Genomic DNA, 72,089 nt, shown 5'->3' on the forward strand with positions numbered 1-72,089 from the left:
GGAGGCTGAGGGGGGACATGATTGAGGTGTACAAAATTATGAGGGGCATAGATAGGATGGATAATAAGGAGCTTTTTCCCTTAGTAGAGGGGTCAATAACTAGGGGGCATAGATTCAAGGTAAAGGGCGGGAGGTTTAGAGGGGATTTGAGAAAGAACTTTTTCACCCAGAGGGTGGTTGGAATCTGGAACTCACTGCCTGAAAGGGTTGTGGAGGCTGGAACCCTCACAACATTCAAGAAGCATTTGGATGAGCACTTGAAATGCCATAGCATACAAGGCTACGGAGCAAATGCTGGAATATGGGATTAGATTAGGCAGGGCTTGATGGCCGGCGCGGACACGATGGGCCGAAGGGCCTCTATCCGTGCTGTATAACTCTATGACTCTATGACTCAAACTGAGGGAGAGAGAGAGAAACACAAACTGGGGGAGAGAGAGAGAAACACAAACTGGGGAGAGAGAGAGAGAGAAACACAAACTGGGGGAGAGAGAGAAACACAAACTGGGGAGAGAGAGAGAAACACAAACTGTAGAGAGAGAGAAACACAAACTGGGAGAGAGAGAGAGAGAGAGAATCACAAACTGGGGAGAGAGAGAGAAACACAAACTGGGTGAGAGAGAGAGAAACACAAACTGGGGAGAGAGAGAGAGAGAAACACAAACTGGGGAGAGAGAGAGAGAGAGAAACACAAACTGGGGAGAGAGAGAAACACAAACTGGGGGGAGAGGGAGAGAAACACAAAATGGGTGAAGGAGAAACACAAACTGGGGGGAGAGAGAGAGAAACACAAACTGGGGAGAGAGAAACACAAACTGGGGAGAGAGAGAGAGAAACACAAACTGGGGAGAGAGAGAGAGAAACACAAACTGGGGAGAGAGAGAGAGAAACACAAACTGGAGAGAGAGAAACACAAACTGGAGAGAGAGAGAGAAACACAAACTGAGGGAGAGAAAGCGAGAAACACAAACTGGGAGAGAGAGAGAGAGAAACACAATCTGGGAGAGAGATAGAGAGAGAAACACAAACTGGGGAGAGAGAGAGAGAAACACAAACTGGGAGGAAGAGAGAAACACAAACTGGAGAGACAGAGAGAAACACAAACTGGGGAGAGAGAGAGAGAAACACAAACTGGAGAGAGAGAGAGAAACACAAACTGTGGAGAGAGAGAGAGAAACACAAACTGGAGAGAGAGAGAAACACAAACTGGAGAGAGAGAGAAACACAAACTGGGGAGAGAGAGAGAAAAACAAACTGGGGAGAGAGAGAGAGGAACACAAACTGGAGAGAGAGAGAGAGAGAGAAACACAAACTGGGGATAGAGAGAGAAACACAAACTGGAGAGAGAGAGAAACACAAACTGGGGAGAGAGAGAGAAACACAAACTGGGAGAGAGAGAGAGAGAGAAACACAAACTGGGGGAGAGAGGGAGAGAGAAACACAAACTGGGGGAGAGAGAGAGAGAGAAACACAAACTGGGGAGAGAGAGAGAGAGAAACACAAACTGGGGAGAGAGAGAGAGAGAAACACAAACTGGGGGAGAGAGAGAGAGAAACACAAACTGGGAGAGAGAGAGAGAGAGATACACAAACTGGGGGAGAGAGAGAGAGAAACACAAACTGGGGAGAGAGAGAGAGAGAAACACAAACTGGGGAGAGAGAGAGAGAGAAACACAAACTGGGGAGAGAGAGAGAGAAACACAAACTGGGAGAGAGCGAGAAACACAAACTGGAGAGACAGAGAGAAACACAAACTGGGGAGAGAGAGAGAGAAACACAAACTGGAGAGAGAGAGAGAAACACAAACTGGGGAGAGAGAGAGAGAGAAACACAAACTTGGAGAGAGTCATCGAGTCATAGTGTTTTACAGCACAGAAAGAGGCCCTTCGGCCCATCGTGTCTGCGCCGCCCACCCATCCCTGTCCAGTCTAATCCCATTTTCCAGCATTTGGTCCATAGCCTTGTATGCAATGGCATTTCAAGTGCTCATCCAAATGCTTCTTGAATGTTGTGAGGGTTCCTGCCTCTACCACCCTTTTAGGCATTGAGTTCCACATTCCAACCACCCTCTGGGTGAAAAAGTTCCTCCTCAAATCCCCTCTAAATCTCCTGCCCCTTACCCTGAATCTATGCCCCCTTGTTATTGACCCCCCTACTAAGGGGAAAAGTTCCTCTTTGTCTACCCTAGCTATGCCCCTCATCATTTTGTACACCTCAATCAGGTCCCCCCTCAGCCTTCTTTGCTCCAAGGAAAACAACCCCAGCCTGTTTAGTCTTTCTTCATAGCTGAGGCGCTCCATCCCAGGTAACATCCTGGTGAATCTTCTCTGCACCCTCTCCAAAGCAATCACATCCTTCCTATAGTGAGGTGACCAGAACTGCACACAGTACTCCAGCTGTGGCCTCACCAGCGTTTTGTACAGCTCCATCATAACCTCCCTGCTCTTATATTCTATGCCTCGGCTAATGAAGGCAAGTATCCCATATGCCTTTTTAGCCACCTTATCGACCTGTTCCGCTGCCTTCAGGGATCTATGTACATGTACACCAAGAGAGAGAGAGAGAAACACAATCTGGGAGAGAGAGAGAGAAACACAAACTGGGGAGAGAGAGAGAGAAATACAAACGGGAGAGAGAGAGAGAAACACAAACTGGGGAGAGAGAGAGAAACACAAACTGGGGAGAGAGAGAGAAACACAAACTGGGGAGAGAGAGAGAAACACAAACTGGAGAGAGAGAGAGAGAAACACAAACTGGGGAGAGAGAGAGAAACACAAACTGGAGAGAGAGAGAGAAACACAAACTGGGGAGAGAGAGAGAAACACAAACTGGGGGAGAGAGAGAGAAACACAAACTGGGGAGAGAGAGAGAGAAACACAAACTGGGAGAGAGAGAGAGAGAGAAACACAAACTGGGGGAGAGAGAGAGAGAGAAACACAAACTGGGGCGAGAGAGAGAGAGAAACACAAACTGGGGGGAGAGAGAGAGAGAGAGAGAAACACAACTGGGGGAGAGAGAGAAACACAAACTGGGGGGAGAGAGAGAGAAACACAAAATGGGGAGAAGGAGAAACACAAACTGGGGGGAGAGAGAGAGAAACACAAAATGGGGAGAAGGAGAAACACAAACTGGGGGGAGAGAGAGAGAAACACAAACTGGAGAGAGAGAGAAACACAAACTGGGAGAGAGAGAGAGAAACACAAACTGGGGAGAGAGAGAGAGAAACACAAACTGGGGAGAGAGAGAAACACAAACTGGGGAGACAGAGAGAGAAATACAAACTGGAGAGAGAGAGAGAGAAACACAAACTGCAGAGAGAGAGAGAAACACAAACTGGAGAGAGAGAGAAACACAAACTGGGGAGAGAGAGAGAGAAACACAAACTGGGGAGAGAGAGAGAGAAACACAAACTGAGGGAGAGAAAGAGAGAAACACAAACTGGGGGAGAGAGAGAGAGAAACACAAACTGGGGAGAGAGAGAGAGAGAAACACAAACTGGGAGAGAGAGAGAGAGAGAAACACAATCTGGGAGAGAGAGAGAGAGAGAAACACAAACTGGGGAGAGAGAGAGAGAAACACAATCTGGGAGAGAGAGAGAAAAACACAAACTGGGGAGTGAGAGAGAAACACAATCTGGGAGAGAGAGAGAGAGGCACAAACTGGGGAGAGAGAGAGAAAGACAAACTGGGGAGAGAGAGGGAGAAACACAAACTGGAGAGAGAGAGAGAAACACAAACGGGAGAGAGAGAGAGAAACACAAACTGGAGAGAGAGAGAGAAACACAAACTGGAGAGAGAGAGAGAAACACAAACTGGGGAGAGAGAGAGAGAAACACAAATTGGGGAGAGAGAGAGAGAAACACAAACTGGGAGAGAGAAAGAGAAACACAAACTGGGGAGAGAGAGAGAAACACAAACTGGGGAGAGAGAGAGAGAAATACAAACTGGGGAGAGAGAGAGAAACACAAACTGGGGAGAGAGAGAGAAACACAAACTGGGGAGAGAGAGAGAGAAACACAAACTGGGAGAGAGGGAGAAACACAAACTGGAGAGACAGAGAGAAACACAAACTGGGGAGAGAGAGAGAAACACAAACTGGAGAGAGAGAGAGAAACACAAACTGGGGAGAGAGAGAGAAACACAAACTGGGGGAGAGAGAGAGAAACACAAACTGGGGAGAGAGAGAGAGAAACACAAACTGGGAGAGAGGGAGAGAGAGAAACACAAACTGGGGGAGAGAGAGAGAGAGAAACACAAACTGGGGCGAGAGAGAGAGAGAAACACAAACTGGGGGGGAGAGAGAGAGAGAGAGAGAAACGCAAACTGGGGGAGAGAGAGAAACACAAACTGGGGAGAGAGAGAGAGAAACACAAACTGGGGAGAAGGAGAAACACAACCTGGGGGGAGAGAGAGAGAAACACAAACTGGAGAGAGAGAGAAACACAAACTGGGAGAGAGAGAGAAACACAAACTGGGGAGAGAGAGAGAGAAACACAAACTGGGGAGAGGGAGAAACACAAACTGGGGAGACAGAGAGAGAAATACAAACTGGAGAGAGAGAAACACAAACTGCAAAGAGAGAGAGAAACACAAACTGGAGAGAGAGAGAGAAACACAAACTGGGGAGAGAGAGAGAGAAACACAAACTGGGGAGAGAGAGAGAGAAACACAAACTGAGGGAGAGAAAGAGAGAAACACAAACTGGGGGAGAGAGAGAGAGAAACACAAACTGGGGAGAGGGAGAGAGAGAAACACAAACTGGGAGAGAGAGAGAGAGAGAAACACAATCTGGGAGAGAGAGAGAGAGAGAAACACAAACTGGGGAGAGAGAGAGAGAAACACAATCTGGGAGAGAGAGAGAAAAACACAAACTGGGGAGCGAGAGAGAAACACAATCTGGGAGAGAGAGAGAGAAGCACAAACTGGGGAGAGAGAGAGAAAGACAAACTGGGGAGAGAGAGAGAGAAACACAAACTGGAGAGAGAGAGAGAAACACAAACTGGGGAGAGAGAGAGAGATACACAAACTGGAGAGAGAGAGAGAAACACAAACTGGGGAGAGAGAGAGAGAAACACAAACTGGGGAGAGAGAGAGAGAGAAACACAAACTGGGAGAGAGAGAGAGAGAAACACAATCTGGGAGAGAGAGAGAGAGAGAAACACAAACTGGGGAGAGAGAGAGAGAAACACAATCTGGGAGAGAGAGAGAAAAACACAAACTGGGGAGTGAGAGAGAAACACAATCTGGGAGAGAGAGAGAGAGGCACAAACTGGGGAGAGAGAGAGAAAGACAAACTGGGGAGAGAGAGGGAGAAACACAAACTGGAGAGAGAGAGAGAAACACAAACTGGAGAGAGAGAGAGAAACACAAACTGGAGAGAGAGAGAGAAACACAAACTGGAGAGAGAGAGAGAAACACAAACTGGGGAGAGAGAGAGAGAAACACAAACTGGAGAGAGAGAGAGAGAAACACAAACTGGGGAGAGAGAGAGAAACACAAACTGGGGGAGAGAGAGATAAACACAAACTGGGGAGAGAGAGAGAGAAACACAAACTGGAGAGAGAGAGGGAGAGAAACAAACTGGGGAGAGAGAGAGAGAAACACAACCTGGGAGAGAGGGAGAGAGAAACACAAATGGGGGAGAGAGAGAGAAACACAAACTGGAGAGAGAGAGAGAGAAACACAAACTGGGAGAGAGGGAGAGAGAGAAACACAAACTGGGGGAGAGAGAGAGAGAGAAACACAAACTGGGGCGAGAGAGAGAGAGAAACACAAACTGGGGGGGAGAGAGAGAGAGAGAGAGAGAAACGCAAACTGGGGGAGAGAGAGAAACACAAACTGGAGAGAGAGAGAGAGAAACACAAACTGGGGAGAGAGAGAGAAACACAAACTGGGGGAGAGAGAGAGAAACACAAACTGGGGAGAGAGAGAGAGAAACACAAACTGGGAGAGAGGGAGAGAGAGAAACACAAACTGGGGGAGAGAGAGAGAGAGAAACACAAACTGGGGTGAGAGAGAGAGAGAAACACAAACTGGGGGGGAGAGAGAGAGAGAGAGAGAAACGCAAACTGGGGGAGAGAGAGAAACACAAACTGGGGGGAGAGAGAGAGAAACACAAATGGGGAGAAGGAGAAACACAAACTGGGGGGAGAGAGAGAGAAACACAAACTGGAGAGAGAGAGAAACACAAACTGGGAGAGAGAGAGAAACACAAACTGGGGAGAGAGAGAGAGAAACACAAACTGGGGAGAGGGAGAAACACAAACTGGGGAGACAGAGAGAGAAATACAAACTGGAGAGAGAGAGAGAGAAACACAAACTGCAGAGAGAAAGAGAAACACAAACTGGAGAGAGAGAGAGAAACACAAACTGGGGAGAGAGAGAGAGAAACACAAACTGGGGAGAGAGAGAGAGAAACACAAACTGAGGGAGAGAAAGAGAGAAACACAAACTGGGGGAGAGAGAGAGAGAAACACAAACTGGGGAGAGAGAGAGAGAGAAACACAAACTGGGAGAGAGAGAGAGAAAGACAAACTGGGGAGAGAGAGAGAGAAACACAAACTGGAGAGAGAGAGAGAAACACAAACTGGGGAGAGAGAGAGAGATACACAAACTGGAGAGAGAGAGAGAAACACAAACTGGGGAGAGAGAGAGAGAAACACAAACTGGGGAGAGAGAGAAACACAAACTGGAGAGAGAGAAAGAGAAACACAAACTGAGGGAGAGAAAGAGAGAAACACAAACTGGGGAGAGAGAGAGAGAAACACAAACTGGGGAGAGAGGGAGAGAAACACAAACTGGGGAGAGAGAGAGAGAGAGAAACACAAACTGGGAGAGAGAGAGCGAAACACAAACTGGGAAGAGAGAGAGAGAAACACAAACTGGGGAGAGAGAGAGAGAAACACAAACTGGGGGAGAGAGAGGGAAACACAAACTGGGGAGAGAGAGAGAGAGAAACACAAACTTTTTGCTATGTAAGCTTTGGCAATATGGTTCTCTGTAAACTTTCATGCCAATAAAGCATTTTAATTGGAATTGGAATTGGAGAGAGAAACACAATCTGGGAGAGAGAGAGAGAGAGAAACACAAACTGGGGAGAGAGAGAGAGAAACACAATCTGGGAGAGAGAGAGAAAAACACAAACTGGGGAGCGAGAGAGAAACACAATCTGGGAGAGAGAGAGAGAAGCACAAACTGGGGAGAGAGAGAGAAAGACAAACTGGGGAGAGAGAGAGAGAAACACAAACTGGAGAGAGAGAGAGAAACACAAACTGGGGAGAGAGAGAGAGATACACAAACTGGAGAGAGAGAGAGAAACACAAACTGGGGAGAGAGAGAGAGAAACACAAACTGGGGAGAGAGAGAAACACAAACTGGAGAGAGAGAAAGAGAAACACAAACTGAGGGAGAGAAAGAGAGAAACACAAACTGGGGAGAGAGAGAGAGAAACACAAACTGGGGAGAGAGGGAGAGAAACACAAACTGGGGAGAGAGAGAGAGAGAGAAACACAAACTGGGAGAGAGAGAGCGAAACACAAACTGGGAAGAGAGAGAGAGAAACACAAACTGGGGAGAGAGAGAGAGAAACACAAACTGGGGGAGAGAGAGGGAAACACAAACTGGGGAGAGAGAGAGAGAGAAACACAAACTGGGGAGAGAGAGAGAGAAACACAAACTGGGAGAGAGAGAGAGAGAAACACAAATTGGGGAGAGAGAGAGAGAAACACAAACTAGGAGAGAGAAAGAGAAACACATATTGGGGAAAGAGAGAGAGACACACAAACTGGGAGAAAGAGAGAGAGAGAAACACAAACTGGGAAAGAGAGAGAGAAACACAAACTTGGAGAGAGAGAGAGAGAGAGAGAGAAACACAAACTGGGGAGAGAGAGAGAGAAACACAAACTGGGGAGAGAGAGAGAGAGAGAGAGAAACACAAACTGGGAGAGAGAGAGAGAGAAACACAAACTGGGGAGAGAGAGAGAGAGAAACACAAACTGGGGAGAGAGAGAGAGAAACACAAACTGGGGGAGAGAGAGAGAAACACAAACTGGGGAGAGAGAGAGAGAAACACAAACTGGGGAGAGAGAGAGAGAAACACAAACTGGGGGATAGAGAGAGAAACACAAACTGGGGAGTGAGAGAGAGAGAAACACAAACTGGGAGAGGGAGAGAGAAACACAAACTGGGGAGAGAGAGAGAGAGAAACACAAACTGGGCGAGAGAGAGAGAGAGAAACACAATCTGGGAGAGAGAGAGAGAGAGAAACACAAACTGGGGAGAGAGAGAGAGAAACACAATCTGGGAGAGAGAGAGAAAAACACAAACTGGGGAGTGAGAGAGAAACACAATCTGGGAGAGAGAGAGAGAGGCACAAACTGGGGAGAGAGAGAGAAAGACAAACTGGGGAGAGAGAGGGAGAAACACAAACTGGAGAGAGAGAGAGAAACACAAACTGGAGAGAGAGAGAGAAACACAAACTGGAGAGAGAGAGAGAAACACAAACTGGGGAGAGAGAGAGAGAAACACAAACTGGAGAGAGAGAGAGAGAAACACAAACTGGGGAGAGAGAGAGAAACACAAACTGGGGGAGAGAGAGAGAAACACAAACTGGGGAGAGAGAGAGAGAAACACAAACTGGAGAGAGAGAGGGAGGGAAACAAACTGGGGAGAGAGAGAGAGAAACACAAACTGGGAGAGAGGGAGAGAGAAACACAAATGGGGGAGAGAGAGAGAAACACAAACTGGAGAGAGAGAGAGAGAAACACAAACTGGGAGAGAGGGAGAGAGAGAAACACAAACTGGGGGAGAGAGAGAGAGAGAAACACAAACTGGGGCGAGAGAGAGAGAGAAACACAAACTGGGGGGGAGAGAGAGAGAGAGAGAGAAACGCAAACTGGGGGAGAGAGAGAAACACAAACTGGAGAGAGAGAGAGAAACACAAACTGGGGAGAGAGAGAGAAACACAAACTGGGGGAGAGAGAGAGAAACACAAACTGGGGAGAGAGAGAGAGAAACACAAACTGGGAGAGAGGGAGAGAGAGAAACACAAACTGGGGGAGAGAGAGAGAGAGAAACACAAACTGGGGCGAGAGAGAGAGAGAAACACAAACTGGGGGGGAGAGAGAGAGAGAGAGAGAAACGCAAACTGGGGGAGAGAGAGAAACACAAACTGGGGGGAGAGAGAGAGAAACACAAATGGGGAGAAGGAGAAACACAAACTGGGGGGAGAGAGAGAGAAACACAAACTGGAGAGAGAGAGAAACACAAACTGGGAGAGAGAGAGAAACACAAACTGGGGAGAGAGAGAGAGAAACACAAACTGGGGAGAGGGAGAAACACAAACTGGGGAGACAGAGAGAGAAATACAAACTGGAGAGAGAGAGAGAGAAACACAAACTGCACAGAGAGAGAGAAACACAAACTGGAGAGAGAGAGAGAAACACAAACTGGGGAGAGAGAGAGAGAAACACAAACTGGGGAGAGAGAGAGAGAAACACAAACTGAGGGAGAGAAAGAGAGAAACACAAACTGGGGGAGAGAGAGAGAGAAACACAAACTGGGGAGAGAGAGAGAGAGAAACACAAACTGGGAGAGAGAGAGAGAGAGAAACACAATCTGGGAGAGAGAGAGAGAGAGAAACACAAACTGGGGAGAGAGAGAGAGAAACACAATCTGGGAGAGAGAGAGAAAAACACAAACTGGGGAGCGAGAGAGAAACACAATCTGGGAGAGAGAGAGAGAAGCACAAACTGGGGAGAGAGAGAGAAAGACAAACTGGGGAGAGAGAGAGAGAAACACAAACTGGAGAGAGAGAGAGAAACACAAACTGGGGAGAGAGAGAGAGATACACAAACTGGAGAGAGAGAGAGAAACACAAACTGGGGAGAGAGAGAGAGATACACAAACTGGGGAGAGAGAGAGAAACACAAACTGAGGGAGAGAAAGAGAGAAACACAAACTGGGGAGAGAGAGAGAGAAACACAAACTGGGGAGAGAGGGAGAGAAACACAAACTGGGGAGAGAGAGAGAGAGAGAAACACAAACTGGGAGAGAGAGAGCGAAACACAAACTGGGAAGAGAGAGAGAGAAACACAAACTGGGGAGAGAGAGAGAGAAACACAAACTGGGGGAGAGAGAGGGAAACACAAACTGGGGAGAGAGAGAGAGAGAAACACAAACTGGGGAGAGAGAGAGAGAAACACAAACTGGGAGAGAGAGAGAGAGAAACACAAATTGGGGAGAGAGAGAGAGAAACACAAACTGGGAGAGAGAAAGAGAAACACATATTGGGGAAAGAGAGAGAGACACACAAACTGGGAGAAAGAGAGAGAGAGAAACACAAACTGGGAAAGAGAGAGAGAAACACAAACTTGGAGAGAGAGAGAGAGAGAGAGAGAGAAACACAAACTGGGGAGAGAGAGAGAGAAACACAAACTGGGGAGAGAGAGAGAGAGAGAGAGAAACACAAACTGGGAGAGAGAGAGAGAGAAACACAAACTGGGGAGAGAGAGAGAGAGAAACACAAACTGGGGAGAGAGAGAGAGAAACACAAACTGGGGGAGAGAGAGAGAAACACAAACTGGGGAGAGAGAGAGAGAAACACAAACTGGGGAGAGAGAGAGAGAAACACAAACTGGGGGATAGAGAGAGAAACACAAACTGGGGAGTGAGAGAGAGAGAAACACAAACTGGGAGAGGGAGAGAGAAACACAAATTGGGGAGAGAGAGAGAGAAGCACAAACTGGGGGGAGAGAGAGAGAAACACAAACTGGGGAGAGAGAGAGAAACACAAACTGGGAGAGAGAGAGAGAAACACAAACTGGGGGGAGAGAGAGAGAAACACAAACTGGGAGAGAGAGAGACACACACAAACTGGGGAGAGAGAGAGAGAAACACAAACTGGGAGAGAGAGAGAGAAACACAAACTGGGAGAGAGAGAGAGAGAGAAACACAAACTGGGAGAGAGAGAGAGAAACACAAACTGGGGAGAGAGAGAGAGAAACACAAACTGGGGAGAGAGAGAAACACAAACTGGGGGAGAGAGAGAGAGAAACACAAACTGGGGAGAGAGCGAGAGAAACACAAACTGGGGAGAGAGAGAGAGAAACACAAACTGGGAGAGAGAGAGAGAGAAACACAAACTGGGAGAGAGAGAGAGAAACACAAACTGGGAGAGAGAGAGAGAGAAACACAAACTGGGGAGAGAGAGAGAGAGAAACACAAACTGGGGAGAGAGAGAGAGAAACACAAATGGGGGAGAGAGAGAAACACAAACTGGGAGAGAGAGAGAGAGAAACAAACTGGGAAGGGAGAGAGAGAGAGAAACACAAACTGGGGAGAGAGAGAGAAACACAAACTGGGGAGAGAGAGAGAGAAACACAAACTGGGGGAGAGAGAGAGAGAAACACAAACTGGGGGAGAGAGAGAGAGAAACACAAACTGGGGAGAGAGAGAGAAACACAAACTGTGGAGAGAGAGAGAAACACAAACTGGGGAGAGAGAGAGAGAAACACAAACTGGGGGAGAGAGAGAGAGAAACACAAACTGGGGGGGAGAGAGAGAGAGAAACACAAACTGGGGAGAGAGAGAGAGAAACACAAACTGGGGGAGAGAGAGAGAAACACAACCTGGGGGAGAGAGAGAGAAACACAAACTGGGTGTTGGAGAGTTTGTGTCGGACTGTGACTTGTGCTGTTCTTCACTGTGTTTAGTTTCTGTAGGCAGGCAGTTTTTGTGCTTCTCCCTGAAGACTGAGCTTCACGTCCCTGACCCTGGGCTTCAGTGGTGGCTGTGGCTGCCAGTGGGGGTGAAATTCTGTAGCGGCTGTTTTGTGGGTACTCCGAGACCGCTTAAACTGCGAAAATGGACTCTGGGCGCCATATTTGTACCTACCCTCTGTCGGAATTGTGCAGAGCAGGCAGATCATGAGTTCACTCAGTGTTCATTGTTGATTTGATGCCATCGCTGTCATTCTGGAGCTGCATGCTTCAACTGGACGCCCTCCCGTAACCGCGCACAGCTCAACACGGCATTAAACAGCAGGAAGGTCCCCCACCAGTGCTATTTAAAGAATCATCAACTACTTACTGATTAGTTGCTGGATTTTTTCTTCTGGCTGTTACTGCAATTCTACACATTTTGGGAGCTTTTCCATACTTGTCTAACGTTGCAGTAGTCCACAGGGAAAGGTCTGGCTTTTGCCGAAGTACTTTTTTGGTGCTTTAAAGGCTTGTGCAGAAACTGGTTGCTCGCAGACATAGGTATCGCAGTAGGGCTTCCTCTTGACATTTAGCATGACTGGGAGAATGAAGAGAGGCCATGTAGAGCAGGACAAGCTGCTAGAAGAGGGAGGAGGGGGGAGAAGAACTCTCAGCAGGAGGCCATATCCGAGGGTCTTTCGGGGGAAATGAGGAGAATTGTTTTTACACAGTGAGTTGTTGTGATCTGGAATGCGCTGCCTGAAAGGGCGGTGGAAGCAGACTCAATAATAACATTCAAAAAAGGAACTGGATAAATACTGGAAGGGGAGAAATTTGCAGGGCTTTGGGGAACGAGCCGGGGAGTGGGACTGATTGGATAGTCTCTGAAAGAGGTGGCACGATGAGCTGAATGGCCTTTTTTTTTATTCGTATATGGGATGTGGGCATCGCTGGCAAGGCCAGCATTTATTGCCCATCCCTAATCGCCCTTGAGAAGATGGCGGTGAGCCGCCTTGAACCGCTGCAGTCCGTGTGGTGAAGGTACTCTCACAGTGCTGTTAGGGAGGGAGTTCCAGGATTTTGACCCAGCGACGATGAAGGAACGGCCCAATATATTTCCAAGTCAGGATGGTGTGCGACTTGGAGAGGAACTTGGAGGTGGTGGTGTCCCCATGTGCTTGCTGCCCTTGTCCTTCTAGGTGGAAGAGGTCGCGGGTTTGAGAGGTGCTGCCGAAGAAGCCTTGGCGAGTTGCTGCAGTGCATCTTGTAGATGGTACACACTGCAGCCACGGTGCACCGGTGGTGGAGGGAGTGAATGTTTAAGGTGGTGGATGGGTTGCCAATCAAGAGGGCTGCTTTGTCCTGGAAGGTGTCGAGCTTCTTGAGTGTTGTTGGAGCTGCACTCATTCCATCACGCTCCTTACTTGTGCCTTGTAGATGGTGGAAAGGCTTTGGGGAGTCAGAAGGTGAGACACTCGCCACAGAATACCCAGCCTCTGACCTGCTCTTTTTGGCACAGTATTTATGTGGCTGGTCCAGTTAAGTTTCTGGTCAATGTGACCCCCAGGATATTTATGCTGTATCATTCTCTGTAGTCATAGGGGAGCCTGCACATTGCTGGAGCAGTCACTGACTGGTATCACAATCCCTGCACACTGCTGGAGCAGTCACTGACTGGTATAACATTCCCAGCACACTGCTGGAGCAGTCACTGACTGGTATAACATTCCCAGCACACTGCTGGAGCAGTCACTGACTGGTATAACATTCCCAGCACACTGCTGGAGCAGTCACTGACTGGTATAACATTCCCAGCACACTGCTGGAGCAGTCACTGACTGGTATCACAATCCCAGCTCACTGCTGGAGCAGTCACTGACTGGTATCACAATCCCTGCACACTGCTGGAGCAGTCACTGACTGGTATCACAATCCCTGCACACTGCTGGAGCAGTCACTGACTGGTATCACAATCCCTGCACACTGCTGGAGCAGTCACTGACTGGTATCACAATCCCTGCACACTGCTGGAGCAGTCACTGACTGGTATCACAATCCCTACACACTGCTGGAGCAGTCACTGACTGGTATAACATTCCCAGCACACTGCTGGAGCAGTCACTGACTGGTATAACATTCCCAGCACACTGCTGGAGCAGTCACTGACTGGTATCACAATCCCAGCTCACTGCTGGGACACAATCTCTCTAATCTGTTGACGCCCAATAGTTCCATAGAAGGTAGTTGGACCAGGCTGCCCTGGAGAGTTGTGGGGGTAACGCTCTGACTGTCTGACCCTCGGTTACTGCTGCTCTGCTCCTGATGGACTCTTGGCAAGGCTTGTTCCTGTCCCAGAGTATCCCGCTCTTCACTCTGCAGTAACTTCCAGTGACCGGATCTCCCATTCTCTCCGCTCATAGTGCCCGAGATACCCGAGATTCTAGATCTGGATTTAAAAAGCGGGAAAATTATATGGGAACCACTGAGAGGCTGTAATGGCCCAATCCTCGGCTATCAGGTATGTCTAGACCCTGTCTGTGATTGATTCCACTCTCTGTCTAGACCCTGTCTGTGATTGATTCCACTCTCTGTTTAGACCCTGTCTGTGACTGATTCCACTCTCTATCTAGACCCTGTCTGTGATTGATTCCACTCTCTGTTTAGACCCTGTCTGTGATGGATTCCACTCTCTATCTAGATCCTGGCTGTGATTGATTCCTCTCTGTGTCTAGACTCTGCCTGTGATTGATTCCACTCTCTGTCTAGACCCTGTCTGTGACTGATTCCACTCTCTGTCTAGACCCTGTCTGTGATTGATTCCACTCTCTGTTTAGACCCTGTCTGTGACTGATTCCACTCTCTGTCTAGACCCTGTCTGTAACTGATTCCTCTCTGATCTAATTGTAGCCAGATAATCACCTGCAATGGCTTCTCTTCCCACTCCCGCACTATTACCTCTGGTGTCCCCAAGGATCTATCCTTGGCCCCTCCTATTTTTCAACTCCATGCTGCCCCTTGGCGACATCATCCAAAAACAGCATCAGTTTCCACGTGTACGACACCCAGCTCTACCTCACCACCACTTCTCTCGACCTCTCCACAGTCTCTAAATTGTCAGACTGCTTGTCCGACATTCAGTTCTGGATGAGCAGAAATCTTCTCCAATTAAATATCGGGAAGACTGAAACCATTGTTTTCGGTCCCCGCCACGAACCTCGTTCCCGAGCCAATGACTCCATCCCTCTCCCTAACATTCCTCTGAGGCTGAACCATACTTTTCGCAACCTTGGTGTCATATTTGACCCTGAAATGAGCTTCTGACCACATATCCGCAGTATAACTAAGACAGTCTATTTCCACCTCCGTAACATCGCCCGTCTCCGCCCTTGCCTCAGCTCATCCGCTGCTGAAACCCTCATCCATGCCTTTGTTACCTCTAGACTTGACTATTCCAATGCATTCCTGGCTGGCCTCCCACATTCCATCTCATTTTCTGAATGGCAGGCAGTAACAAGTGGGGTACCACAGGGATCTGTCCTGGGCCCCCAGCTGTTCACAATTTACATTAATGACCTGGATCAGGGAGTCGGATGCAGCATTTCCAAATTTGCAGACGACACTAAACTAGGAGGGGGGGTGGGCTCAGAGGAAGAGACCAGGAAGCTCCAGAGCGATTTGGACAGACTGGGCGATTGGGCGGATAAATGGCAGATGCACTATAATGTGGACAAGTGCGAAGTTATCCACCTTGGGTGCAGGAACGGGAGGGCAAATTATTATTTAAATGGCAATAGATTGGGAGAGGGGGAAGTACAGAGAGACCTGGGTGTTCTTGTACACCAGTCACTGAAGGCGAGCATGCAGGTGCAACAGGCGGTCAAGAAGGCAAACGGTATGCTGGCCTTCATAGCAAAAGGGTTAGAATACAGGAACAGGGATACCTTGCTGCAGCTGTACAGGGCACTGGTGAGACCACACCTCGAGTACTGTGTACAGTTTTGGTCGCCTCATCTGAGGAAGGATGTTCTTGCCATGGAGGGGGTGCAGCGGCGATTCACCAGGCTGATACCAGGAATGGCGGGAATGACCTATGAGGAGAGACTATGTAGTTTAGGGATGTACACACTGGAGTTTAGAAGATTGAGAGGGGACCTCATAGAAGTGTATAAAATTCTGACAGGTCTAGACAGACTGGATGCAGAAGGAATGTTTCCCTTGGCGGGTGAGAACAGAACTAGAGGACATAATTTAAGGATAAGGGCTAAACCATTTAGGACAGAGATGAGGGGGAATTTCTTCACTCAGAGAGTGGTGAACCTGTGGAACTCATTGCCACAGAGGGCAGTGTATGCCAGCTCATTAAATATATTTAAGAGGGAATTAGATATATTTCTACGGGCAAAAGGGGTTAAGGGTTACGGAGAGAAGGCGGGGACGGGATACTGAATTAAAGGATCAGCCATGATCTCATTAAATGGCGGAGCAGGCACGAAGGGCCGAATGGCCTACTCCTGCTCCTATCTTCTATGTATCTATGTATCCTACGTAAACTTGAGGTCATCTTAAACTCGGCTGCCATGTCCTAACTCGCACCAAGTCCCGTTCACCCATCACCCCTGTGCTCGCTGACCTATATTGGCTCCCGGTTAAGCAATACCTCGATTTCAAAATTCTCATCTTTGTTTTCCAATCCCTCCATGGCCTTGCCCCTCCCTACGTAGGATTATATAGAATTAAATAGGATATACGGCACAGAAACAGGCCATTCGGCCCAACCAGTCCATGCCGGCGTTTATGCTCCACTCGAGCCTCCTCCCGTCTTTCCTCATCTAACTCTATCAGTGTAACCCTCGATTCCCTTCTCCCTCATATGCCTGTCTAGCCCCCCCCTTAAATGCATCGATACTATTCGCTTCAACCACTCCCTGTGGTAGTGAGTTCCACATTCTCACCACTCTCTGGGTAAAGAAGTTTCTTTTGAATTCCCTATTGGATTTCTTGGTGACTATCTTATATTGATATACATTCTCTCTGTATCCACTCTACCAAAACCTTTCATAATTTTAAAGACGTCTATTAGGTCACCCCTCAGCCTTCTCTTTTCAAAAGAAAAGAGACCCAGCCTGTTCATCCTTTCCCTCGCATTTCTGGTATCATCCTTGTAAATCTTCTCTGCACCCTCTCCAGTGCCTCTATATCCTTTTTATAATATGGCGACCAGAATTGTGCGCAGTACTCCAAGTGTGGTCTAACCAAGGTTCGATACAGGTTTAGCATAACTTCCCTACTGTTCAATTCCATACCTCTAGAAATAAACCCTAGTGCTTGGTTTGCTTTTTTTATGGCCTTGTTAACCTGTGTCGCAACTTTTAGTGATTTGTGTATTTGTACTCCGAGATCCCTTTGTTCCTCTACCCCACCTAGACTCGCACCCTCCAAGTGATAAGTGACCTCCCTATTCTTCCTACCAAAATGTAATACCTCACATTTATCTGTGTTGAACTTCATTTACCAATTATATGCCCATTCTGCAAGTTTATTAATGTCCTCCTGTAATTTGTTGCAGTCCTCCTCAGTATTGACTATCTCCCCAATTTGGTGTCATCCGCAAATTTAGAAATTGTGTTTTTGATTCCAAAGTCTAAATCGTTAATATAAATAGTGAACAACAGTGGTCCCAGCAGTGATCCTTGTGGAACACCACTACCCACCTTCTGCCACTGTGAATAGCTACCCTTTACTCCCACTCTCTACTTTCTGTCCTGAAGCCAGCCAGCAATCCATTCTGCTACTTGTCCCCTGACTCCGCATTCTCTGACCTTGTTCATCAGTCTATTATGGGGTAACTTATCGAAGGGCTTTTGAAAATCTAGATAAATTACATCTACTGCATTACCCTTGTCTACTCTCTCTGTTACCTCTTCAAAAAATTCAATAAGGTTGGTCAAGCAAGACTTTCCCTTTTGAAATCCATGCTGACTATTCCCTTTATGCTTTTGGTTTCTAGATGTTCTTCTATTCTCTCCTTTAGTAGGGATTCCATTATTTTTCCTACCACCAATGTTAAGCTGACTGGTCTATAATTCCCTGGACATGTTCTATCCCCCGTCTTAAATATCGGTATTACGTTAGCTGTCCGCCAGTCCTCTGGCACTACACCTTTTTCTAACGAATTATTAAATATGTGTAGTAATGTCTCTGCTATCTCTTCCCTAGATTCTTTTAAAATGCGTGGATGCAATCCATCCTGACCGGTGTTTTATCCTCTTTGAGTTTGATTAGTTTATTTAATAAATTTCCCTTTTTTATTTTAAATGCACTAATCTCATTACTAATCTCATCATCCAATGTCATGTCCACCTGTTCTATCTCCCTGGTAAATACTGAAGCAAAATAATGATTTAATATTTCTGCCATCTCTATCGTTACCTGTGCTATCATCCTGTCCATCCCTTAATGGCCCTATTCCCATCCCAACCTTCCTTTATTATTGATGTGCCTATAAAATATTTTACTATTTTGTTCCTTGATAATTTAATTTCATAGTTCCTCTTTGCCTTCCTAATTGTTTTTTTGACTTCTCTCCTAATCTCTTCGTATTCTTCCTTATCATGCACTCCCCTGCTGTCTATGTACTTAATGTATGCCTGTTTCTTTAACCTCAATTGTTCCCTTATGGCTTTATTCATCCATGGAGTCTCATTAGTGTTTAGTTTGTTCTTTCCTTTTAGTGGAATATATTTTCCTGCACTCTGTTGAACACCATTTTAAATGTTCCCCAATGCTGTTCTACATCATTGTTTGCCAATATTGTTGCCCATTTTTTCCCCCAAGTTCTATTCTCAGCTCCTCAAAATCAGCTTTACTCCACTCTATTACCCTGGTTTCATCAAACTTATGTCCTTCTCAATTATCATCTTAAAGTGTATTAGATTATGGTCACTATTGCCTATATGTTCCCCTACTTTTACTTCTCTTATCTGCTCTGGTTCATTCCCCATTACTAGATCCAACAGCGAATCCACCCTTGTTGGGCTTTTTACATATTGGGTTAGAAAGGAGTCCTGTACACATTGTAGGAACTTCATTCCCTTATCCCCTTTACCTACCTCTTCTGTCTAATTAATATCAGGGTAGTTGAAATCCCCCATGATTATTATTCTATGTTTTTTTATTCATTTCCCTAATTTGTCTGCATATTTCTTCCTCCACCTCCCTTCCACTACTAGGTGGTCTGTAGACTACCCCTATGAGTGTGATTGATCCTTTATTATCTTTTATCTCTATCCGTATGGATTCTATTTCTGTCTTGCTGATAGCTGCGTCACTTTTTTCTACTGCCATTATGTTATCCCCAATAAGTACAGCTACTCCTCCTTCCCTTTTTCCCTCCCTATCTTTTCTAAATATGCTATACCCTGCAATGTTTAATTCCCAGTCCTGATTTATCTGTAGCCATGTCTCAGTAATCCCTACTATGTCTGATTCCTCGCTATGAATGATTGCCTCCAGCTCCCTTGTTTTATTACGGACACTGTGCATTGCTGTACAGACAGTTTAACTCATTTTTAATAGGATTTCCTCTCGCTTTATGTTTAACCATCTTTTTAGATTCCTATTCTATAACTCTATTTACTCCCTTGCCATCAATGTCCTCCCTTACTTTATTCTTTCCTGTGTTCTCTTTCCCTGTTTTGTTTATATTTAGGCTGGTGACGTTTCTTGTAGATCCCTCCCCCCATTACCTCTGTAATCTCCTCTAGCCCCACAACCGCCCATGGATATCTGCGCTCCTCTAATTCTGCCCTCTTGAGCATCCCTGATTTTAATCACTCAACTATTGGTGACCGTGCTTTCTGTTGCCGAGGCCTTCAGCTCTGGAAGTCCCTGCCTTAACCTCTCCAACTCTCTACCTCTCATTTAAGACACCCCATAAAACCTACCTCATTGACTAAGCGTTTGTTCATCTGCCCTAATTTATTCTTATGTGGTTCGCTGTCACATGTTTGGTCTTTTAACACTCCTGTGAAACGCCTTGGGACATTTTACTACGTTAAAGGCGCTATACCATTAAAGCTGTTGTTGTTGTTGTGTCTAGACCCTGCCTGTGACTGACTCGCTCTCTGTCTAGACCCTGCCTGTGACTCCCTCCACTCTCTGTCTAGACCCTGCCTGTGACTCCCTCCACTCTCTGTCTAGACCCTGTCTGTGACTGATTCCACTCTCTGTCTAGACCCTGCCTGTGACTGATTCCACTCTCTGTCTAGACCCTGCCTGTGACTGATTCCACTCTCTGTCTAGACCCTGCCTGTGACTGATTCCACTCTCTGTCTGGACCCTGCCTGTGACTGATTCCACTCTGTCTAGACCCGGCCTGTGACTGATTCCACTCTCTGTCTAGACCCTGCCTGTGACTGATTCCACTCTGTCTAGACCCGGCCTGTGACTGATTCCACTCTCTGTCTAGACCCTGCCTGTGACTGATTCCACTCTGTCTAGACCCGGCCTGTGACTCCCTCCACTCTCTGTCTAGACCCTGCCTGTGACTGATTCCACTCTCTGTCTAGACCCTGCCTGTGACTGATTCCACTCTGTCTAGACCCGGCCTGTGACTGATTCCACTCTCTGTCTAGACCCTGCCTGTGACTGATTCCACTCTGTCTAGACCCTGCCTGTGACTGATTCCACTCTCTGTCTAGACCCTGCCTGTGACTCCCTCCACTCTCTGTCTAGACCCTGCCTGTGACTGATTCCACTCTCTGTCTAGACCCTGCCTGTGACTGATTCCACTCTCTGTCTAGACCCTGCCTGTGACTGATTCCACTCTGTCTAGACCCTGCCTGTGACTGATTCCACTCTCTGTCTAGACCCTGCCTGTGACTGATTCCACTCTGTCTAGACCCTGCCTGTGACTGATTCCACTCTCTGTCTAGACCCTGCCTGTGAATGATTCCACTCTGTCTAGACCCTGCCTGTGACTCCCTCCACTCTCTGTCTAGACCCTGCCTGTGACTGATTCCACTCTCTGACTAGACACAGTCTGTGACTGATTCCACTCTCTGTCTAGACCCTGCCTGTGACTGATTCCACTCTCTGTCTAGACCCTGCCTGTGAATGATTCCACTCTGTCTAGACCCTGCCTGTGACTCCCTCCACTCTCTGTCTAGACCCTGCCTGTGACTGATTCCACTCTCTGACTAGACACAGTCTGTGACTGATTCCACTCTCTGTCTAGACCCTGCCTGTGACTGATTCCACTCTGTCTAGACCCTGCCTGTGAATGATTCCACTCTGTCTAGACCCTGCCTGTGACTGATTCCATTCTCTGTCTAGGCCCTGCCTGTGACTGATTCCACTCTCTGTCTAGACCCTGCCTGTGACTCCCTCCACTCTCTGTCTAGACCCTGCCTGTGACTCCCTCCACTCTCTGTCTAGACCCTGCCTGTGACTGATTCCACTCTCTGACTAGACACAGTCTGTGACTGATTCCACTCTCTGTCTAGACCCTGTCTGTGACTGGTTCCTCTCTCTGTCTAGACCCTGTCTGTGACTATTTCCACTCTCTGTGTCTCGACCTGTCTGTGACTGATTCCACTCTCTGACTAGACACAGTCTGTGACTGATTCCACTCTCTGTCTAGACCCTGTCTGTGACTGGTTCCTCTCTCTGTCTAGACCCTGTCTGTGACTATTTCCACTCTCTGTGTCTCGACCTGTCTGTGACTGATTCCTCTCCGTGCCAAAACCCTGTCTGTGACTGATTCCTGCCCTGGTGTCTAGACGCTGTCTGTGACTGATTCCTGTCCTGGTGTCTAGACCCTGTCTATGACTGACACTTTCTCTGTCTAGACCCTGTCTGTGGCTGATTCCTTTCTCTGTGTCTAGACCCTCTCTGTGACCGACTCTCTCTCGACCCTGTCGGTGATGGATTCCTCTCTCTGTGTAGACCCTGTCGGTGATGGATTCCACTCTCTGTCTAGACCCTGTCTGTGACTGACTCCTCTCTCTGTCTAGACCATGTATGTGACTGATTCCTGTCTGTCTAGACCCTGTGTGTGACAGATTCCTCTCTCTGTCTAGACCCTCTCTGTGCCTGATTCCTCTCTCTGTCTAGACCCTGTCTGTGACTGACTCTCTCTCTCTCTGACTAGACCCTGTCTGCGACTGACTCTCTCTCTGAGTCTAGACCCTTTTTGTGACTGATTCCACTCGCTGTCTAGACCCTGTCTGTGACTGACTCCTCTCTCTGTCTAGACCATGTATGTGACTGATTCCTGTCTGTCTAGACCCTGTGTGTGACAGATTCCTCTCTCTGTCTAGACCCTCTCTGTGCCTGATTCCTCTCTCTGTCTAGACCCTGTCTGTGACTGATTCCTTTCTCTGTGTCTAGACCCTCTCTGTGACTGACTCTCTCTAGACCCTGTCGGTGATGGATTCCTCTCTCTGTCTAGGCCCTGTCTGTGACTGATTCCACTCTCTGTCTAGACCCTGTCTGTGACTGACTCCACTCTCTGTCTAGACCCTGTCTATGACTGATTCCACTCTCTGTCTAGACCCTGTCTGTGACTGATTCCTTTCCCTGCGTCTAGACCCTGCCTATGACTGACTCGCTCTCTCCATATCTAGACCCTGTCTGTGACGGATCCCACTTTCTGTGTCTAAACCCTGTCTGTGACTGATTCCACCCTCTGTCTAGACACTGTCTGTGACTGATTCCTCGCTCTGCCTAGACCCTGTCTGTGACTGCTTTATCTCTCTGTCTAGATCCTGTCTGTGAATGACTCTCTCACTCTCTTTGTCTAGACCCTGTCTGTGACTGGTTCCACTCCCTGTCTAGACCCTGTCTGTGACTGATACATCTCTCTCTCTAAACACTGTCTGTGACTGAATCTCTCTCTCCATGTCTTGACCCTGTCCGTGACTGATTCTAGTCTCTGTGTCTCGAGCCTGTCTGTGACTGTCATTCTCTCTCTGTCTAGACCCTGTCTGTGACTGATTCCTCTCTCTGTCGAGAACCTGTCTGTGACTGATTCTGTCTGTGTCTCGACCCTGTCTGTGACTGTCTTTCTCTCTCTGTCTAGACCCTGTCTGTGACTGATTCCTCTCTCTGTCTAGACCATGTCTGTGAGTGATTCCTCTCTGTGTCTAGACCCTGTCTGTGACTAACTCTCTCTCTTTCCCTGTCTAGACCCTGTCTGTGACTGATTCTCTGTCTGTGTCTCGACCTTGTCTGTGACTGATTCCTCTCTGTCTAGACCCTGGGTGTGACAGATTCCTCTCTCTGTCTAGACCCTGTCTGTGACTGATTCATCTCTCTCTCTCTAAACCCTGTCTGTGACTGAATTCTCCCTCTCTCTGCCTAAGAACATAAGAACATAAGAAGTAGGAGCAGGAGCAGGTCATACGGCCCCTCGGGCCTGCTCCGCCATTCAATAGGATCATGGCTAATCCGAATCTAGACTCACGTCCACTTCCCTGCCCTCTCCCTGTAACCCCTAATTCCCTTATCTGCTAGGAAACTGTCTATCTCCATTTTAAATTTATTTAATGTTGCAGCTTCCGCAGCTCTCTGGGGTAGCAAATTCCATAGATTTACTACCCTCTGAGTGAAGAAGTTTCTCCTCATCTCAGTTTTGAAAGGGCAGCCCCTTATTCTTAGACTATGCCCCCTAGTTCTAGTCTCACCCATCAGTGGAAACATCCTCACCTCATCCACCCAATCAAGCCCCCTCACAATCTTATATGTTTCGATAAGATCGCCTCTCATTCTTCTGAACTCCAATGAGTAGAGGCCCAACCTACTCAACCTTTCCTCATACGTCAACCCCCTCATCTCCGGAATCAACCGGATGAAATAGCGGAGCACTTAGCAAATGGGGACAGGATAGGACAGAGTCAACATGGATTTACAAAGGGTAAATCGTGCTTGACTAATCTATTGGAATTTTTTGAGGGAGTAACTGGTAGAATAGATGGGGGAGAGCCAGTAGATGTGGTGTACCTGGACTTCCAAAAGGCCTTCGATAAGGTCCCACATAAAAGATTAGCATGGAAAATTGAGGCTCATGGGATAAAGGGGAAAGTTTTGGCGTGGATAGGGAACTGGCTGTCAGATAGAAAACAGAGAGTTGGAATAAACGGCTCATTTTCTGAATGGCAGGCAGTAACAAGTGGGGTACCACAGGGATCTGTCCTGGGCCCCCAGCTGTTCACAATTTACATTAATGACCTGGATCAGGGAGTCGGATGCAGCATTTCCAAATTTGCAGACGACACTAAACTAGGAGGGGGGGTGGGCTCAGAGGAAGAGACCAGGAAGCTCCAGAGCGATTTGGACAGACTGGGCGATTGGGCGGATAAATGGCAGATGCACTATAATGTGGACAAGTGCGAAGTTATCCACCTTGGGTGCAGGAACGGGAGGGCAAATTATTATTTAAATGGCAATAGATTGGGAGAGGGGGAAGTACAGAGAGACCTGGGTGTTCTTGTACACCAGTCACTGAAGGCGAGCATGCAGGTGCAACAGGCGGTCAAGAAGGCAAACGGTATGCTGGCCTTCATAGCAAAAGGGTTAGAATACAGGAACAGGGATACCTTGCTGCAGCTGTACAGGGCACTGGTGAGACCACACCTCGAGTACTGTGTACAGTTTTGGTCGCCTCATCTGAGGAAGGATGTTCTTGCCATGGAGGGGGTGCAGCGGCGATTCACCAGGCTGATACCAGGAATGGCGGGAATGACCTATGAGGAGAGACTATGTAGTTTAGGGATGTACACACTGGAGTTTAGAAGATTGAGAGGGGACCTCATAGAAGTGTATAAAATTCTGACAGGTCTAGACAGACTGGATGCAGAAGGAATGTTTCCCTTGGCGGGTGAGAACAGAACTAGAGGACATAATTTAAGGATAAGGGCTAAACCATTTAGGACAGAGATGAGGGGGAATTTCTTCACTCAGAGAGTGGTGAACCTGTGGAACTCATTGCCACAGAGGGCAGTGTACGCCAGCTCATTAAATATATTTAAGAGGGAATTAGATATATTTCTACGGGCAAAAGGGGTTAAGGGTTACGGAGAGAAGGCGGGGACGGGATACTGAATTAAAGGATCAGCCATGATCTCATCGAATGGCGGAGCAGGCACGAAGGGCCGAATGGCCTACTCCTGCTCCTATCTTCTATGTATCTATGTATCTATGTAACCTTCTCTGAACTGCCTCGAGAGCAAGTATATCTTTTCTTAAATATGGAAACCAAAACTGCACGCATGACCATGTCTGTGACTGAATCTCTCTCTCCATGTCTAGACCCTGTCTGTGACTGATTCATCACTCTCTCTCTAAACCCTGTCTGTGACTGAATTCTCTCTCCATGTGTAGACCCTGTCTGTGACTAATTCCACTCCCTGTGTCTAGACCCTGTCTGTGACTAATTCCACTCTGTGTCTAGACCCTGTCTGTGACTGGTTCCTTTACCTGTATCTAGACCCTGTCTGTGACTGTCTTTCGCTCTCTGTCTAGACCCTGTCTGTGACTGATTCCACTCCCTGTCTAGACCCTGTCTGTGACTGATACATCTCTCTCTCTAAACACTGTCTGTGACTGACTCTCTCTCTCTCTGCCTAGATCCTGTCTGTGACTGAATCTCTCTCTCCATGTCTTGACCCTGTCCGTGACTGATTCTAGTCTCTGTGTCTAGAGCCTGTCTCTGACTGTCTTTCTCTCTCTGTCTAGACCCTGTCTGTGACTGATTCCTCTCTCTGTCTAGACCCTGTCTGTGACTGACTCTCCCATGGTGTAGACCCTGTCTGTGACTGACTCCCTCTCTGTCTAGACCCTGTCTGTGACTAATTCCACTCTCTGTGTCTAGACCCTGTCTGTGACTAATTCCACTCTGTGTCTAGACCCTGTCTGTGACTGATTCCTCGCTCTGTCTAGACCATGTCTGTGAGTGATTCCTCTGTGTCTAGACCCTGTCTGTGACTGATTCATCTCTCTCTCTCTCTAGACCCTGCCTGTGACTGAATTCTCCCTCTCTCTGCCAAAACCCTGTCTGTGACTGCATCTCTCTCTCCATGTCTAGACCCTGTCTGTGACTGATTCTAGTCTCTGTGCCTAGACCCTGTCTGTGACTGATACCTTTACCTGTGTCTAGTCCCTGCCTGTGACTGCCTTTCTCTCGCTGTCTAAAACCTGTCTATGACTGATTCCTCTCTCTGTCTAGACCCTGTCTGTGACTGACTTGCTCTCTCTGTCTAGACCCTGTCTGTGAATAACTCCACTCTCTGTGTCTAGACCCTGTCTGTGACTGATTTTCTGTCTGTGTCTAGACCCTGTCTGTGACTAATTCCACTGATTCCATTCTCTCTGTCTAGACCCTGTCTGTGACTGACTCTCTCTCTCGCTATCTATACCCTATCTGTGACGGATTCATTTTTCTGTCCAGACCCTATCTGTGACTGATTCCACTCTCTCTGTCTAGACCCTGTCGGTGACTGATTCCACTCTCTGGGCTGGAAATTCACTTTGGGCCCGCCAGCTGGCTTGCGCCCAAAAGTTACCGCTGCGCGCGGAGCCACGTGCGCCCGCCGGAAATTCAGTTTCAGCGCCCCAAGTCGAAGCCGGCCGCAATTCAAGGGTGTGGCCGCCCCCGCTTGGGGCGCTGAAACTGAATTTCGGCGCGCTAGGTGCTGCAGCGCCACCCGCTGCGGAGCGGCAGGCTGCGGTACTGCAGGCCTTCCTCCTTCTCTTAAGGTGGAGGTGCCTGCAACTCCGAGATCGCCGTTCGCTAGTGCCGGCAAATGAGCCCGGCACCACGGAGAAGTGCCGGGCTCCCGGAAAGCAGCCGGCAATGCCGCGGGGGGGGGGGGGGTGGAGGAGGCCAGGGAAGGAGGTGCGGGCCGGCCGCACCTCCGCCTTAACTCGCCCCAATAAGGCTGCAGGACGGCCCCGGTTGCTGAACGTTGTTTGCGGCCGCTGCGGAAGAGGCGGCCGCAACTAAATATGGGGGTCGGGCCGGTAGCGGGGCGGAACCGGGGCACTGCGCACACCGATGACGTCATCGGTGTCGGCGCAGCGCTACCAGCTACTGCCGCCATTAACGCAGCGCTGAATATCAGCGCAAGCTCCTCTAGTGGCGCAGAAGCCCTCTTTGGGCGGAAACTGGGCGCAAAGCCCACTGAATTTCTAGCCCTCTGTGTCTAGACCCTGCCGGTGACTGATTCCACTCTCTGTGTCTAGACCCTGTCTGTAACTGATTCCTCTCTCTATCTAAACCATGTCTGTCACTGACTCTCTCTCTCTCTGTCTAGACCCTGTATGTGACAGATTCCTTTCTCCCTGTCTAGACCTGTCTGTGACTGATTCATCTCTCTCTCTCTCTCTAAATCCTGCCTGTGACTGAAATCCCACTCTCTCTGCCTAGACCCTGTCTGTGACTGAACCTCTCTCTCCATGTCTAGACCCTGTCTGTGACTGATTCTAGTCTCTATTCCTAGACCCTGTCTGTGACTGATTCCTTTACCTGTGTCTAGTCCCTGCTTGTGACTGCCTTTCTCTCGCTGTCTAAAACCTGTCTGTGACTGATTCCTCTCTCTGTCTAGACCCTATCTGTGACTGACTCACTCTCTCTGTCTAGACCCTGTCTGTGAATAACTCCACTCTCTGTGTCTAGACCCTGTCTGTGACTGATTTTCTCTCTGTGTCTCGACCCTGTCTGTGACTGCCTTTCTCTCTGTCTAGACCCTGTCTGTGACTGACTCTCTCTCTGTCTAGACCCTGTATATGACTGACTCTCTCTCTGTCTTGACCCTGTCTGTAACTTATTCCACTCTCCGTGTCAAGACCCTGTCTGTGACTGATTCCACTCCCATCTAGACCCTGTCTGTGACTAATTCATCTCTCTCTCTAAACCCTGTCTGTGACTGACTCTCTCTCTGAGTCTAGACCCTGTCTGTGACTGAATCTCCCTCTCCATGTCTCTACCTTGTCTGTGACTAATTCCACTTTCTGTGTCTAGACCCTGTCTGTGACTGATTCTCTGTCTGTGTCTCGACCCTGTCTGTGACTGATTCCTCTCTGTCTAGACCCTGTGTGTGACAGATTGCTTTCTCTATCTAGACCCTGTCTGTCACTGATTCCACTCCCTGTCTAGACCCTGTCTGTGACTGACTCTGTTTCTGCCTAGACCCTGTCTGTGACTGATTCCTCTCTCTGTCTAGACCCTGTCTGTGATTGTTTCCTTTCCCTGCCTCTAGAACCTATCTGTGACTGACTCTCTCTTTCTGCCTAGACCCTGTCCGTAGCTGATTCCACTCTCTCTGTCTAGACCCCGTCGGTAACTGATTCCACTCTCTGTGTCTAGACCCTGTCTGTAACTGATTCCTCTCTCTACCTAGACCGTGTCTGTCACTGACTCTCTCTCTCTGTCTAGACCCTGTATGTGACAGATTCCTCTCTCTGTGTCTAGACCCTGCCTGTGACTGATTCCACTCCCTGTCTAGACCTGTCTGTGACTGATTCATCTCTCTCTCTCTCTCTAAATCCTGTCTGTGACTGAAATCCCCCCCCTCTGCCTAGACCCTGTCTGTGACTGAATCTCTCTCTCCATGTCTAGACGCTGTCTGTGACTGATTCTAGTCTCTGTGCCTAGACCCTGTCTGTGACTGATTCCTTTACCTGTGTCTAGTCCCTGCCTGTGACTGCCTTTCTCTCGCTGTCTAAAACCTGTCTGTGACTGATTCCTCTCTCTGTCTAGACCCTGTCTGTGACTGACTCGCTCTCTCTGTCTAGACCCTGTCTGTGAATAACTCCACTCTCTGTGTCTAGACCCTGTCTGTGACTGATTTTCTGTCTGTGTCTCGACCCTGTCTGTGACTGACTCTCTCTCTGTCTTGACCCTGTCTGTAACTTATTCCACTCTCCGTGTCTAGACCCTGTCTGTGACTGATTCCACTCCCATCTAGACCCTGTCTGTGACTAATTCATCTCTCTCTAAACCCTGTCTGTGACTGAATCTCCCTCTCCATGTCTCTACCTTGTCTGTGACTAATTCCACTTTCTGTGTCTCGACCCTGTCTGTGACTGATTCCTCTCTGTCTAGACCCTGTCTGTGACTGATTCCTCTCTGTCTAGACCCTGTGTGTGACAGATTCCTCTCTCTGTCTAGACCCTGTCTGTCACTGATTCCACTCCTTGTCTAGACCCTGTCTGTGACTGACTCTGTCTGTGCCTAGACCCTATCTGTGACTGATTCCTGTCTCTGTCGAGACCCTGTCTGTGACTGATTCCTTTCCCTGTGTCTTGACCCTGTCTGTGACAGTCTTTCTCTCTCTGTCTAGACCCAGACTGTGACTGATTCCTCTCTCTGTCTAGACCCAGTCTGTGACTGACTCTCTCTCTGTCTTGACCCTGTCTGTAACTAATTCCACACTCTGTGTGTAGACCATGTCTGTGACGGACTTCCTTCCCGGTGTCTAGACTCTGTCTCTGACCGACACTCTCTCTGTCTAGAACCTGTCTGGGACTGATTCCACTCTCCGTGTCTAGACCCTGTCTGTGATTGATTCCTTTCCAGGTGTCTAGACCCTGTGTGTGACTGATTCCACTCTATGTCTAGACCCTGTCTGCGTCTGATTCCTCTCATTGTGCCTAGACCCTGTCTGTGACTGATTCCTTTCCCGGTGTCTAGACCCTGTCTGTGACTGATTCCTTTCCCGGTGTCTAGACCCTGTCTGTGACTGACTCTGTCTCTGCCTAGACCCTGACTGTGACTAATTGCTCTCTCTGTCTAGACCCTATTTGTGACTGATTCCTCTCTCTGTCTAGACCCTGTCTGTGAATGACTCTCTCTCTCTCTCTGTCTAGACCCTGTCAGTGACTGATTCCACTCACTGTCTAGACCCTGTCTGCGACTGATTCCTCTCTCTGTCTAGACCCTGCCTATGATTGATTCGTTTCCCTGCATCTAGAACCTGCCTGTGACTGACTCTCTCTTTCTGTCTAGACCCCGTCTGTGGCTAATTCCTCTCTCTGTCGAGATCCTGTCTGTGACTGATTCCTTTCTCTGTGTCTAGACACCGTCTGTAACTGACTCTCACTCTGTCTAGACCATGTCTGTGACTGATTCATCCCTGTCGAGACCCTGTCTGTGACTGACTCTCTCTCTGTCTAGACCCTGTCTGTGACGGACTCCCTCTCTCTGTCTTGACCCTGTCTGTAACTAATTCCAATCTTCATGTCTAGACCCTGTCTGTGACTGATTCCACTCCCATCAAGACCCTGTCTGTGACTGATTCATCTCTCTCTCTCTAAACCCTGTCTGTGCCTGAATTCTCTCTCTGTCTGCCTAGACCCTGTCTGTGACTGAATCTCTCCCTCCATGTCTAGGCCTTGTCTGTGACTAATTCCACTCTCTGGGTCTAGACCCTGACTGTGACTGATTCTCTGTCTGTGTCTCGATCCTGTCTGTGACTGATTCCACTCCCTGTTTAGACCCTGTCGGTGACTGATTCCTTTCTCTGTCTAGACCCTGTCTGTGACTGGCTCTCTCTCTCTGTCTAGACGCTGTCTGTGACTGACTCTCTAGATCCTGTCTGTGACTAATTTCACTCTCTGTGTCTAGACCCTGTGGTTGATTCCTCTCTCTGTCGAAACCCTGTCTGTGATTGATTCCTTTCCCTTCATCTAGAACCTGTCTGTGACTGACTCTCCCTTTCTGTCTAGACCCTGTCTGGCTGATTCCTCTCTCTGTCGAGACCCTGTCTGTGAATGATTCCTTTCCCTGTGTCTAGACACTGTCTGTTACTGACTCTCTCACTGTCTCGACCATGTCTGTGATTGATTCTCCTCTGGCTAGACCCTGTGTGTGACAGATTCCTCTCTCTGTCTAGACGCTGTCTGTGACTGATTCCACTCTCTGTCTAGACCCTTTCTGTGACTGACTCTTACTCTCTCTGTCTAGAACCTGCCTGGGACTGGTTCCACGCTCTGTGTCTAGACGATGTCTGTGACTGATTCCTTTCCCGGTGTCTAGACCCTGTCTGTGACTGATTCCTCTCTCTGTCTAGACACTCTCTGTGACTGATTCCTCTCTCTGTCTAGACACTCTCTGTGACTGATTCCTCTCTCTGTCTAGACACTCTCTCTGACTGATTCCACTCTCTGTTTCTAGAACCTGGCTGTGTCTGATTCCACGCTCACTGTCTAGACCCTGTCTGTGACTGAATTTCTCTCCCTATCTAGACCCTGTCTGTGACTGATTCCTTTACCCGTGTCTAGACCCTGTCTGTGACTGACACTCTCTCTCTGTCTAGACCCTGTCTGTGACTAATTTCACTCTCTGTGTCTAGACAATGTCTGGGACTGACTCTCTCTCTCTCTCGCTATCTAGACTCTATCTGTGACAGATTCCTTTCTCTGTCTAGACCCTGTCTGTGACTGATTCCACTCTGTGTCTAGACTCTGTCAGTGACTGATTCCACTCCCTGTCTAGACCTGTATGTGACTGATTCCTCTCTCTGTCTAGACCCTGTCTGTGACTGTATTTCTCTCTCTTACTAGATCCTGTATGTGACTAATTCCTCCCTCTGTCTAGACCCTGTCTGTGACTGACTCTCTCTCAGTCTAGACCCTGTCTCTGACTGACTCTCTCTCTGAGTCTAGACTCTGTCTGTGACTGATTCCACTCTCTGTCTAGACCCTTTCTGTGACTCACTCTCTCTCTCTGACTAGACCCTGTCTGCGACTGACTCCCTCTCTGAGTCTAGACCCTGACTGTGACTGATTCCAATCCCTGTCTAGACCCTGTCTGTGACTGATTCATCTTGCTCTCTCTCTCCCTAAACCCTGTCTGTGATTGAATTCTCCCTCTCTCTGCCTTGACCCTGCCTGTGACTGATTCCTTTCCCTGTGCCTAGACGCTGTCTGTGACTGTCTTTCTCTCTCTGTCTCAACACTGTCTGTGACTGATTCCACTCTCTGGCCTACAAATTCATTAAGGCGCTGCCAGCTTTGCGGCCAGTTACCGCCTAAAGAGGGCTTCTGCGCCAAAAATGAGTTTGCGCTGATATTCAGCGCAGCGGTATTGGCGGTGGTAGCCGTTAGCGCTGCGCCGGCACCGATGACGTCATCAGTGTGCGCAGTGCCCCGGTTCCGCCCCGATACCGGCCCGATCCCCATATTTAGTTGCGGCCGCCTCTTCCGCAGCGGCCGCAAACAGCGACCAGAAAACGGGGCCGTACTCTAGCCTTAGTGGGGCACTTTAAGGTGGAGGTGCGGCCGGCCACTTTTTCGGCAGCCGCCTGCCCGCACCTCCTTCCCCGGCCTCCTCCACCCCACCCCCCGCGGCATTGCCGGCTGCTTTCCGCGAACCCGGCACTTCTCCGAGGTGCCGGGCTCATTTGCCGGCACTATCCAGCGGCGATCTCCCCGTTGCAGGCAGCTCCCCCTTAAGAGAAGGAGGAGGCCTGCAGTACCGCAGCCTGCCGCTCCGCAGCGGATGGCGCAGCGGCGCCAAGAGCGCTGAAATTCAGTTTCAGCGCCCCAAGCGGGGGCGGGCACACCCTGGAATAGCGCCCGGTTCCGGATTAGGGCGCAGAAGCTGAATATCTGACGGTCGCAAATGGCTCCGCGCCCAGCGCTAACTTTTGGGCGCTAGCCAGCTGGGCGCCCCTAACTGAATTTCTAGGCCTCTGTGTCTAGACCCTGACTGTGACTGATTCCTTTCCCGGTGTCTAGACGCTGTCTGTGACTGACTCTCTCTCTGAGTCTAGACCCTGTCTGTGAATGATTGCTCTCTCTGTCTAGACCCTGTCTGTGACTGATTCATCTCTCTGTCTAGACCCTGTCTGCAACTGATTCCTCTATCTAGACGCTGTCTGTGATTGATTCCTTTCCCTGCATCTAGACCCTGCCTGTGACTGACTCCCTCTGTCTGTCTAGACCCTGTCTGTGACTGATTCCACTCTCTGTCTAGACCCTGTCTGTGACTGAATCTCTCTCTCTCTGCCTAGACCCTGTCTGTGACTGATTCCACTCTCTGTGTCTAGACCTTCTCTGTGCCTGATTGCACACTCTGCGTCTAGACCCTGTCTGACTGATTCCTCTCTCTGTCTGGACACCCTCTGTGACTGATTCCACTCTCTGTTTCTAGACCCTGGCTGTGACTGATTCCACGCTCACCGCCTAGACCCTGTCTGACTGATTCATTTCCTGGTGTCTATACCCTGCCTGTGACTGACTCAGTCTCCGAGTCTAGACCCTGTCTGTGGCTGATTCCACTCTTTGTGTCTAGACCCTGTCTGTGACTGATTCCTTTCCCGGTGTCTAGACTCTGTCTGTGACTGACTCTCTCTCTGAGTCTAGACCCTGTCTGTGACTAATTGCTCTCTCTGTCTAGACCCTATTTGTCACTGATTCCTCTCTCTGTCTAGACCCTGTCTGTGAATGACTCTCTCTCTCTCTGTCTAGACCCTGTCAGTGACTGATTCCACTCACTGTCTAGACCCTGTCTGTGACTGATTCCTCTCTCTGTCTAGACCCTGTCTATGATTGATTCATTTCCCTGCATCTAGAATCTGCCTGTCACTGACTCTCTCTTTCTGTCTAGACCCTGTCTGTGGCTAATTCCTCTCACTGTCAAGATCCTGCCTGTGACTGATTCCTTTCTCTGTGTCTAGACACTGTCTGTAACTGACTCTCACTCTGTCTAGACCATGTCTGTGACTGATTCATCTCTGTCTAGACCCTGTCTGTGACTGTCTTTCTCTCTCTGTCTAGACCATGTCTGTGACTGATTCATCTCTGTCTAGACCCTGTCTGTGACTGTCTTTCTCTCTCTGTCTAGACCCTGTCTGTGACTGATTCCACTCTCTGTCTAGACCCTGTCTGTGACTGTCTTTCTCTCTCTTACTAGACCCTGTATGTGACTGATTCCTCTCTCTGTCTAGACCCTGTCTGTGACTGTCTTTCTCTCTCTTACTAGACCCTGTATGTGACTAATTCCTCCCTCTGTCTAGACCCTGTCTCTGACTGACTCTCTCTCTCTCTCTCTCTCTCTGCCTTTACCCTGTCTGTGACTAATTCCACACTCTGTGTCTAGACCCTGTCTGTGACTGACTCTCTCTCAGTCTAGACCCTGTCTGCGACTGACTCTCTCTCTGAGTCTAGACCCTGACTGTGACTGATTCCAATCCCTGTCTAGACCCTGTCTGTGACTGATTCATCTTGCTCTCTCTCTCCCTAAACTCTGTCTGTGACTGACTCTCTCTCTCTCTGCCTAGACCCTGTCTGTGACTGATTCCACGCTCTGTGTCTAGACCCTGTCTGTGACTGTCTTTCTCTCTCTTACTAGACCCTGTATGTGACTAATTCCTCCCTCTGTCTAGACCCTGTCTGTGACTGACTCTCTCTCAGTCTAGACCCTGTCTCTGACTGACTCTCTCTCTGAGTCTAGACCCTGTCTGTGACTGATTCCACTCTCTGTCTAGACCCTGTCTCTGACTGACTCTCTCTCTGAGTCTAGACCCTGTCTGTGACTGACTCTCTCTCAGTCTAGACCCTGTCTCTGACTGACTCTCTCTCTGAGTCTAGACCCTGACTGTGACTGATTCCAATCCCTGTCTAGACCCTGTCTGTGACTGACTCTCTCTCTCTCTGCCTAGACCCTGTCTGTGACTGACTCAGTCTCCGTGTCTAGACCCTGTCTGTGAATGATTGCTCTCTCTTTCTAGACCCTGTCTGTGACTGATTCTTCTCTCTGTCTAGACCCTGTCTGTGACTGATTCCTCTCTCTGTCTAGGAACCCTGTCTGCGACTGATTCCCCTCTCTATCTAGATGCTGTCTGTGATTGATTCCTTTCCCTGCATCTAGACCCTGTCTGTAACTGACTCTCTCTGTCTGTTTAGACCCTGTCTGTGACAGGTTCATCTCTCTGTCTAGACCCTGTCTGTGACGGATTCCTTTCCCAGTATCTAGACTCTTTCTGTGACTGACACTCTCTCTCTGTCTAGACCCTGCCTGTGACTGATTCCACTCTCCGTGTCTAGACCCTGTCTGTGACTGTTTCCTTTCCCGGTGTCTAGACCCTGTCTGTGACTGATTCATGTCTCTCTCTATATATACCCTTTCTGTAACTGAATTCACGCTCTCTCTGCCTAGACATTGCCTGTGACTGAATCTCTCTCCCCATGTCTAGACCCTGTCTGTCACTGATTCTAGTCTGTGTCTAGACCCTGTCTGTGACTAATTCCTTTACCCGTGACTAGATCTGTCTGTGACTGTCTTTCTCTCTCTGTCTAGACCCTGTCTGTGACTGATTCCTCTCACTGTCTAGACCCTGTCTGTGACTGACTCTGTCTGTCTAGACCATCTGTGGCTGATTCCTCTCTCTGTTGAGATCCTGTCTGTGCCTGGTTACACTCTCTGTGTCTAGATCCTGTCTGACTGATTCCTCTCTCTGTCTAGACACTCTCTGTGACTGATTCCACTCTCTGCATCTAGACCCTGTCTGTGACTGATTTCACTCTGTGTCTAGAACCTGTCTAGAACTGATTCCACTCTCTGTGTCCAGACCCTTTCTGTGACTGACTCTCTCTCTCTCTGAGTCTAGACCCTGTCTGTGACTGATTCTCTCTCTCTGAGTCTAGACCCTGTCTGTGGCTGATTCCTCTCTCTGTCTAGGTCCTGTCTCTGACTGACTCTCTCTCTGTCGGGACCCTGTATGTGAATGATTCCTCGCTCTGTGTCAAACCCTGTCTGTGACTGATTCCTCGCTCTGTGTCTAGACCCTCTCTGTGACTGATTCCACTCTCTGTGTCTGGACCCTGTCCGTGACTGATTCCTCGCTCTATGTCTAGACCCTGTCTGTGTCTGATTCCACTCCCTGTGCCTGGAAACTGTCTGTGACTGATATCACTGATGCTTTTTATCATTCTCGTTGCCAACTCCATACAGATAATAATTATTGGTTCGAGGGACTACGAGAAAGGGTTTCAGTACGAAAGGGTTTACAATTTTTCCGCCACTGCCACATTGCTGGAATGGAGTGAGTTTCGATGTGCAACAATCTACAAGTTCGCACTGCGAGCTCGGAATGTAATGGGCTGGGGTCTGCCCAACAATCTGACACGACATACTGCAATTTCAGGTCGGTCAATTTACATATCCAACACTCTATATCTGGCACAATCACTGTGACAACTACATACATCATAGCCAAGATATTACAGGGTACGGGGAGTGAGGGGGAGAGTGGGATTAGACTGGGTGGGATATTAAGGGGTACAGGGATTGAGGGGGAGTGTGGGATTAGACTGGGTGGGATATTAAAGGGTACGGGGAGTGAGGGGAGAGTGGGATTAGACCGGGTGGGATATTAAAGGGTACGGGGAGTGAGCAGGAGAATTGGATTAGACTGGGTGGGATATTAAAGGGTACAGGCAGTGAGGGGGAGAGTGGGATTAGACTGGGTGGGATATTAAAGGATACGGGGAGTGAGCAGGAGAATTGGATTAGACTGGGTGGGATATTAAAGGGTACGGGGAGTGAGGGGGAGAGTGGATTTAGACTGGGTGGGATATTAAAGTGTGCGGGGAGTGAGGGGGAGTGGGATTAGACTGGGTGGGATATTAAAGTGGGCGGGGAGTAAGGGGGAGTGGGATTAGACTGGGTGGGATATTAAAGGGTGTGGGGAGTGAGTAGGACAGTGGGATTAGACTGGGTGGGATATTAAAGGTTATGGGGAGTGAGGGGGAGAGTGGGATTAGACTGGGTGGGATATTAAAGGTTATGGGGAGTGAGGGGGAGAGTGGGTTTAGACTGGGTGGGATATTAAAGGGTACGGGGAGTGAGGGGGAGAGCGGGATTAGACTGGGTGGGATATTAAAGGGTACGGGGAGTGAGGGGGAGAGGGGGATTAGACTGGGTGGGATATTAAAGGGTACAGGGAGTCAGCAGGAGAGTGAGATTAGACTGGGTGGGATATTAAAGGGTATTAGGAGTGAGGGGAGAGTGGGATTAGACTGGGTGGGATATTAAAGGGTACGGGGAGTGAGGGGGAGAGCGGGATTAGACTGGGTGGGATATTAAAGGGTATTAGGAGTGAGGGGGAGAGTGGGATTAGACTGGGTGGGATATTAAAGGGTATGGGGGAGTGAGCAGGAGAGTGGGATTAGACTGGGTGGGATATTAATGGTTACGCGGAGTGAGGGGGAGAGTGGGATTAGACTGGGTGTGATATTAATGGGTGAGGGGGAGAGTGGGATTAGATTGGGTGGGATATTAAAGGGTACATGGAGTGAGGGGGAGTGGGATTAGACTGGGTGGGATATTAAAGGGTACGGGGAATGAGGGGGAGTGTGGGATTAGACTGGGTGGGATATTAAAGTGTGCGGGGAGTGAGGGGGAGTGCAATTAGACTGGGTGGGATATTATAGTGGGCGGGGAGTGAGGGGGAGAATGGGATTAGACTGGGTGGGATATTAAAGGGTACGGGGAGTGAGGGGCAGAGTGGGATTAGACTGGGTGGGATATTAAAGGGTACGGGGAGTGAGGGGCAGAGTGGGATTAGACTGGGTGGGATATTAAAGGGTACGGGGAGTGAGGGGGAGACTGGGATTAGACTGGGTGGAATATTAAAGGGTACGGGGAGTGAGGCGGAGAGTGGGATTAGACTGGGTGGGATTTTAAAGGGTACGGGGAGTGAGGGGGAGACTGGGATTAGACTGGGTGGGATATTAAAGGGTACGGGGAGTGAGGGGCAGAGTGGGATTAGACTGGGTGGGATATTAAAGGGTATGGGGAGTGAGGGGGAGAGTGGGATTAGACTGGGTGGGATATTAAAGGGTGTGGGGAGTGAGGGGGAGAGTGGGATTAGACTGGGTGGGATATTAAAGGGTACGGGGAGTGAGGGGGAGAGTGGGATTAGACTGGGTGGGATATTAAAGGGTACGGGGAGTGAGGGGGAGAGTGGGATTAGACTGGGTGGGATATTAAAGGGTGTGGGGAGTGAGGGGGAGAGTGGGATTAGACTGGGTGGGATATTAAAGGGTACGGGGAGTGAGGGGGAGAGTGGGATTAGACTGGGTGGGATATTAAAGGGTACGGGGGAGTGAGGGGGAGAGTGGGATTAGACTGGGTGGGATATTAAAGGGTACAGGGAGTGAGGGGGAGAGTGGGATTAGACTGGGTGGGATATTAAAAGGTGCGGGGAGTGAGGGGGAGAGTGGGATTAGACTGGGTGGGATATTAAAGGGTACGGGGAGTGAGGGGGAGAGTGGGATTAGACTGGGTGGGATATTAAAGGGTATTGGGAGTGAGGGGGAGAGTGGGATTAGACTGGGTGGGATATTAAAGGGTACAGGGAGTGAGGGGAGAGTGGGATTAGACTGGGTGGGACATTAAAGGGTATGTGGAATGAGGGGGAGAGTGGGATTAGACTGGGTGGGGTATTAAAGGGAATGGGGAGTGAGGGGGAGAGTGGGATTAGACTGGGTGGGATATTAAAGGGAATGGGGAGTGAGGGGGAGAGTGGGATTAGACTGGGTGGGATATTAAAGGGTACGGGGAGTGAGCGGGAGAGTGCGATTAGTCTGGGTGGGATATTAAGGGGTACGGGGAGTGAGGGGGAGAGTGGGATTAGACTGGGTGGGATATTAAAGGGTACGGGGAGTGAGGGGGAGAGTGGGATTAGACTGGGTGGGATATTAAAGGGTACAGGGAGTGAGGCGGAGAGTGGGATTAGACTGGGTGGGATATTAAAGGGTACGGGCAGTGAGCAGGAGAGTGAGATTAGACTGGGTGAGATATTAAAGGGTACGGGGAGTGAGGGGGAGAGTGGGATTAGACTGGGTGGGATATTAAAGGGTACGGGAGAGTAAGGGGGAGACTGGGATTAGACTGGGTGGGATATTAAAGGGTACAGGGAGTGAGGGGGAGAGTGGGATTAGACTGGGTGGGATATTAAAGGGTACGGGGAGTGAGCGGGAGAGTGGGATTAGACTGGGTGGGATATTAATGGTTACGCGGAGTGAGGGGGAGAGTGGGATTAGACTGGGTGTGATATTAATGGGTGTGGGGAGTGAGGGGGAGAGTGGGATTAGACTGGGTGGGGTATTAAAGGGTACATGGAGTGAGGGGGAGTGGGATTAGACTGGGTGGGATATTAAAGGGTACGGGGAATGAGGGGAAGAGTGGGATTAGACTGGGTGGGATATTAAAGGGTACAGGGAGTGAGGGAGAGTGGGATTAGACTGGGTGGGATATTAAAGGGTATGGGGAGTGAGCAGGAGAGTGGGATTAGACTGAGTGAGATATTAAAGGAATTTGCACCAGCAGTGCTTCTCCGCCATGCTTTAGTGCCTCGGCAGGGATTCCACCTGCTCCTGAGGCCTTGTTGTTCTTCAGTTGTCGGATGCCCTTTTCAACCTCATGCCGGGCTGGGGTTGTGCTGAGATGGTGGCGGGCAGCATGCTGCGGGATGGAGTTGAGGACACTCGTGTCAAAGACAGAGTCTCAGTTAAGGAGATCTTCTAAGTGCTCCTTCCAGCGGGCACTGACTGCCTCTCTGTCCTTGATGAGTGCCTCTCCGTTCTTGTCCCGCAGTGGGGTAGGACCTTGGGCGCTTGGGCCGTAATTGGTCTTGACTGCGCTAAGGAAGCCACGCACGTCGTGGCTGTCGGCTAGCTGCTGGATCTCCTGCGCTTTCTCCACCCACCATCTGTTCTTTAGGTCACAAGTTTTTTGTTGGACCTCGGCTTTCAGGTGTCTGTAGAGCTGCTTTCTTGCTCTCGAGTTGTGTTGCTGTTTCCAGATCAGGAATGCCTTGCGCTTGCGGCTTATTAATTCCTGGATCTCCTGGTCGTTCTCGTCGAACCAGTTTTGGTGTTTCCTGGTCGAGTGACCGAGCATCTCTTCACAGGTGCTGATTATGGAGGCCGTGAGTGCAGACCAGGCGCTGTGGGCACTCTGTGCCTCTGCATCACTGGGAGTCATCAGGTTGGTGCAGGCTGAATAGGGCTTTCTTAGCGAGGTCTTTGAGTGCTCCAGCGTTGATTTTCCTGCGGCATTGTTTCTGTTGCCGCCGCTGTTTTGGGGCTACATTGATGAATATGACAGAGCGGATTAGGCGGTGGTCTGTCCAGCAGTCGTCAACTCCTGTCATGGCTGAAGAGCTCCTCCCAGAGTCGCAATGCGGATTCCGCCCACTAAGGGGCACAATGGACATGATCTTCACCGCACGTCAATTACAAGAGAAATGCAGGGAACAGCACCAACCTCACAAAGGCCTTCGACACTGTCAGCCGTGAGGGATTATGGAGTGTTCTCCTCAAATTCGGCTGCCCTCAAAAGATTGTCACCATCCTCCGCCTGCTTCACAATGACATGCAAGCCGTGATCCTGACCAATGGATCCAACACAGACCCAATTAACGTACAGACCGGGGTCAAGCAAGGCTGTGTCATCGCACCAACGCTCTTCTCGATCTTCCTTGTTGCTGTAATGTCCGTGTGTAATTGAGACACGGACTGCAGAAGTTGTTTATAACAGGTGTTTACTGAATGGAGACAAAACTGGAACTACTATACAAAGTTACTTCACAGGCTTATATACAGGGGTGGTCACTACTGGTACTGCAGTATACAGGGGCTGCAGAATATAGTTCCTTCTTCAAGGTACATACACTACAATTCCTCCACTTTTAGCTAAACAGTACATAACATTCGATTAATAATTAAATAACATATTTACAATTACAGTTGCTATATACATTAGCTGAAGTTAATCAATTATAAATTCAGTCTTTGAGGAGGCTTCCTGATTCTGTCCGGATAACGCCTCTTTGGGGTATCAGGTTCTTCTGGCAAAGTTGATTCGGGATTGTGGTAAACCACTGTTTGTATTCCACTGTGTACATGTCTGTACATGCCTCGGCTGACTCCTCCCACGAGTCCAGGTGTAAAGGTGACTGCTCCACAGTCCCTCTGTATTCTGGACTGGTCGACCACTCGAGGCACACCTTCATTCTCTTGTTAATAAAAGCCTGTTAGTTACTCGCTTAACCTCAGTCTTTTGAGTAATTGATAGCGCATCAATTTTATTAACAAGATTTTTTATAATGGAGAAGATCCTCACACCAGCATGCCTGGACTTAGACCATCGGGAGGCGGACGCATCCACCAAGTTTGCTCACTGGCTTAGGTGCTTTGAAAAATTCCTGATCGCCTCCGCTGCAACGGTCAAATCGGACGAGGACAAACTGGATGTCCTGACCTCCAAAGTGAACCACCGAGCGTACTCGGTCATCCAGGACGCGACCTCGTACATGGCTGCTCTCAAGCTCCTCAAGGACCAGTACACGCGCCCAGTGAACGAGATGTACGCCAGGCACCTCCCGGGGAGTCGTAAACAACAACCTGGGGAATCGACCGAGGAATACCTTCAGGCACTGTCTGTGCTTGGCCGGGCCTGTGGTTGTAAGGATGTAAAGGCCGCCGTGTACACAGAGGAACTTATCCGGGACGCTTTTGTGGCGGGCCACAGGTCCAATTACACCCGACAGCGACTGTTGGAGCAGAGTGACCTCGACCTCAACAAGGCCTCTGAACTCGCACTATCATTGGACGCAGCCTACCGGGGCATGGATGCCTACTCCTCTGCACCGTGGACGCCGCGGGGAACGAAAGCCTGGGACACGGTAGGACCGTCTCATAGCGCCGTGCCACCCCAGCCACATCCCAGCAACGGCCCAACTACCGCAGCAGTGTCCCAAGCCCAGAAATGCCACTTCTGTGGCCAGGCCAAACACCCCAGAGCGCGCTGCCCGGCGAAAAATGCGATCTGCTCGGGCTGCGGGAAGAAGGGACACTACGCCAGCGTCTGCAGGGCCAAAGCCACCCCGAACCCCAGCAGCGCCGCGTGTGGGCCGTGCGGGCCGCCATCTTGGGCCTCCCCAGCCATGTGCGAACCACCGGAACAGCAGCCATTTTGGACGCCTCCAGCCACAGGGGGGTCATGGACGCCGCCATCTTGGCCCCCAACACCGCCTCATCTGATACCCGCAACGACACACCGACCCCTACGCTGGCCTCCGTTACGCTGGACCAAGCGAGACCGCACCAACTGGCCCGGTCCACAATGGACATTAAGGTAAATGGTCACGAAACAATCTGCCTTTATGACTCTGGGAGCACGGAGAGCTTCATCCACCCCGACACGGTGCGGCGTTGCTCTCTCCCAGTCCTGCCTGCGCACCAGCGGATTTCTATGGCCTCCGAGTCCCAGTCGGCGGACATTGGCAGCTATTGCGTGGTGACACTCTTAGTAGACGGGACTGTGTACGATAATTTTAAACTTCTGGTCCTGCCCCACCTCTGCGCTGCCATTCTACTGGGGTTAGATTTTCAGTGCCACCTTAAAAAGTTACGATGGCGTACGGTGGATCCCTCCCCCCACTCACAGTCCGCAGCCAGCAGCTTCCAAATTGCCCGCCGCGCACCAGGTGCAACCTCTCCACACTCAGAGTCACCCCCCCCCCCACTGTTTGCTAACCTCACCCCCGACTGTAAGCCCATCGCCACAAAGAGCAGGCAATACAGTGCCGGGGACAGGGTTTTCATTAAAACCGAAGTGGAGCAGCTCCTGAAGGAGGGGATTATTGAGGGCAGCACCAGCCCCTGGCGAGCCCAGGTTGTGGTCGTTAAGACCGGCGAGAAGCAGCGCCTGGTCATCGACTACAGCCAGACAATAAATCGCTACACCCTGCTGGACGCTTACCTACTCCCCCGCATAGCTGATATGGTCAACCAGATCGCGCAGTACCGCGTCTTCTCGACCATTGACCTGAAATCAGCGTACCACCAGCTCCCTATCCGCCCTGAGGACCGCCAGTATACTGCCTTTGAGGCAAACGGCCGCCTCTATCACTTCCTTAGGGTTCCCTTTGGCGTCACCAACGGGGTCTCCGTCTTCCAAAGGGAGATGGACCGGATGGTCGATCAAAATGCGTTGCAGGCCACTTTCCCATATCTGGACAATGTGACCATCTGCGGCCATGACTTGCAGGACCATGACGCAAACCTCGAAAAATTCCTCTGCACCGCCCAACTCCTGAACCTGACGTATAACAAGGAGAAGTGCATATTCCGCACAACCCGCCTCGCCATCCTTGGCTGTGTTGTGGAACACGGAGTCATCGGTCCCGACCCCGACTGGATGCGTCCCCTTATGGAACTCCCACTGCCCCACTGCCTCAAGGCCCTGAAGAGGTGCCTAGGATTTTTCTCCTATTACGCCCAGTGGGTCCCCTACTATGCGGACAAGGCCCGTCCGCTGATCAAGTCCACCTCTTTTCCCTTGACGGCAGAGGCCCGCTTAGCCTTCCACCGTATCAAGGAAGACATTGCCGAAGCCACCATGCACACAGTGGATGAATCCATCCCCTTCCAGGTGGAAAGCGACGCGTCCGACTTTGCCCTGGCCGCTACCCTTAATCAGGCGGGGAGACCCGTGGCCTTCTTTTCACGAACCCTCCAGGGCCCGGAGACCAGATACTCCGCTGTTGAGAAGGAGGCCCAGGCTATTGTGGAGGCTATGCGTCATTGGAGGCACTACCTGGCCGGAAAACGATTTACCCTGCTCACTGACCAGCGTTCAGTTGCTTTTATGTTTAACAACAAGCAGAGGGGCAAAATCAAAAACGACAAGATCTTGAGGTGGAGAATCGAACTTTCCACCTACAATTACGAGATCTTGTACCGGCCCGGGAAGCTCAATGAACCCCCGGATGCTCTATCGCGTGGCACCTGCGCCAGCGCGCAGATCGATAGACTGCGGGCCCTCCACAATGACCTCTGCCACCCAGGGGTCACCAGGTTCTTCCACTTCATCAAGGCCCGCAACCTGCCTTACTCCATTGAGGAGGTCAGGACCATGACCAGGAACTGCCAAGTCTGCGCTGAGTGCAAACCGCACTTTTATAGACCAGACAGGGCTCACCTGATAAAAGCCACTCGCCCCTTCGAGCGCCTGAGCGTTGATTTTAAAGGGCCTCTCCCCTCCTCCGACCGTAATGTGTACTTCCTCAACATTATTGATGAGTACTCCCGTTTCCCGTTCGCCATCCCCTGCCCGGACATGACCAGTGCCACGGTCATTAAATGTCTGAACGACCTCTTCACCCTGTTCGGTTTCCCCAGCTATATCCATAGCGACCGGGGCTCATCGTTTATGAGCGACGAACTCCGCCAGTACCTGCTCGCTAGGGGTATTGCCACAAGCAGGACCACCAGTTACAACCCCCGGGGGAACGGACAGGTGGAAAGAGAGAATGCAACAGTTTGGAAGGCCGCCCTGCTAGCCTTAAAGTCTAGGGGCCTTCCGACCTCCCGCTGGCAGGATGTGCTCCCCGATGCGCTCCACTCTATTCGGTCACTGCTCTGCACTGCCACTAACACCACCCCTCATGAGAAAATGTTTGTCTTCCCAAGGAAGTCCACATCGGGGACATCGCTACCGCCATGGCTGACGTCCCCAGGGCCGGTCCTACTGAGAAGACACGTGAGGACCCATAAAACGGACCCCCTGGTCGAGAGGGTCGACCTCCTCCACGCCAACCCCCAGTACGCTTACATTGCGTACCCGGACGGGCGGGAGGACACAGTCTCCATACGAGACCTCACACCCTCGGGGGCCCCAGTAACCCACTACCCACTACCATCCCCCCCACGATCCAATATCCAACCCCAGCAGACGGCACGCCTGGGCCCCGCGACCCGCTCGACACCCACGAGGACTACACACCAGTGCCCCAGCCTATGCGGGACTCGACGCCGGAAGCTTCACTACCCCTGCCGTCGCCATGTCGATCACAGCGGCAGGCAAGACCTCCGGAGAGACTCCAATACACAAACTTTTAATACACTTCACCCCGCCGGACTCATTTTTAAACAAGGGGTGAATGTGGTAAACCACTGTTTGTATTCCACTGTGTACATGTCTGTACATGCCTCGGCTGACTCCCCCCACGAGTCCAGGTATAAAGGTGACTGCTCCACAGTCCCTCTGTATTCTGGACTGGTCAACCACTCGAGGCACACCTTCATTCTCTTGTTAATAAAAGCCTGTTAGTTACTCGCTTAACCTCAGTCTTTTGAGTAATTGATAGCGCATCAGGGATCAACATCGTTGTTTAGTTCGTCTGCTTCCAATATCACCGATTCTGAGGTAGATGCAATTGGTACTTTGGTTTCATCACCAGGTGTATAGGATCGTGGTGTAGATTTGACGTTTTCCAGTGACTCTAGAATCTGGTCAGCATGGCGTCTTACAATGCTCTCTCCAACATCCACAGTATACATTAGAGGTCCTTGCCGTGTGCAGATCGTTCCTGGCTGCCATTTCTCTGTGCAGTAGTCCCGGGCCAAAACTGGTTGACCTGTCTTGAAACTCCTGGTTGGCCTTTCATTCATATTCTGAAACTGCCTGTTCTCCACATCTCTTCTGATGTTTGGCTTAACCAAATCCAAGCGGCATCTTAGTCTTCGATTGAAGAACATCATGGCTGGAGTTTGGTTGGTAACCGCATGTGTCGCATTCCGATAGGCAAACAAGAAGTTATCCACCTTGTGTTGTAGGGGTATGTCTTCATTACACATTGCCTTGATAGCCTTCTTGAATGTTTGAACGAACCTCTCAGCCAATCCATTGGTGGCTGGATGATATGGGGCGGATGTGTAATGCTTAACATCATTGTTCTTTAAGAACCTCCGGAACTCTTCAAACACAAACTGTGGTCCATTGTCGGAGCAAATCTGTTCAGGCAGCCCATTTCTGGCGAATATGGTTCGTAAGACTGTGATAGTTTTTTCTGTGGTGGTTGAGGACAATTTTATTACCTCTGGCCACTTTGAATGTGCATCCACCGCAATTAAAAACATCGAGTCCATAAATGGACCAGCAAAATCAATGTGCACCCTTTGCCATGGAGATGAGGGCCACTCCCATGGATGTAGAGGGGCTTGTGGTGGGGTGTTTTGGACCTTCTGGCATCCTGTACAGCTCTTGGTCATCTCTTCGATTTCTCTATCGATTCCCAGCCACCACACAAACGCTCTGGCTAAGTTCTTCATTTTTACCCCTCCCAGATGACCCTCATGAAGCTCATTGAGCACTCTATCCTTCAATTTGGGTGGAATTACTGCTCTGAATCCACACATCAAGGTTCCTCGGCACACTGACAGCTGTTCTCTTCTCGGCGAGAATGCTGGCAGCAGTGGTTCGCCATGTGCTGGCCATCCCTTCACCGTTAAATCATAGACCCTGGAGAGTGTCGGGTCATTTTGTGTTTCCTTTTCTATGTTTGCATTCGTCACAGGTAGGCATTCGACTATGGCCGAGTGGAATATCTCCATAGGATCCACTGCAGGTGCTTATTCCACCATCGGCAACGGTAGGCGTGACAATCCATCAGCATTCCCATGCTGTTTAGTTCCTTTGTACTCTATGTCATATTGGTGTGCCCCTAGGAAAAGGGACCACCTCTGTAGCCGTTGTGCCGTCATTATCGGGACGCCCTTCTGAGGGTTGAAAATGGAGACACGAGGTTGATGATCAGTTAGTAGAGTAAATTTCTGTCCGTGCAGGTAGTGATTGAACTTCTTCACCCCCCACACCAGGCTGAGGGCCTCTCTGTCAATCTGGGCATAGTTACACTCGGCTGAAGTTAACGAGCGTGACGCAAAAGCTATCGGCCTCTCTGAACCATCAAGGAATTTATGTGACAGTACCGCTCCAACGCCGTAGGGAGACGCATCACACGCCAGCCTTATCGGTAGTGATGGGTTGTAGTGAGCCAATACTTCTCTTGAAGTGATCAGGTCTTTACACTTCTGAAAGGCCCGCTTACATTCATCGCTCCATTTCCATGCTACTCCAGTTTGTAGCAGGGCGTTCAGTGGGTGCAGAATTGTGGACAAATTCGGCAAAAACTTATGGTAGTAATTCACCAATCCGAGGAATGACCTCAGTTGCGACACATTTTCAGGCGCTGGAGCCTTAACTACCGCTTCAATTTTGTCAGGGGACTTATGTAACCCCTCTTCATCAATCACGTGGCCACAATACGATATTTGTTTCTTAAAAAACTCGCACTTGGGGCGATTGGCTCGTAGCCCATGTTCTCTTAGTCTAGTGAGCACCTGCTCTAGGTTGGCAAAGTGTTCACTGTCATTTTCACCTGTCACTAGGATGTCGTACAAGTAACACTGAGTCCCCGGAATCCCTTGCAGGACTTGTTCCATCGCTCTTTGCCATATAGCCGGAGCTGATGCTACTCCGAATACCAGTCGATTATACTGGTAAAGACCTTTGTGAGTGTTTATTGTGAGATATTTCCTAGAGGATTCTTCAACCTCCATCTGCAAATATGCTTGCGCTAGGTCAATTTTTGTAAAACGTTTCCCTGCAGATAGTGAGGTGAAAATATCTTCTATCCTCGGAAAAGGATACTGTACTGTGTGAAGGACTGGGTTCACAGTCACTTTGAAGTCCCCACAGATGCGAACCTTCCTTGGCTCCTCAGACTTATTGTTTAACGTTTTCTTCATGACAGGAACGATGGGTGTCGCCCACTCGCTCCAGTCTACCTTAGATAACACACCTGCATTCTCCAGATTCTCCAGCTCTGCCTCGACGGCTGGGCGAATTGCATATGGTACCGGTCTTTCTTTGAAAAACTTGGGAATTGCATTCTCTTCTATTTTTATCGAGGCGGTTATGCCTTTAAGAGTTCCCAGTCCTTGTTGAAATACCTCTTTAGCGTTAGCTAAGATTTTTGACAATCGTCCAGGTGTGACGTCGTCATCCTTTTTACCAGCCACAGTCAGTGCCTGAATGGAGTGCCAGTCTAAACTTATCTTTCTGATCCATTCACGTCCCAATAACGGTGGTCCACCATCTTGCAGTATGTACAGATACAATTTCTGTATTTCCTTGCCGTTGTATTCGACAGGCACCCTTATTTTCCCTCTGGGGTATACTTTCTGCCCCGTATATGTCTTCAAGACAATGGATGTATCTTTCAAGGATATGTGTGAGAATAGCCGCTCGTAGTCTCGTCGATTCATGACGGTCAGGGCTGATCCTGTATCCAATTCCATTTTGACTTGGGACCCTGCTATTGTGAGGGTGACCCAAATGGTTCAGTGATCCTCTTTTGCGATTACGTTGTGTAGTTTGAGACAGCTTAGTCTCTTGTTTCCGGATTCACTTTCGCTCTTCTGGTCTTCGGAACTACTGTCCGTCATCTTTTGTACTTTTCCTTAGTAGTCTTTTTGTTGTCGTTAGTCTTCTTCCCGGACCTGCAAACTCATGCAATGTGTCCCATCTTTCCGCATTGCCTGCATGTTTTGTCCTTGAACCAGCAGTCCTTCTGGTCATGGGTTGTTCTGCCTCAGCGATAACATTTTTCAAATCCCCGTGTCATTTCATGGGTGCAGTATTCCTGTGGCTTTTGCTGTATTTCCGCAGCCCCCCTTGCTGCTGCTTTGTACGATACTGCCACGCTGAAAGCCTTATCTAGCGTCAGCTCTTTCTCTGAGAGTAACCTCTTCTGGGTTCCTTCACTCAGGAGTCCACAGACAAATTTGTCCCGTAGGGTATCTGCCAGCCCTGCTCCGAACTGGCAGTGCTTTGATAGCTTGCGTAGTTCCGTAAGGTAATCAGCATTGCTCTCATCTTTATGCTGATTTCTCTTGTGGAATTTCAATCTTTCTGCTATCAGCAGCAGTGTAGGATTTAGGTGTTCCTGTAGGATATGAACAATTTCATTAAAACTCTTCTCCATCGGTTTGACTGGAGTGATCAGGTTCCGCAATAGGCCGTACGTTCTTGCGCCCATTAAGTTTAGTAGTACCGATGCCTTTTTCTCATCGGCTACTTCATTTGCCTTGCAATATACTTCGACTCTTTCCACATACGTGGTCCAGTCTTCTATTTCATTATCGAAGGCAGTGATATTGCCAGTCTTCGGCATCTTGGAGATCTAAAATGGCGCCTCCCGCGCTTTGCCTTCTTCCCCGATTGAACAAAATGGCGTCTCCCGCGCTTTGCCTTCTTCCCCGATTGAATGAAATGGCGCCTCCCACGCTTTTCCTTCTTCCCCGCTGGATTAAGATGGCGCCTCCCGCGCTTTCTGTCTTTTCCGCTGCTGCCAACGCTGTTGCTGGCGTTTTTATGCCTTGATGGCGACGCCCTATGGTCTTCACGCGCTTCCCCCTGCGCTGCTGCCAACGCCGCTCTCCGCGGTCCCCGTGACAAACTGCAGCCCCTCGCGGCTTTCTGCGCTTCTAATTTCTTTTTCTTTTATTTTAATTACTTTTCCCGTCGTCAGAGCAGACCCGATGGGACACTTTCCTCCCTCTTCTCGGGTCTGTACGCTGCCCGGCTTCGTAGCACCGGCCGCGCCCTGTGTGCTCCACCCTCTCTCCCTCTCTCTCCTCTTCCCGACAACGCTGCTCGGCCCCGTTGAAAAGCCACCCGATTGAGCTCTAGCCCGCCGCAGCCCGGGAAGGATCAGTGTACTACCTGCCACCAGCCCGATTAGCTGGAACACCATAGACTGGAGAACCAAGCCCAGCTCTCGACAGCCTCTCCTGCAAATCTTCGAATTCGATGAATCAGAGGGCGGTTGCCCACGGTCGACGCCCGTTTCTTCTGTTTGTGTTTTTTTCTTTTTGGATTTCTTCCTTCTGGCTTCGACCTCTAATAACTTCGCTTCAGGGATGGATCCCCGTGAGGTGGTGCAGAACTGTAGGTAAGTTCGGATCTGTTCGTCGCCAGTGTAATGTCCGTGTGTAATTGAGACACGGACTGCAGAAGTTGGTTATAACAGGTGTTTACTGAATGGAGACAAAACTGGAACTACTATACAAAGTTACTACACAGGCTTATATACAGGGGTGGTCACTACTGGTACTGCAGTATACAGGGGCTGCAGAATATAGTTCCTTCTTCAAGGTACATACACTACAGTTGCAATGCTCCATCTCACCCTCAGTAAGCTCCCCGCTGGAGTGGAGCTAATTTACAGACAAATGTAGGTCCCTTACAGTCAGAACCGGGAGAATTTATAATGGGGAACAAGGAAATTGCAGAGCAATTAAACAAATACTTTGGTTCTGTCTTCATGGAAGAGGACACAAATAACTTCCCAGAAATGCTAGGGAACCAAGGGTCTAGTGAGAAGGAAGAATTAGAGGGGATCTCAGTGAAACTTATAAAATTCTGACAGGACTGGACAGACTAGATGCAGAAAGGATGTTCCCGATGGTCGGGGAGTCCAGAACCAGGGGTCACAGTCTAAGGATAAGGGGTAAGCCATTTAGGACAGAAATGAGGAGGAATTTCTTCACCCAGAGAGTGGTGAACCTGTGGAATTCATAAGAACATAAGAAGTAGGAGCAGGAGTAGGCCATACGGCCCCTCGGGCCTGCTCCGCCATTCAATAGGATCATGGCTGATCCGAACCTAGACTCACGTCCACTTCCCTGCCCTCTCCCCGGAACCCCTAATTCCCTTATCAGCTAGGAAACTGTCTATCTCTGTTTTAAATTTATTTAATGTCGCAGCTTCCACAGCTCCCTGAGGTAGCAAATTCCATAGATTTACTGCCCTCTGAGTGAAGAAGTTTCTCCTCATCTCAGTCTTGAAAGGGCAGCCCCTTATTCTAAGATTATGCCCCCTAGTTCTAGTCTCACCCATGAGCGGAAACATCCTCCCCGCATCCACCCGATCAAGCCCCCTCACAATCTTATATGTTTCGATAAGATCGCCTCTCATTCTTCTGAATTCCAATGAGTAGAGGCCCAACCTACTCAACCTTTCCTCATACGTCAACCCCCTCATCTCCGGAATCAACCGAGTGAACCTTCTCTGAACTGCCTCGAGAGCAAGTATATCTTTTCTTAAATATGGAAACCAAAACTGTACGCAGTATTCCAGGTGTGGCCTCACCAGTACCCTGTATAACTGAAGCAAGACTTCCCTGCTTTTATACTGTACTCCATCCCCCTTGCAATAAAAGCCAAAATTCACTACCACAGAAAGCAGTAGAGGCCAATTCGTTAAATATATTCAAGAAGGAGTTGGATAATTTCTTAAGGCTAAAGGGATCAAGGGATATGGGGAGAAAGCAGGGACCGGGTACTGAGTTTGGATGATCAGCCATGATCGCATTGAATGGCGGAGCAGGCTTGAGGGGCCGAATGGCCTACTCCTGCTCCTATCTTCTATGTTTCTATGTAAAGGAAATTAGTATTTGTAAAAAAATTGTGCTGGAGAAATTAATGGGACTGAAAGCTGATAAATCCCCAGGGCCTGATAATCTGCATCCCAGAGTACTAAAAGAGGTACCCATGGAAATAGTGGATGCATTGGTTGTCATCTTCCAAAATTCGATAGATTATGGAACAGTTCCTGCAGATTGGAGGGCGGCCAATGTAACCCCGCTATTTAAAAAAGGAGGGAGAGAGAAAACAGGGAACTACAGGCCGGTTAGCCTAACATCAGTAGTAGGGAAACTGCTAGAGTCTATTATAAAGGATGTGATAACAGGACACTTGGAAAATATCAACGGGATTAGACAAAGTCAACATGGATTTATGAAAGGGAAATCATGTTTGACAAACCTACTGGAGTTTTTGAGAATGTAACTGGTAGAATAGATAAGGGAGAACCAGTGGATGTGGTGTATTTGGATTTTCAGACGGCCTTTGATAAAATCCCACGTAAGAGGTTAGTGTGCAAAATGAAAGCACATGGGATTGGGGGTAATATGCTGGCATGGATTGAAAATTGGTCAACAGACAGGAAACAGAGAGTAGGAATAAATTATTTTTCGGGGTGGCAGGCAGTGACTAGTGGGGTACCGCAGGGATCAGTGCTTGGGCCCCAGCTATTCACAATATATATCAATGATTTGGATGAGGGAACCAAATGTAATATTTCCAAGTTTGCTGACGACACGAAACTAGGTGGGATTGTGAGTTGTGAGGAGGATGCAAAGAGGCTTCAAGGCGATTTAGACAAGTTGAGTGAGTGGGCAAATACATGGCAGATGCAGTATAACGTGGATAAACGTGAAGTTATCCACTTCGGTAGGAAAAACAGAAAGGTAGAGTAGTATTTAAATAGTGATAGATTGGGAAATGCTGATGTACAAAGGGACCTGGGTGCCCTTGTACACCAGTCACTGAAAGCAAACATGCAGGTGCAGCAAGCAGTTAGGAAGGCAAATGGTATGTTGGCCTTCATTGCAAGAGGGTTTGAGTACAGGAGCAAGGATGTCTTACTACAGTTATACAGGGCCTTGGTGAGACCACACCTGGAGTACTGTGTGCAGTTTTGGTCTCCTTACCTAAGAAAGGATATAATTGCCATAGAGGGAGTGAAACGAAGGTTCACCAGACTGATTCCTGGGATGGCAGGACTGTCATATGAGGAGAGATTGGGTCGACTAGGCCTGTATCCACTGGAGTTTAGAAGAATGAGAGGGGATCTCATTGAAATGTATAAAATTCTGACAGGGCTAGACAGACTGGATGCAGGGATGATGTTTCCCCTGGCTAGGGGGTCTAGAATGAGGGGTCACAGTCTCAGGATATGGGGTAGGACATTTAGGACTGAGATGAGGAGAAATTTCTTCACTCAGAGTGTGGTGAACCTGTGGAATTCTCTACCACAGAAGGCTGTGGAGGCCAAGTCACTGAATATATTTAAGAATGAGATAGATAGATTTCTAGACACAAAAGGCATCAAGGGGTATGGGGAGAGAGCAGGAATATGGTATTGAGATAGAGGATCAGCCATGATCATATTGAATGGCGGAGCAGGCTCGAAGGGCTGAATGGCCGACTCCTGCTCCTATTTTTCTATGTTTCTATGATCTATGTTTCTACAGAACAAACGGTAAATTGTTCAACCTCCGTCGCCTCCAGCCCAGATCCAAGGTCGTCCCATCCTCTGTTGTCACATTACAGTATGCAGACGACGCTTGCGTCTGCGCTCACTCGGAGGTCGAACTCCAAACCATCGTCAACACCTTCACTGAAGAGTGCGAGAGCATGGGCCTTACACTAAACATCCATAAGGCAAAGGTCCTCTACCAACCCGCCCCCGCCACACAGTACTGCTCCCCGATTATAAAAGTCCACAACAATGCCTTGGACAACATGGACCACTTTCCATACCTTGGGAGACTACTGTCAACAAGGGCAAACGTCGATGACGAAGTCCAACACCGCCTTCATAGAAACATAGAAGATAGGAGTAGGAGTAGGCCATTCGGCCCCTCGAGCCTGTTCGCCATTTAAGGAAATCATGGCTGATCATCCAAATTCAGTACCCTGTCCCTGCTTTCTCCCCATATCCCTTGATCCCTTTAGCCTTAAGAAATATATCTAACTCCTTCTTGGATATATTTAATGAATTGGCCTCAACTGCCTTGTGTGGTAGAGAATTCCACAGGTTCACCACTCTGGGTGAAGAAATTCCTCCTCATCTCAGTCCTAAATGGCTTACCCCTTATCCTTAGACTGTGACCCCTGGTTCTGGACTACCCCGCCATTGGGAACATCCTTCCTGCATCTAGTCTGTCTAGTCCTGTTAGAATTTTATAAGTTTCAATGAGATCCCCTCTCATTCTTCCAAACTCTAGCGAATATAAGCCTAATCAACCCAATCTCTCCTCATACATCATTCCTGCCATCCCAGGTATCAGCCTGGTGAATCTTCGCTGCACTCTCTCCATGGCAAGAACATCCTTCCTCAGTTAAGGCGACCAAAACTGCACACAATACTCAAGGTGTGGTCTCACCAAGGCCCTGTACAACTGCAGCAAGATATCCTTGCTCCTGTACTTGAATCCTCTCACTATGAAGGCCAACATACCATTTGCCTTCTTAACCGCCTGCTGCACCTGCATGCTTACCTTCAGTGACTGGTGCACAAGGATACCCAGGTCTCGTTGCACTTCCCCTTTTCCCAATCTATTGCCATTCAGATAATAATCTGTCTTCCTGTTTTTGCCACCGAAGTGGATAACCTCACATTTATCCACATTATACTGCATTCGCCATGCATCTGCCCAATCACCCAACCTGTCCAAACTGTCAGTGTACCAGTGCAGCCATCACTCACCTGAGGAAGGGAGTGTTTGAAGACCAGGACCTCAAACCCAGCACCAAGCTCATGGTCTACAGATCAGCAGTGATACCCGCCCTTCTGTATGCCTCAGAGACATGGACCATGTACAGCAGGCACCTCAAAGCACTGGAGAGGTACCACCAACGCTGCCTCCGCAAGATCCTGCAAATCCATTGGCAGGATAGGCGCACCAACGGCAGTGTTCTTGCTCAGGTCAACATCCCCAGCATCGAAGCTTTGACCACGCTCGATCAGCTCCGATGGACGGGTCACATTGCCCGCATGCCCGATTCGAGACTCCCAAAACAAGCGCTCCACTCGGAGCTCCGGCACGGCAAGAGAGCCCCAGGTGGGCAGAGGAAACGCTTCAAGGACACCCTCAAAGCCTCCTTGAAAAAGTGTAACATCCCCACCGACACCTGGGAATCCCTGGCCCAAGACCGCACAAAGTGGAGGAGAAGCATCTGGGAAGGCGCCGAACACCTCAAGTCTCTTCGCCGGGAGCAAGCGGAAGCCAAGCGCAGGCAGCGCAAGGAGCACACGTCAACCCAAGCACCCCACCCACCCGCCCCTTCAACCACCGTCTGCCCCACCTGTTACAGAGACAGTAGGTCCTGCATTGGACTCATCAGTCACCTGAGAACTCATTTCTAACATGGAAGCAAGTCATCCTCGGTTCTGAGGGACTTCCCAAGAAGAAGAAGGATATTAAAGGGTACGGGGATTCAGCAGGAGCGTGGAATTAGACTGGGTGGGATATTAAAGGGTACGCGGAGTGAGGGGGAGAGTGGGTTTAGACTGGTTGGGATATTAAAGGATATGGCAAGTGAGGGGGAGAGTGGGATTAGACTGGGTGGGATATTAAAGGGTACGGGGAGTGATCAGGAAGTGGGATTAGACTGGGTGGGATATTAAAGGGTACAGGGAATGAGCAGGAGAGTGGGATTAGACTGGGTGGTATATTAAAGGGTACGGGGAGTGATCAGGAAGTGGGATCAGGCTGCGTGGGATATTAAAGGATACGGGGAGTGAGCAGGAGAATGGGATTAGACTGGGTGGGATATTAAAGGGTACGGGGAGTGAGGGGGAGAGTGGGATTAGACTGGGTGGGATATTAAAGGGTACGGGGGAGTGAGGGGGAGAGTGGGATTAGACTGGGTGGGATATTAAAGGGTATGGGGGAGTGAGGGGGAGAGTGGGATTAGACTGGGTGGGATATTAAAGGGTACGGGGAGTGAGGGGGAGAGTGGGATAAGACTGGGTGGGATATTAAAGGGTACGGGGGAGTGAGCGGGAGAGTGGGATTAGACTGGGTGGAATATTAAAGCTTACGGGGAGTGAGGGGGAGAGTGGGATAAGACTGGGTGGGATATTAAAGGGTACGGGGGAGTGAGCGGGAGAGTGGGATTAGACAGGGTGGAATATTAACGGATACGGGGGAGTGAGGGGGAGAGTGGGATAAGACTGGGTGGGATATTAAAGGGTACGGGGAGTGAGGGGGAGAGCTGCATAAGACTGGGTGGGATTCTAAAGGGTACAGGGGAGTGAGGGGGAGAATGGGATTAGACTGGATGGGATATTAAAGGGTACGGGGAGTGAGCAGGAGCGTGGGATTAGACTGGGTGGGATATTAAAAGGTATGGGGAGTGAGGGGGAGAGTGGGATTAGACTGGGTGGGATATTAAAGGGTACAGGGAGTGAGGGGGAGAGTGGGATTAGACTGGATGGGATATTAAAGGGTATGGGGAGTGAGGGGGAGAGTGGCATTAGACTGGGTGGGATATTGAACTGTATGGGGAGTGAGCAGGAGAGTGGGATTAGACTGGGCGGGATATTAAAGGGTACGAGGAGTGAGCAGGAGAGTGGGCTTAGATTGGGTGGGATATTAAATGGTACGGGGAGTGAGGGATCACAGAAATCACAGAAATCACAGAAACGCCACAGTGCAGATAGAGGCCATTTCGGCCCATCGAGCCTGCACCGACACATACATAGGGATAGAGTGGGATTAGACTGGGTGGGATATTAAAGGGTACGAGGAGTGAGCAGGAGAGTGGGATTAGACTGGGTGGAATATTACAGGGTCTGGGGAGTGAGGGGGAGAGTGGGATTAGACTGGATGGGATATTAAAGGGTACGGGGAGTGAGGGGGAGAGGGGGATTAGAATGGGTGGGATATTAAAAGGTACGAGGAGTGAGCAGGAGAGTGGGATTAGACTGGGTGGGATATTAAAGGGTACGGGGAGTGAGGGGTAGAGTGGGATTAGACTGGGTGGGATATTAAAGGGTACGGGGAGTGAGGGGGAGAGTGGGATTAGACTGGGTGGGATATTAAAGGGTGCGGGGAGTGAGGGGGGAGAGTGGGATTAGACTGGGTGGGATATTAAAGGGTGCGGGGAGTGAGGGGGAGAGTGGGATTAGACTGGGTGGGATATTAAAGGGTGTGGGGAGTGAGGGGGAGAGTGGGATTAGACTGGGGGGGATATTAAAGGGTATGGGGAGTGAGGGGGAGAGTGGGATTAGACTGGGTGGGATATTAAAGGGTACGGGGAGTGAGGGGGAGAGTGGGATTACACTGGGTGGGATATTAAAGGGTGTGGGGAGTGAGGGAAGAGTGGGATTAGACTGGGTGGGATATTAAAGGGTACGGGGAGTGAGGGGGAGAGTGGGATTACACTGGGTGGGATATTAAAGGGTGTGGGGAGTGAGGGGCAGAGTGGGATTAGACTGGGTGGGATATTAAAGGGTACGGGGAGTGAGGGGGAGAGTGGGATTACACTGGGTGGGATATTAAAGGGTGTGGGGAGTGAGGGGGAGAGTGGGATTAGTCTGGGTGTGATATTAAAGGGTACGGGGAGTGAGGGGGAGAGTGGGATTAGACTGGGTGGGATATTAAAGGGTGCGGGGAGTGAGGGGGAGAGTGGGATTAGACTGGGTGGGATATTAAAGGGTGTGGGGAGTGAGGGGGAGTGTGGGATTAGACTGGGTGGGATATTAAAGGGTGTGGGGATTGAGGGGGAGAGTGGGATTAGACTGGGTGGGATATTAAAGGGTGTGGGGAGTGAGGGGGAGTGTGGGATTAGACTGGGTGGGATATTAAAGGGTACGGGGAGTGAGGGGGAGAGTGGGATTAGTCTGGGTGGGATATTAAAGGGTACGGGGAGTGAGGGGGAGAGTGGGATTAGACTGGGTGGGATATTAAAGGGTGCGGGGAGTGAGGGGAAGAGTGGGATTAGACTGGGTGGGATATTAAAGGGTACGGGGAGTGAGCAGGAGAGTGGGATTAGACTGGGTGGGATATTAAATGGTACGGTGGGTGAGGGGGAGAGTGGGATTAGACTGGGTGGGATATTAAAGGGTACGGGGAGTGAGGGGGAGTGGGATTAGACTGGGTGGGATATTAAAGGGTGCGGGGAGTGAGGGGGAGGGTGGGATTAGACTGGGTGGGATATTAAAGGGTACGGGGAGTGAGGAGGAGAGTGGGATTAGACTGGGTGGGATATTAAAGGGTACGGGGAGTGAGGGGGAGAGTGGGATTAGACTGGGTGGGATATTAAAGGGTACAGGGAGTGAGCACGAGAGTGGGATTAGACGGTGGGATATGAATGGATACGGGGAGTGAGCAGGAGGGTGGGATTAGACTGGGTGCGATATTAAAGAGTACGGGGAGTGAGGGGGAGAGTGGGATTAGACTGGGTGGGATATTAAATAGTACGGGGAGTGAGGGGGAGAGTGGGATTAGACTGGGTGGGATATGAATGGATACGGGGAGTGAGCAGGAGGGTGGGATTAGACTGGGTGGGATATTAAAGAGTACGGGGAGTGAGAGGGAGAATGGGATTAGACTGGGGGGGATATTAAAGGGTATAAGGAGTGAGCAGGAGAGTGACATTAGACTGGGTGGGATATTAAAGGATACGGGGAGTGAGGGGGAGAGTGCGATAGAAACATAGAAACATAGAAGATAGTAGCAGGAGTAGGCCATTCGGCCCTTCGAGCCTGCTCCACCATTCAATGAGATCATGGCTGATCATCCAAATTCAGTACCCTGTCCCTGCCTTCTCCCCATATCCCTTGATCCCTTTAGCCTCAAGAAATATATCCAATTCTTTCTTGAATATATTTAATGAACTGGCCTCCACCGCCCTCTGTGGCAGAGAATTCCACAGGTTCACCACTCTCTGGGTGAAGAAATTCCTCCTCATTTCAGTCCTAAATGGCTTACCCCTTATCCTTAGACTATGACGCCTGGTACTGGACTCCCCGGCCATCAGAAACATCCTTCCTGCATCTAGTCTGTCCAGACCTGACAGAATTTTATAGGTTTCGAAGAGATCCCCTCTCAATCTTCTAAACTCCAGTGAGCATAAGCCCAATCGACACAATCTCTCCTCATACATCATTCCTGCCATCCCAGGTATCAGCCTGGTGAATCTTCGCTGCACTCCCTCCATGGCAAGAACGTCCTTCCTCAGGTAAGTTGACCAAAACTGCACACAGTACTCAAGGTGCGGTCTCACCAAGGCCCTGTACAACTGTAGCAAGACATCCTTGTTCCTGTACTCGAACCCTCTTGCTACGAAGGCCAGCATACCATTTGCCTTCTTAGCCGCCTGCTGCACCGGCATGCTTACCTTCAGCGACTGGTGCACAATGACACCCAGGCCTCTTTGCACTTCCCCTTCTCCCAATCTATTGCCATTCAAATAATAATCTGCCTTCCTGTTTTTGCCACCAAAGTGGATAACCTCACATTTATCCACATTATAGTGCATTTGCCATGTTTCTGCCCAATCACCCAACCTGTCCAAATCGTACTGGAGTTTCACGACATCCTCCTCACAGCTTACCCTCCCACCCAGCTTTGTGTTGTCTGCAAATTTGGAGATATTACATCCAATTCCCTCGTCCATATCATTAATATATATTGTGAACAGCTGGGGTCCTAGGACCAATCCTTGCGGTACCCCACTAGTCACTGCCTGCCACTCAGAAAACGACCCGCTTATTCCAACTCTTTGCTTTCTGTCCGCCAACCAGTTTTCTATCCAAGTCAATACCTTGCCCCCAATCCCATGTGCCTTAATTTTGCACGCTAATCTCTTATGTGGGACCTTATCGAAAGCCTTCTGAAAGTCCAAATACACCACATCCACTGGTTCTCCCTTATCTATTTTACCAGTTACATCCTCAAAAAAAATCCATGTTGACTTTGTCCGATCTTGTCACTGCTTTCCAAGTGCTCTGCTATGACATCTTTTATAATAGACTCTAGCATTTTCGCCACTACCGATGTCAGGCTTACCGGTCTATAATTCCCCGCTTTTTCTCTACCACCTTTTTTGAATAGTGGGGTAACATTAGCTACCCTCCAATCCATGGGTACCGTTCCAGAGTCTATCGAGTTCTGGAAGATGACCAGCAATGCATCTATTATCTCTAGGGACACATCCTTAAGTACCCTGGGATGTAGACCATCAGGCCCTGGGGATTTGTCGGCCTTCAGTCCCATCAATTTTCCTAACACCATTTCCCTACAAATACTGATTTCTTTCAGTTCCTCCCTTTCATCAGACCCTATGTTCCCCGGCATCTCTGGGAGGATATTTGTGTCCTCCTTTGTGAAGACAGAACCAAAGTATGTATTTAGTTGGTCTGCCATTTCCTTGTTTCCCATTATAAATGCCCCTGATTATGACTGTAAGGGACCTACGCTTGACTTCACCAATCTTTTTCTCTTCACATATCTATAAAATATATCTAGACTGGGTGGGATATTAAAGGGTACGGGGAGTGAGGGGGAGAGTGGGATTAGACTGGGTGGGATATTAAAGGGTACGAGGAGTGAGGGGAGAGTGGGATTAGACTGGGTGGGATATTAAAGGATACGGGGAGTGAGGGGGAGAGTGGGATTAGACTGGGTGGGATATTAAAGGGTATGGGGAGTGAGGGGGAGAGTGGGATTAGACTGGGTGGGATATTAAAGGGTATGGGGAGTGAGGGGGAGTGTGGGATTAGACTGTGTGGGATATTAAAGGGTATGGGGAGTGAGCAGGGGAGAGTGGGATTAGACTGGGTGGGATATTAAAGGGTATGGGGAGTGAGGGGGAGAGTGGGATTAGACTGGGTGGAATATTAAAGGGTGTGGGGAGTGAGGGGGAGAGTGGGATTAGACTGGGTGGGATATTAAAGGGTGCAGGGAGTGAGGGGGAGAGTGGGATTAGACTGGGTGGGATGTTAATGGGTACGGGGAGTGAGGGGGAGAGTGGGATTAGATTGGGCGGGATATTAAAGGGTACTGGGAGTGAGGGGGAGAGTGGGATTAGACTGGGTGGGATATTAAAGGGTACGGGGAGTGAGGGGGAGAGTGGGATTAGATGGGATGGGATACTAAAGTGTATGGGGAGTGAGGGGAGAGTGGGATTAGACTTGGTGGGATATTAAAGGGTACGGGGAGTGAGCAGGAGAGTGGGATTAGACTGGGTGGGATATTAAAGTGTATGGGGAGTGAGGGGGAGATTGGGATTAGAATGGGTGGCATATTAAAGGGTACGGGGAGTGAGCAGGAGAGTGGGATTAGACTGGGTGGGATATTAAAGGGTACGGGGAGTGAGGGGGAGAGTGGGATTAGACTGGATGGGATATTAAAGTGTATGGGGAGTGAGGGGGAGAGTGGGATTAGACTGGGTGGGATATTAAAGGGTACGGGGAGTGAGCAGGAGAGTGAGATTAGACTGGGTGGGATATTAAAGGATACGGGGAGTGAGGGGGAGAGTGGGATTAGACTGGGTGGGATATTAAAGGGTACGGGGAGTGAGCGGGAGAGTGGGATTAGACTGGGTGGGATAGTAAAGGGTACGGGGAGTGAGCAGGAGAGTGGGGTTAAACTGGGTGGGATATTAAAGGGTACGGGGGAGTGAGGGGGAGAGTGGGATTAGGCTGGGTGGGATATTAAAGTGTACGGGGAGTGAGGGGGAGAGTGGGTTTAGACTGGGTGGGATATTAAAGGGTACGGGGAGTGAGCGGGAGAGTGGGATTAGACTGGGTGGGATATTAAAGGGTGCGGGGAGTGAGGGGGAGAGTGGGATTAGACTGGGTGGGATATTAAAGGGTGCGGGGAGTGAGGGGGAGAGTGGGATTAGACTGGGTGGGATATTAAAGGGTACGGGGTGTGAGGGGAAGAGTGGGATTAGACTGGGTGGGATAGTAAAGTGTTTGGGGAGTGAGGGGGAGAGTGGGATTAGACTGGGTGGGATATTAAAGGGTACGGGGAGTGAGCGGGAGAGTGGGATTAGACTGGGTGGGATATTAAAGGGTACGGGGAGTGAGCAGGAGAGTGAGATTAGACTGGGTGGGATATTAAAGGATATGGGGAGTGAGGGGGAGAGTGGGGTTAGACTGGGTGGGATATTAAAGGGTACGGGGAGTGAGGGGGAGAGTGGGATTAGATTGGATGGGATATTAAAGTGTTTGGGGAGTGAGGGGGAGAGTGGGATTAGACTGGGTGGGATATTAAAGGGTACGGGGAGTGAGCAGGAGAGTGAGATTAGACTGGGTGGGATATTAAAGGGTACGGGGGAGTGAGCGGGAGAGCGGAATTAGACTGGGTGGGATATTAAAGGGTACGGGGAGTGAGGGGGAGAGTGGAATTAGACAGGGTGGGATATTAAAGGGTACGAGGAGTGAGGGGAGAGTGGGATTAGACTGGGTGGGATATTAAAGTGTATGGGGAGTGAGGGGGATAGTGGGATTAGACTGGGTGGGATATTAAAGGGTACGGGGAGTGAGCAGGAGAGTGAGATTAGACTGGGTGGGATATTAAAAGGTACGGGGGAGTGAGCGGGAGAGTGGGATTAGATTGGGTGGGATATTAAAGGGTACGGGGAGTGAGGGGGAGAGTGGGATTAGACTGGATGGGATATTAAAGTGTATGGGGAGTGAGGGGGAGAGTGGGCTTAGACTGGGTGGGATATTAAAGGGTACGGGGAGTGAGCAGGAGAGTGAGATTAGACTGGCTGGGATATTAAAGGGTACGGGGAGTGAGGGGAGAGTGGGATTAGGCTGGGTGGGATATTAAAGGATATGGGGAGTGAGGGGGAGAGTGGGATTAGACTGGGTGGGATATTAAAGGGTACGGGGAGTGAGCAGGAGAGTGTGATTAGACTGGGTGGGATATTAAAGGGTACGGGGGAGTGAGCGGGAGAGTGGGATTAGACTGGGTGGGATATTAAAGTCTATGGGGAGTGAGGGGGAGAGTGGGATTAGACTTGGTGGGATATTAAAGGGTACGGGGAGTGAGCAGGAGAGTGGGATTAGACTGGGTGGGATATTAAAGTGTATGGGGAGTGAGGGGGAGAGTGGGATTAGACTGGGTGGCATATTAAAGGGTACGGGGAGTGAGCAGGAGAGTGGGATTAGACTGGGTGGGATATTAAAGGGTACGGGGAGTGAGGGGGAGAGTGGGATTAGACTGGATGGGATATTAAAGTGTATGGGGAGTGAGGGGGAGAGTGGGATTAGACTGGGTGGGATATTGAAGGGTACGGGGAGTGAGCAGGAGAGTGAGATTAGACTGGGTGGGATATTAAAGGATATGGGGAGTGAGGGGGAGAGTGGGATTAGACTGGGTGGGACATTAAAGGGTACGGGGAGTGAGCGGGAGAGTGGGATTAGACTGGGTGGGATAGTAAAGGGTACGGGGAGTGAGCAGGAGAGTGGGATTAGACTGGGTGGGATATTAAAGGGTACGGGGGAGTGAGGGGGAGAGTGGGATTAGGCTGGGTGGGATATTAAAGTGTACGGGGAGTGAGGGGGAGAGTGGGTTTAGACTGGGTGGGATATTAAACGGTACGGGGAGTGAGCGGGAGACTGGGATTAGACTGGGTGGGATATTAAAGGGTACGGGGAGTGAGGGGGAGAGTGGGATTAGACTGGGTGGGATATTAAAGGGTGCGGGGAGTGAGGGGGAGAGTGGGATTAGACTGGGTGGGATATTAAAGGGTACGGGGAGTGAGGGGGAGAGTGGGATTAGACTGGGTGGGATAGTAAAGTGTTTGGGGAGTGAGGGGGAGAGTGGGATTAGACTGGGTGGGATATTAAAGGGTACGGGGAGTGAGCGGGAGAGTGGGATTAGACTGGGTGGGATATTAAAGGGTACGGGGAGTGAGCAGGAGAGTGAGATTAGACTGGGTGGGACATTAAAGGATATGGGGAGTGAGGGGGAGAGTGGGGTTAGACTGGGTGGGATATTAAAGGGTACGGGGAGTGAGGGGGGAGTGGGATTAGACTGGATGGGATATTAAAGTGTTTGGGGAGTGAGGGGGAGAGTGGGATTAGACTGGGTGGGATATTAAAGGGTACGGGGAGTGAGCAGGAGAGTGAGATTAGACTGGGTGGGATATTAAAGGGTACGGGGAGTGAGGGGGAGAGTGGGATTAGACTGGGTGGGATATTAAAGGGTACCGGGAGTGAGGGGGAGAGTGGATATAGACAGGGTGGGATATTAAAGGGTACGAGGAGTGAGGGGAGAGTGGGATTAGACTGGGTGGGATATTAAAGGATACGGGGAGTGAGGGGGAGTGTGGGATTAGACTGGGTGGGATATTAAAGTGTATGGGGAGAGAGGGGGAGAGTGGGATTCGACTGGGTGGGATATTAAAGGGTACGGGGAGTGAGCAGGAGAGTGAGATTAGATTGGGTGGGATATTAAAGGGTACGGGGAGTGAGGTGGAGAGTGGGATTAGACTGGATGGGATATTAAAGTGTATGGGGAGTGAGGGGGAGAGTGGGCTTAGACTGGGTGGGATATTAAAGGGTACGGGGAGTGAGGGGGAGAGTGGGCTTAGACTGGGTGGGATACTAAATGGTACGGGGAGTGAGGGGAGTGTGGGATTAGGCTGGGTGGGATATTAAAGGATATGGGGAGTGAGGGGGAGAGTGGGATTAGACTGGGTGGGATATTAAAGGGTACGGGGGAGTGAGCGGGAGAGTGGGATTAGACTGGGTGGCATATTAAAGGGTACGGGGAGTGAGCAGGAGAGTGGGATTAGACTGGGTGGGATATTAAAGGGTACGGGGAGTGAGGGGGAGAGTGGGATTAGACTGGGTGGGATATTAAAGTGTATGGGGAGTGAGGGGGAGAGTGGGATTAGACTGGGTGGGATATTAAAGGGTACGGGGAGTGAGCAGGAGAGTGAGATTAGACTGGGTGTGATATTAAAGGATATGGGGAGTGAGTGGGAGAGTGGGATTAGACTGGGTGGGATATTAAAGGGTACGGGGAGTGAGCGGGAGAGTGGCATTAGACTGGGTGGGATAGTAAAGGGTACGGGGAGTGAGCAGGAGAGTAGGATTAGACTGGGTGGGATATTAAAGGGTACGGGGGAGTGAGGGGGAGAGTGGGATTAGGCTGGGTGGGATATTAAAGTGTACGGGGAGTGAGGGGGAGAGTGGGTTTAGACTGGGTGGGATATTAAAGGGTACGGGGAGTGAGCGGGAGAGTGGGATTAGACTGGGTGGGATATTAAAGGGTGCGGGGAGTGAGGGGGAGAGTGGGATTAGACTGGGTGGGATATTAAAGGGTACGGGGAGTGAGGGGGAGAGTGGGATTAGACTGGGTGGGATAGTAAAGTGTTTGGGGAGTGAGGGGGAGAGTGGGATTAGACTGGGTGGGATATTAAAGTGTACGGGGAGTGAGCGGGAGAGTGGGATTAGACTGGGTGGGATATTAAAGGGTACGGGGAGTGAGCAGGAGAGTGAGATTAGACTGGGTGGGATATTAAAGGATATGGGGAGTGAGGGGGAGAGTGGGGTTAGACTGGGTGGGATATTAAAGGGTACGGGGAGTGAGGGGGAGAGTGGGATTAGATTGGATGGGATATTAAAGTGTTTGGGGAGTGAGGGGGAGAGTGGGATTAGACTGGGTGGGATATTAAAGGGTACGGGGAGTGAGCAGGAGAGTGAGATTAGACTGGGTGGGATATTAAAGGGTACGGCGAGTGAGCGGGAGAGCGGAATTAGACTGGGTGGGATATTAAAGGGTACGGGGAGTGAGGGGGAGAGTGGAATTAGACAGGGTGGGATATTAAAGGGTACGAGGAGTGAGGGGAGAGTGGGATTAGACTGGGTGGGATATTAAAGGATACGGGGAGTGAGGGGGAGTGTGGGATTAGACTGGGTGGGATATTAAAGGGTACGGGGAGTGAGCAGGAGAGTGAGATTAGACTGGGTGGGATATTAAAAGGTACGGGGGAGTGAGCGGGAGAGTGGGATTAGATTGGGTGGGATATTAAAGGGTACGGGGAGTGAGGGGGAGAGTGGGATTAGACTGGATGGGATATTAAAGTGTATGGGGAGTGAGGGGGAGAGTGGGCTTAGACTGGGTGGGTTATTAAAGGGTACGGGGAGTGAGCAGGAGAGTGAGATTAGACTGGCTGGGATATTAAAGGGTACGGGGAGTGAGGGGAGAGTGGGATTAGGCTGGGTGGGATATTAAAGGATATGGGGAGTGAGGGGGAGAGTGGGATTAGACTGGGTGGGATATTAAAGGGTACGGGGAGTGAGCAGGAGAGTGTGATTAGACTGGGTGGGATATTAAAGGGTACGGGGGAGTGAGCGGGAGAGTGGGATTAGACTGGGTGGGATATTAAAGTCTATGGGGAGTGAGGGGGAGAGTGGGATTAGACTTGGTGGGATATTAAAGGGTACGGGGAGTGAGCAGGAGAGTGGGATTAGACTGGGTGGGATATTAAAGTGTATGGGGAGTGAGGGGGAGAGTGGGATTAGACTGGGTGGCATATTAAAGGGTACGGGGAGTGAGCAGGAGAGTGGGATTAGACTGGGTGGGATATTAAAGGGTACGGGGAGTGAGGGGGAGAGTGGGATTAGACTGGATGGGATATTAAAGTGTATGGGGAGTGAGGGGGAGAGTGGGATTAGACTGGGTGGGATATTAAAGGGTACGGGGAGTGAGCAGGAGAGTGAGATTAGACTGGGTGGGATATTAAAGGATATGGGGAGTGAGGGGGAGAGTGGGATTAGACTGGGTGGGATATTAAAGGGTACGGGGAGTGAGCGGGAGAGTGGCATTAGACTGGGTGGGATAGTAAAGGGTACGGGGAGTGAGCAGGAGAGTGGGATTAGACTGGGTGGGATATTAAAGGGTACGGGGGAGTGAGGGGGAGAGTGGGATTAGGCTGGGTGGGATATTAAAGTGTACGGGGAGTGAGGGGGAGAGTGGGTTTAGACTGGGTGGGATATTAAAGGGTACGGGGAGTGAGCGGGAGAGTGGGATTAGACTGGGTGGGATATTAAAGGGTACGGGGAGTGAGGGGGAGAGTGGGATTAGACTGGGTGGGATATTAAAGGGTGCGGGGAGTGAGGGGGAGAGTGGGATTAGACTGGGTGGGATATTAAAGGGTACGGGGAGTGAGGGGGAGAGTGGGATTAGACTGGGTGGGATAGTAAAGTGTTTGGGGAGTGAGGGGGAGAGTGGGATTAGACTGGGTGGGATATTAAAGGGTACGGGGAGTGAGCGGGAGAGTGGGATTAGACTGGGTGGGATATTAAAGGGTACGGGGAGTGAGCAGGAGAGTGAGATTAGACTGGGTGGTACATTAAAGGATATGGGGAGTGAGGGGGAGAGTGGGGTTAGACTGGGTGGGATATTAAAGGGTACGGGGAGTGAGGGGGAGAGTGGGATTAGACTGGATGGGATATTAAAGTGTTTGGGGAGTGAGGGGGAGAGTGGGATTAGACTGGGTGGGATATTAAAGGGTACGGGGAGTGAGCAGGAGAGTGAGATTAGACTGGGTGGGATATTAAAGGGTACGGCGAGTGAGCGGGAGAGCGGAATTAGACTGGGTGGGATATTAAAGGGTACCGGGAGTGAGGGGGAGAGTGGATATAGACAGGGTGGGATATTAAAGGGAACGAGGAGTGAGGGGAGAGTGGGATTAGACTGGGTGGGATATTAAAGGATACGGGGAGTGAGGGGGAGTGTGGGATTAGACTGGGTGGGATATTAAAGTGTATGGGGAGTGAGGGGGAGAGTGGGATTCGACTGGGTGGGATATTAAAGGGTACGGGGAGTGAGCAGGAGAGTGAGATTAGATTGGGTGGGATATTAAAGGGTACGGGGAGTGAGGGGGAGAGTGGGATTAGACTGGATGGGATATTAAAGTGTATGGGGAGTGAGGGGGAGAGTGGGCTTAGACTGGGTGGGATATTAGAGGGTACGGGGAATGAGGGGGAGAGTGGGCTTAGACTGGGTGGGATACTAAATGGTACGGGGAGTGAGGGGAGTGTGGGATTAGGCTGGGTGGGATATTAAAGGATATGGGGAGTGAGGGGGAGAGTGCGATTAGACTGGGTGGGATATTAAAGGGTACGGGGAGTGAGCAGGAGAGTGTGATTAGACTGGGTGGGATATTAAAGGGTACGGGGGAGTGAGCGGGAGAGTGGGATTAGACTGGGTGGGATATTAAAGGGTACGGGGAGTGAGCAGGAGAGTGGGATTAGACTGGGTGGGATATTAAAGGGTACGGGGAGTGAGGGGGAGAGTGGGATTAGACTGGGTGGGATATTAAAGTGTATGGGGAGTGAGGGGGAGAGTGGGATTAGACTGGGTGGGATATTAAAGGGTACGGGGAGTGAGCAGGAGAGTGAGATTAGACTGGGTGGGATATTAAAGGATATGGGGAGTGAGTGGGAGAGTGGGATTAGACTGGGTGGGATATTAAAGGGTACGGGGAGTGAGCGGGAGAGTGGCATTAGACTGGGTGGGATAGTAAAGGGTACGGGGAGTGAGCAGGAGAGTAGGATTAGACTGGGTGGGATATTAAAGGGTACGGGGGAGTGAGGGGGAGAGTGGGATTAGGCTGGGTGGGATATTAAAGTGTACGGGGAGTGAGGGGGAGAGTGGGTTTAAACTGGGTGGGATATTAAAGGGTACGGGGAGTGAGCGGGAGAGTGGGATTAGACTGGGTGGGATATTAAAGGGTACGGGGAGTGAGGGGGAGAGTGGGATTAGACTGGGTGGGATATTAAAGGGTGCGGGGAGTGAGCAGGAGAGTGCGATTGGACTCGGTGGGATATTAAAGGGTACGGGTAGTGAGGGGGAGATTGGGATTAGACTGGGTGGGATATTAAAGGGTACGGGGAGTGAGGGGGAGAGTGGGATTAGACTGGGTGGGATATTAAAGTGTATGGGGAGTGAGGGGGAGAGTGCGATTAGACTCGGTGGGATATTAAAGGGTACGGGGAGTGAGGGGGAGAGTGGGATTAGACTGGGTGGGATATTAAAGGGTACAGGGAGTGAGGGGGAGAGTGCGATTAGACTCGGTGGGATATTAAAGGGTGTGGGGAGTGAGGGGGAGTGTGGGATTAGAATGGGTGGGATATTAAAGGGTGTGGGGAGTGAGGGGGAGAGTGGGATTAGACTGGGTGGGATATTAAAGGGTACGGGGAGTGAGGGGGAGAGTGGGATTAGACTGGGTGGGATATTAAAGGGTGTGGGGAGTGAGGGGGAGAGTGGGATTAGACTGGGTGGGATATTAAAGGGTATGGGGAGTGAGGGGGAGAGTGGGATTAGACTGGGTGGGATATTAAAGGGTGCGGGGAGTGAGGGGGAGAGTGGGATTAGACTGGTTGGGATATTAATGGGTATGGGGGAGTGAGCGGGAGAGTGGGATTAGACTGGGTGGGATATTAAAGGATATGGGGAGTGAGGGGGAGAGTGGGATTAGACTGGGTGGGATATTAAAGGGTGCGGGGAGTGAGCAGGAGAGTGGGATTAGACTGGGTGGGATATTAAAGGGCACGGGGAGTGAGGGGGAGAGTGGGATTAGACTGGATGGGATATTAAAGTGTATGGGGAGTGAGGGGGAGAGTTGGATTAGACTGGGTGGGATATTAAAGGGTACGGGGAGTGAGGGGGAGAGTGGGATTAGAATTGGTGGGATATTAAAGGGTACGGGGAGTGAGCAGGAGAGTGGGATTAGACTGGGTGGGATATTAAAGGGTACGGGGAGTGAGTAGAGTAGGATTAGACTTGGTGGGATATTAAAGGGTACGGGGAGTGAGGGGCAGAGTGGGTTTAGACTGGGTGGGATATTAAAGGGTACGGGGAGTGAGGGGGAGAGTGGGATTAGACTGGATGGGATATTAAAGTGTATGGGGAGTGAGGGGGAGAGTGGGCTTAGACTGGGTGGGTTATTAAAGGGTACGGGGAGTGAGCAGGAGAGTGAGATTAGACTGGCTGGGATATTAAAGGGTACGGGGAGTGAGGGGAGAGTGGGATTAGGCTGGGTGGGATATTAAAGGATATGGGGAGTGAGGGGGAGAGTGGGATTAGACTGGGTGGGATATTAAAGGGTACGGGGAGTGAGCAGGAGAGTGTGATTAGACTGGGTGGGATATTAAAGGGTACGGGGGAGTGAGCGGGAGAGTGGGATTAGACTGGGTGGGATATTAAAGTCTATGGGGAGTGAGGGGGAGAGTGGGATTAGACTTGGTGGGATATTAAAGGGTACGGGGAGTGAGCAGGAGAGTGGGATTAGACTGGGTGGGATATTAAAGTGTATGGGGAGTGAGGGGGAGAGTGGGATTAGACTGGGTGGCATATTAAAGGGTACGGGGAGTGAGCAGGAGAGTGGGATTAGACTGGGTGGGATATTAAAGGGTACGGGGAGTGAGGGGGAGAGTGGGATTAGACTGGATGGGATATTAAAGTGTATGGGGAGTGAGGGGGAGAGTGGGACTAGACTGGGTGGGATATTAAAGGGTTCGGGGAGTGAGCAGGAGAGTGAGATTAGACTGGGTGGGATATTAAAGGATATGGGGAGTGAGGGGGAGAGTGGGATTAGACTGGGTGGGATATTAAAGGGTACGGGGAGTGAGCGGGAGAGTGGCATTAGACTGGGTGGGATAGTAAAGGGTACGGGGAGTGAGAAGGAGAGTGGGATTAGACTGGGTGGGATATTAAAGGGTACGGGGGAGTGAGGGGGAGAGTGGGATTAGGCTGGGTGGGATATTAAAGTGTACGGGGAGTGAGGGGGAGAGTGGGTTTAGACTGGGTGGGATATTAAAGGGTACGGGGAGTGAGCGGGAGAGTGGGATTAGACTGGGTGGGATATTAAAGGGTACGGGGAGTGAGGGGGAGAGTGGGATTAGACTGGGTGGGATATTAAAGGGTGCGGGGAGTGAGGGGGAGAGTGGGATTAGACTGGGTGGGATATTAAAGGGTACGGGGAGTGAGGGGGAGAGTGGGATTAGACTGGGTGGGATAGTAAAGTGTTTGGGGAGTGAGGGGGAGAGTGGGATTAGACTGGGTGGGATATTAAAGGGTACGGGGAGTGAGCGGGAGAGTGGGATTAGACTGGGTGGGATATTAAAGGGTACGGGGAGTGAGCAGGAGAGTGAGATTAGACTGGGTGGTACATTAAAGGATATGGGGAGTGAGGGGGAGAGTGGGGTTAGACTGGGTGGGATATTAAAGGGTACGGGGAGTGAGGGGGAGAGTGGGATTAGACTGGATGGGATATTAAAGTGTTTGGGGAGTGAGGGGGAGAGTGGGATTAGACTGGGTGGGATATTAAAGGGTACGGGGAGTGAGCAGGAGAGTGAGATTAGACTGGGTGGGATATTAAAGGGTACGGCGAGTGAGCGGGAGAGCGGAATTAGACTGGGTGGGATATTAAAGGGTACCGGGAGTGAGGGGGAGAGTGGATATAGACAGGGTGGGATATTAAAGGGTACGAGGAGTGAGGGGAGAGTGGGATTAGACTGGGTGGGATATTAAAGGATACGGGGAGTGAGGGGGAGTGTGGGATTAGACTGGGTGGGATATTAAAGTGTATGGGGAGTGAGGGGGAGAGTGGGATTCGACTGGGTGGGATATTAAAGGGTACGGGGAGTGAGCAGGAGAGTGAGATTAGATTGGGTGGGATATTAAAGGGTACGGGGAGTGAGGGGGAGAGTGGGATTAGACTGGATGGGATATTAAAGTGTATGGGGAGTGAGGGGGAGAGTGGGCTTAGACTGGGTGGGATATTAAAGGGTACGGGGAGTGAGGGGGAGAGTGGGATTAGACTGGGTGGGATATTAAAGTGTATGGGGAGTGAGGGGGAGAGTGGGCTTAGACTGGGTGGGATATTAGAGGGTACGGGGAGTGAGGGGGAGAGTGGGCTTAGACTGGGTGGGATACTAAATGGTACGGGGAGTGAGGGGAGTGTGGGATTAGGCTGGGTGGGATATTAAAGGATATGGGGAGTGAGGGGGAGAGTGGGATTAGACTGGGTGGGATATTAAAGGGTACGGGGAGTGAGCAGGAGAGTGTGATTAGACTGGGTGGGATATTAAAGGGTACGGGGGAGTGAGCGGGAGAGTGGGATTAGACTGGGTGGGATATTAAAGGGTACGGGGAGTGAGCAGGAGAGTGGGATTAGACTGGGTGGGATATTAAAGGGTACGGGGAGTGAGGGGGAGAGTGGGATTAGACTGGGTGGGATATTAAAGTGTATGGGGAGTGAGGGGGAGAGTGGGATTAGACTGGGTGGGATATTAAAGGGTACGGGGAGTGAGCAGGAGAGTGAGATTAGACTGGGTGGGATATTAAAGGATATGGGGAGTGAGTGGGAGAGTGGGATTAGACTGGGTGGGATATTAAAGGGTACGGGGAGTGAGCGGGAGAGTGGCATTAGACTGGGTGGGATAGTAAAGGGTACGGGGAGTGAGCAGGAGAGTAGGATTAGACTGGGTGGGATATTAAAGGGTACGGGGGAGTGAGGGGGAGAGTGGGATTAGGCTGGGTGGGATATTAAAGTGTACGGGGAGTGAGGGGGAGAGTGGGTTTAAACTGGGTGGGATATTAAAGGGTACGGGGAGTGAGCGGGAGAGTGGGATTAGACTGGGTGGGATATTAAAGGGTACGGGGAGTGAGGGGGAGAGTGGGATTAGACTGGGTGGGATATTAAAGGGTGCGGGGAGTGAGCAGGAGAGTGCGATTGGACTCGGTGGGATATTAAAGGGTACGGGGAGTGAGGGGGAGATTGGGATTAGACTGGGTGGGATATTAAAGGGTACGGGGAGTGAGGGGGAGAGTGGGATTAGACTGGGTGGGATATTAAAGTGTATGGGGAGTGAGGGGGAGAGTGCGATTAGACTCGGTGGGATATTAAAGGGTACGGGGAGTGAGGGG

This window comes from Somniosus microcephalus, chromosome 1 (assembly GCF_052327205.1).
Source record: "Somniosus microcephalus isolate GS21.2 chromosome 1, FLI_Smic_1.0, whole genome shotgun sequence".
Lineage (NCBI taxonomy): Eukaryota > Metazoa > Chordata > Chondrichthyes > Squaliformes > Somniosidae > Somniosus > Somniosus microcephalus.